The sequence below is a fragment of the Alosa alosa genome, chromosome 7 (assembly GCF_017589495.1).
Source record: "Alosa alosa isolate M-15738 ecotype Scorff River chromosome 7, AALO_Geno_1.1, whole genome shotgun sequence".
Lineage (NCBI taxonomy): Eukaryota > Metazoa > Chordata > Actinopteri > Clupeiformes > Clupeidae > Alosa > Alosa alosa.
The window spans coordinates 28384543-28456255 of NC_063195.1; the positions used below are offsets into that span (position 1 = coordinate 28384543).

The following is a 71713-nucleotide window of genomic DNA, read 5'->3' on the forward strand; positions in this document are numbered from 1 at the left end:
CAAATCATACCATCGCTCCAATCCTTTGCACTACGCGTCTCCCCGTCCCTCTGCACGCTGTGGTAAGTGCAAAGATGTGAGAGGAGGGGGTAGATGGTTGGATGGGAGGGAGAGAGAGAGAGAGAGAGACACAAAGAGGGAGAGGGAAAGAGAGAGAGAAAGAGGTGAAGCGGGTGAAAATCTCCACCACTCAGCTCTCATCCGAGCAAAGTAGCAAGTGTACAAGAGCGAAGACTGCAGAATGTCAAAATATGAATAAGGTTTACAGGCAATGCGACGCTCCAACGTGTCACGATCGATTGTCACCATTGCTGTTTACTATATACCGTGTCATGTCTCTCCATCGTAGAGAGTTTGTTGCTTGTGAACTATAAAAGTAAAGAGGAGCAGAGACGTTTAAGTTTTAGCGAAATTAGCGAAATATGGGAGAGGAGTTGCCGGTCATGTTTAATCGACTTACATGTAGCTATGTTTGCAGAACGATAGCGACTGAGTGGCTCTGTGGAGATTTCTGGGCCAACTGAGACCGTTTTTATTTCTAATTGTTATGACTTACTTGTGAGACCGTTTTGACGTAGCAGTCTAAATTTCAGACTTGAATATAGGATTATGTATTTTATAAATGCGAAACAAAATGTAACTGCAGTGACTCGCAAGCTTTTGTCCTCATTACAAAATAATTATACCAGGACCTAAACCATAATAGGCCTTGTTTGCTATTTACAAAATGTACAAGTAGCCTATACATAGATTGTCGACCAAGCCTCTCACTGCGACCTGTAGCGGAACGTAGCCTACTTGTCCAAGCTAGCAAGCGTTGGCGTGGTGCTGAAATGGACAGCTCCCCGATATTCCCGCTTCAGATGAATCCAACCTAAGAGCCTGTCTCCCTCTGGCGGCGCTCGCCCAGGAGAACTGTTGGGCAGAGCGAATAAAACTGACAAATAGCAGCGATTTCCGAGACTGATTCCATCAGAGGACCCCACACAATAGCATTTAGGCATAGGTACACATATGCGTCAATCTCTCTACTTTTCTTCGATACTAAATGCATATGGTTGCTGTTTAAACATAATCTGAATGTTATTATTCGGTGTTAATTGGCAGTTTAGGCCACCTCAAACTGGTTTGACACATGGGTTCATACGTGCAATGTGGGATTAAATCTTGTCCAGTAACAGGGCAACAGCGATAGGGCACATCATAAGGGATAAGGGATTGGGAGAGGAAAGAAGGGCTCGCATGAATAAGAGAGCGCGGCGACCAGACTGATAGATTAGGTTCGCCACCCGTCCCCTCTTCCCCCACCCACCCATTCCTCTCCCGATAATGCCCTCTTTCCAAACCGTGGAGGACGTCTTTAACATTCAGGTCTGCGAGCGCTCTCATTCAGGCAGCGATATAAGATGCAGCTACAATGCCTCTTGGTGCTGAAAAACGAGCAAACGAGAGGGATGTGACTCCTCAAAGAACACGTTTTATTGCAGACCGCCATTTTATGCTTTTGATCGTCATCCTTTGAATCTTTTGGAGGAATATGTGTGTTGGCAAACTCTTTTCAGTGCTGGATTTCACTGCAAATTTGTCTCTGGGGACATTTTAAGTACTAGACTAGTCAGAAACATCAACCGAAGTTTTGTGCCAGAGTCGACGTAGACGAGACCTCGGTGGTGGCAAAGCAAAGGCAATTACGCTCTGAACGAGCAGCACAGGCGTTGAGCCACCGTGCCAACTCCGACGCGCGACGCGCCCAGTTACGGGCCGTTGGCACGGTTTGTGGGCAACGGCCGTGTTTGCCCATGTCCGTCCAACAAGCAGATCAAACTGATCTGAAGCCCCATTAGCCAGATTACAACAGCTCTCAGGGCAAATGCACAACTCTCTCTCTCTCTCTCTCTCTCTCACACACACACACACACAGGACAGGTTCTCTCTCACACACACGTTTGCACACACATACACAAACAGACACATATACACACAGAAAGTGTCTCTACCACTACCTCTTCCCCTCAGTCTTTAGGGTTCTTCATTCAACCTGTATTTATTTATCTCCATCTCCAAAGCTGTCATAAATGAACTGATCAATGCCATCCTTCCCAGCAATCCCTTCATTGGCCAGCCAATATTCAACCCTCTTCCTCTCATTCCCAGTCTCACTCAGGAGTGGCCTAAAGTTCTGTGTCATAACCAACTATTCCACCACTGCAGTAGCATAATAATGGCATGGTATGGTAAATAGTTTCACTTACTGCAAGCTGAACTTTATCCTCTCTCTCTCTCTCTCTCTCTCTCTCTCTCTCTCTTTCTGTTTCTCTCCTTTCACTTTCTCAGGCGCCTCAGGTGCTGGAGTGGAGCGCCCCCTTCCTGTGCGTGCCGCCGGGGGGGTTCCTGCTTGTGAATGAGGCACCTGCTGAAACCTGGCCTACTTTTCAGTGCCTCCACCCCGCCAAAAAAGCCACGAGCAAAGTCAAGCTGGAGGAGGCAGAAGAGGAGGAGGAGGAGGAGGAGAGAGAGAGAGAGAGAGAGAGAGAGAGAGGAGGTAATAAACGGAGGGAGGGATAGAAATAGCTCACAATTAAAAAAATGAGAGAGCAATGGAGAGGGAGAAAGAGGTGAAGAAACAGACTAAAAAAGAATGGGACAAATAAAGAGTGTTGGGGGTGAAGACAAATAGGGCAGTATCTGGACACAGGCTTAATATATCTTCATCGCCAGGAGGGGGGTGGGAAGGGGTTAGCCTGCCTGGCCGGTCAGCAGCTCACGTAATGAATGCTGAGGCGGTCAACTAAGCACAAAGCTGAAAATACAAAAATGAGTTAATCAAACATACTCAGGCCAGTGACCCATAAGACCCTCAACCTCAACCTTGTACTGTATCCATCATGGATGGATCCCATCGCTTCCCAGACTGCAAACATAGTTGAAACTATACTGGGGGATTATCTTACATTTGTTCAATTAGCAGACGCTTTTATACAAAGCAACTTACATATGTCAATTATATTACAAGGGTCAGTGTCCCCAGCGCAACTCAGGGTTAAGCGCCTTACTCAAAAGCACAATGGTCAAGTCAACTGAACTGGGAGATAGACATTATCTGCCGATATGAAGCGACTGTGTGGACATCTATGTAAAGCAAAGATATCTACCATGGAGAGTGACAGTGGTGGAGTGAGTTCAGTTGATCATGCTGTCGTGTGTGATATGTGTAGACTCATTGGCCCTCGTTTTGCTGGTGACTGGGGTGGGTCGGTTGTGGAGCGCAGTCTTGGAGCTGAATTTGGTTAAGGGGTAAAAAGAGTGCTTTGGAATTCTTCTCTGGAGGATTGCTCAACACACACACACTTTTCTCTCCCCAGACCTCCGGCTGTGTTTGTTGGTGGACACACTTCTCATCCCTCTTCCTCTCGTTTTAAGCGGAGATCCCTAGGCGACCCTCTCCTCCTCCTCCTCCTCCTCCCTCTCTTCTCTTAATGTGCCCAGTGTGCTATCGACGGTAATGGCCCTCCCAACCTTCTAGCCTCATTTTACAAGCTTGTAAATTGGAGGCTAAGCACTTCAGGCACCTGTAGCTTGTGACTAGTGTGTGTGTGTGTGTGTGTGTGTGTGTGTGTGTGTGTGTGTGTGTGTGTGTGTGTGTGTGGATTATGCTTGTAATGAAGGTTAGGATGTCTTATTTAAAGCAGTAGGGTTGCAAATGGGTAGTGCAGACCTGTCCCCCAGGCACTGTGTCTAGTTTATCCATTTAATCTGGATGGTTTGGAAACAAGGTAAATAAATGACCACGACTGCATGCTGTGGCCATATGGCAAAAATGTACGTACCTTTGCTTTGGTATTTTTCTGGATCATATGGTATCAGAGGTGGGATGGCTTGCCATGGGCCTTCAGCGACCTGTCCGTTGTTAAACATAAGGGACCCTCAGGATATGTTGACCCCTGTGTAAAACTGAACGCTGCCCTGTGTAAGATTGATTGACCACTGTGGAAGGGACCCCGGAGATGGGAGAAACACATCCAAACACACACACACACACACACGGGGTACTCGGAGATGGGAGAAACACATCCAAACACACACACACACACACACACACACACACACACACACACACACACACATATGGGGCACTCGGAGATGGGAGAAACACATCCACACACACACACACACACACACACACACACACACACACACACACACACACACACACACACACATATGGGGCACTCGGAGATGGGAGAAAATATATGGTGGGGAGAGGATTGTGAACCTCCTTGTTTTACATTCAACTGCTTGGTTTCAGAAGGAACATAATGCTGTCTCTCTGTCATATCTGTCTCTCCCCTGTTCCTGTCTCCCCCCCCCCCTCCATGCCCGTCTGTGTACTTCAATCCCCTCTTTCTTTCTTTCTTTCTTTCTTCCTCTTTCTGTCTCACTGCAGCTCTTCCAAGGACGGTGTAAAAATAAGACGGCGGGGGCAGGCGGCCGGGCGGGTGTGTGTGTGGGCGGGCGAGAGAGTGGCCTCCCCTGATGGGTGTGGCAGACCTGCGCAGCATGGACGGTGCTCCAGAGGATGACACAGTTCTCCGAGCGGAGCGGAGCAAGGTGGCGGCCCAGATTGGAGCGCTCCTTCTGCAGACCGCGTTCTTCTTCACCTCCGCACTTTTTTGAGGAAGAGCAGAAAGGCACCGTTTTACTGGGGCCAGGGATGTACGTGTGCAGGGAAGAGGAACATGAGCAGTGAACTCCAATGAAATAAAGGGATGGCAAGATAACGCCATGCTGGGTAATGAATGAAAGAATTATTATGGCACTCCATTCAAATTCAGGTTCAGTGTTACCTATATAAGTTATTACTGGTAGGATTTTATTATGATCGCCACTAGGGCTAGCACATTTGATTCATTTGTAATGTAGCGTCACCTAGTGACACAAGTGAATGCAAAAACATGGCGCTTCATTTGCTAATAACTTGTGATGAGATAGTGCATGTCACACTAAATCTGACATGTAGATCACAATGACACCATGACAACCTTTGGGTGTATGCCAAGTGTCATAAAAGTATGTCCTTAGTGGGCGTTGCAATTTTTACATTTCTGTATCTCAAGGGCCGCTTAAAGGAGAAACCATCACCATTTTTACATGGATCTTGATTGCACAAACTTTGAATTTAAACGTTTTTTTCACAGCTAATGAGTAGAAAATGCATTGTTTTGTCACGTAAGGACCCTGTTAATGTTGCATAGACCTTTTAATTACATTTTGAGTCTGCTAAGAGGCAAAAAGGCATGTTTAGATGATGCCCCCAGACCTAGCCTTGTTGCTCACTGGGAGCAGGTGATACCTGTTTATTTGACTTCTTGATGTATGTCAGTGCATTAACGGGGGTTGAGCAAAAAATATATGATGCGGAGCCAAGCTCACCCTTCATCTGCCTGCTTAATAGCATATGGGTCATCTTTCCTTGCCAGATACACTTGTGAAATGTATGTAAAACTGCATTGCTGTGGTCTTTCATCACTAGTAAAAATGACCCCCAGTCACACTTTGTGTTGTTTTCACTATGATACCTTGCAAACAACAACAACACCAACAACAACAACACATTGCATTCCTATAGCTCTTTCTCAAGGCACCCAGAGCACAAATTGCTTTCTGCTTAGAGCAGCCGAAGTTTGCCAGGTCCTACATCTAAGCAGACAGGGTAGTTGGGAGTCACTTATTGCTGCCGGCGGTAGGGGACCAGGAGGATCTTGTGCCCAGGGACGCTTGATTTCATAATCCATCCACGGACACATGCACACACCGGCACACTATGGTATGTATCTAGATGTATCACAAAGCAGTGTGTAATATAAGCACTGCATAATGGCAGAAGTATAATGCGGATACAGACGTGCATTTGGGTGTCACTAAAGAATACGTTTGTGATCTTGTAGAGAAAATGAGGATGAGTGTGGCTTTAGAACACATATGTTCTTGATCAAAATTTGAATGTCTTGTTAAATTTACGTGTTTACAGTACATGTTTACCTGAGCAAGAATTAGAGTTTCAACATTGTAAGACGCGAGAAATTATATATATAGCCTCGGAAACATAGAGACGTCTGGCTATATCCTCACTTGAAAGAGCTTGTGTGGACAAATAGGGTGAAGAGTTAAATGGCAATGATATTATTACATACTCATTAATCTGACTCCATTTGATTAATAATTTGTATCACCAATCAATTACCAAGTAACTAGTTTATCAGCTATGGAGGAGAATGGCATGGCACACTACAAGAATTAAAGTTATCCGATTGGTAGGCAAATGAACAATTTATTAGGCAATAAGCCTCAAGGTAAATGTAACCAATATCACTTCAGTTGGATGTACAAGTAAACTCACATGGTCTACTGTAACAATGTAACAACCAAAGGAACAAAGGAAGCTTATCAAAACACAGAGATAAACTTAACCAGTTAACAAGTTATGAATTTACAGATACACCAGATAAAACAATACAAATCCAAAAATACAGGAAAGGGAGAGAGAGAGAGAGAGAGAAAGACAAAGGGAGACAGAGAGAGAAAGAGGGGAGAGGGGAAAGGAAAGACAAAGGGAGACAAAGAGATGAACCTGAGGGGTTTACCTACCAGGGGGAAAGGAAGAGTCTGAGAGAGAGGCAAAAGACCAAGCCTTTGCCTGTGAACCCAAGGGCCTTTGATCTAAGAGGATCTTGAGTGGAGATGACTGTACTGCTGGATTGCTGAAAGTGTGTGTTTCCCCAGGATCATCCAGGACCAAAGCTTTTGGGGAACACACACATTCAGACTCTTGGGCCTTGAAACCCCCTGACCCTTAAATAAACATCAGAGCCTTTGTTGTCCAAGCCACAAGGGGTGGATGGGTGTGGCCCAGGTGGATATCATAACTTTGTTGTCTACAGGTGGTTTAATTCTTAATCTAATCTACAACTATGCACAGATACATTCAATTGTAATGAAACCATGATCAGACTGTTGCCCACATTACAAGTATTAATTCAAGACCAAACATGAATGTATTATTCACAACACATATTTAGAGAGCAATACTGTATGATAATGAGGTTGGCCTATCTCATCATAAGACATCAAGTAGGCCCAGGACTGGTAGAGGGGCCAGAACAATGAGCAAATGGTCACTTTAAGCATGAGCAGGTGTTGGGAATCTTTGGCCATGGCAAACTAAGACAATACAGGTCAAACACAGATATCCACACATGTAGAAATGCAAAAGGTTTGAGCAAAAGACAGGCCTTACAACATTGAGCGACCAAAGGAAGAGCATGTAAGACTTCTGGTTCACAAGGAGTTGCAGGAGAAGTCAATGTAATTTTTTTATTTAGAAGAGTGTCTTAAAATAAGTCAAGCAATATTTGTGAATGAAACTACTATATTTTTAGGCTACACTGGTGACAAATTCCAGTTTGTATAAAATTGACAACCAATTGACTTACTGATATGAGCAACAACATGACATTAATGAATGTACATCTTAAGCCATGTTTAATTAATATATGACACCATCATCTAATATTAAGTGTTGGCATAAAGGGTGATTATCCGGCATGAGTTCAAGACTTCACATTAAACATGCCTTATGATGAACTTCATTACTGCCCGCATTACATAACAAACCGCACTGAGAGGTCACAGTGTCACCAGTGATGTCGGCTTCATGTCCATGAATTGTGTTAATGGCACAGTGTGTACTGTACTGTGTCTGTCTAAGTCATGTCCTTCAAATGCTTCTGCGCATCTATTCCCAGAGCCTGGACCTAAACTGCCGCAGGTTTGCCATGTCTGTCAGAATGGTCTACATGTATATTATATCATAGGAGTGTGGCACGATAGTATTACTTACTGTAAACATGTGCATTGTGGAGAAGAAAAAAAAAGAGTTGATTCATTAAAGTGTTGGACAAGTCTGAAATCAAATGTGTGGGCCAATTTGAAATACAGTGTAACCCAACCCCTAAACTAGATATTAGATCTATTAAATATGCACAAGTATTTAAAGTCACCCAGGTTTGAATTTCTCCTTGGGGATCAATAAAGTATCTATCTATCTATCTATCTAGGTTTCTACCCAATGTTATTCTCCTATGAAGTCCTATAGGTTGATCAGTAATAACATCTCCAGTATGCACACACTGTGTTTCTGCTGTATTCTACCTCTTAGGGAAACAGGAGCACACACAGCAGCAGCAGCAGCAGCAGCAGGGCAGGAAACAGCATTCCCACTGCTGCTGTGTGTGTGTGTGCGTGTGTGTGTGTGTGTGTGCGTGTGCGTGTGTGCAGGAGTTACCTCGGCTGAACCCTCTCCCAGTATAGGATGCATCGGCTGGCCTAGCAGCCCGTGCAGGCTGGTTGTGTCAGCACGCTTACATAAGTGCTGCCTATAGGGGACATGACACTTGACATCTAATGGCTGTCATATTGACTGCTGGGCGTCATCTGAGCTAGGGGAGAGAGCAACTGGAATCACTCATTTAAAAAGTCAAAAAGACTTATAGACCCTTTCAACAATAAAAACAAAAACAATGCTTGAACGTTCTATTTGGGCCCCAATCTACTTCCTCTGCATTAAGATAACATATGGAATGTTAAAAAGGAAGTCTTATGGGGCCAACTATGATGCTGATAATGGAACTCTCTTGAAAGGGTCCATACACTTATACACACACACACACACACACAAGTACACTCGGAGCAATGACTCCTGTATGTAGATATGCTGTATGTGTATGACTACAGATTATTGTGGCTATGCCACCTGTCTTCTGCCCACCTGTCTGTCTGTGTGAATGTAGAGGCGCACTGGCATTCATTCCATTCCGTGTTCTGTTCAATTGTTCCCTTTGACTGCATTGTTCTATTGTTATTTCTCTCAGTTATCTTTCAATGCTTTCATTCATTCATTCATTCATTCATTCATTCAATCATTCATTCATTCATTCTCTACAGCTCCCTTTCATTCTGGTGGATACATTTTAGATGGGAAAGTGGTGGATTTCTACCTTTCTCTCCCTCTCCCTCTCTCTCTCTCTCTTTCTATCTCTCCATCTACGTAACATCTGCAAGGCCAACAGCTCAGAGCAAAGGCAACCATGTGTGTCTCTCCCATCAGAACTCTCTCTCTCTCTCTCTCTCTGCAGTCTGACCATTTTTTCCTGGAATTGGTTGTGATGCCCTCCATTTCTTTTCATTCTTGCCATCCCTCCCTCCCTCTGTCTCTCTCTCTCCTCTCTCTCTGCTGGGTGAGTGGGCAGTGGGGGGAATCAATATGTTTTCAATTTGCAGCAGCTGCTTGCTCCCCCGCATCCTAATTAGGTGACGTCGTCGGCCCCTTTAACTTTGGGGAGGAGGAGCGAGCGAAGGATGGAGAGATGGACCCCCCCCAAAAAAAGGACACAAAAGCAGATTCAGACCAAGACAGAGAGGGCAGGAGACGTGGTGGTGTTGGTGAAATCAAGTCCCTATGCAGCCAGCAGAGAGGAAATGTGCATTCCAAACATCTTACAGAAATGGCAAAAAATATCACCAACTGTTAACATCATGTTATTCTAGCACAGAATGCATCCTCTCTCTTGCCATCTGTAATAGGAACTTAACTATTTCCTCTTTTTTTAGCAGTAGCTTATATACATATCTGTTATGCTTTACTGTGATGATCAAGCTCAGGGAACAACCTTACACACTCTTACACTTAGATCTGAGGATGCTACCACCTAATCTGTGGGAGGGCAACGGAACAGAGTTCCTCAGCGCTGCAACATCAGTGGACGTTTGGCCCCTCGCTTCACCAGCACGCAGGGACAGCCAGAGGAGCACGCAGATGTGGTGACTGCTCAGTTTCCATGGCAACAGCCTCTCCTCCCGCACCCCCGCCCCCTTCCTCCTCGGCTCTGTGTAGGTCCGCTGTGAGACCAGCTAATGGAACCCTGTTCTTGAGTGTGTCTGGCCTGCAACATTGCATTTGAGATGTGTGTGTCTGTGTGTTTCCCAGTGGGGTGTGTTAATCAAGCACCATCCTGCCACTGTGGTGTTATGGGCATTCTCAATACTCACCTAATGTGTTAAAGGTTACGCTCACTACACTCTTTCATGGCAGCATGCATGTGCGTCTGCATGCGTTTGCAAGTGCTCACCCTTGTATGTGAACACAAGCACGTGTGCATAAGTGTGAAAGTGTATGTGCGTGTAGGGCACATAATGTGCCCTACGCCGCTACACTTGAACTGTGTTCAAGTCTCAAGTAAGAGGTGAATTGAATTTATTCTTTAGTAGCCAATCTTTCTGGATCTCTTGCCCACAAATGAGATGCAATGCCCAAATTTAAAAATACAGATTGAGGAAATGTGTCAGGGAGGATTAGAAAATGGCATATTGCGTATAGTGCCGATCAGGAAGTCTTTGCATATCCAACATGGCTTCTAGTTGGTACCAAAGTGTTACGACACAAGCCACAAGAGGAAGAAAAGGTACATTTTTTTCCTCCATCAAAAACATTTTTCAATCTTACATAAAGTTCTACAAAACTCGTCATTTTCTTACTTTTACCTACCTATAGGCTACATCGATCATCAGGTCATTTTCTGCCTCATGTTGGAAAGAATTGCACTAATCCAACCCTCTAGGAATCATCTGAAGGCTATACACCATCAAATAATAATAATAATAATAATAATAATAAAGCTTTATTTGTATAGCACCTTTCATACACAGAATGCAGCTCAAAGTGCTTTACATTTGAAGCATGTAACACAATAATAGTCAGTCAGTCATTATCAATCACTTTTCTTTGCTGTTTATGTTATAAAATAAACAAAAGGACATGTGCCTAGAAATTCAAATTGTCACCACCATTTCACTTTTAATATTTATTGGGGTCAATGCCTTGTTGTAGGCTAATGATCTAATCACACCCAGTTGAACACAAAAGTAGCACTTTACCTCACAATTCTCTACCAAATCCAAACTTAGTTTGATGCCCTCTCAATCCAACTTTATCATTTATATTCCATCCATTCCAACAAGTTTCCAAAAATGTTAAATTCTTCGCCTCTCAATTAGTCAGGTCCACCACCATACATTCTCTTGTTATCCTTCTTTCTACCTCAGGGGCCGCTGGAGGGGGGTGAAGTAGGAAGATTCTAAGGGCCCAGCACTGACAGGGGGCACCCAGAGAGCCCCTCCAATAATATTATATATGATCTAACATTATTGTCGGTCATATGGACCAAATTTTTTAGCTCCCTGATATACCTGGTTGTCACTCGCAGTTCACCTCTTCTTAGTTAAGCCTTGATCCCTACAGCGCTTTCTTGGATTGTTGCCGCCACCTCTCCCTGTGCATGAATGGCGAGAGCCGTCGCGAGCGCGCTGCTCTGTATGCTACGAGTGCTCCGTCTACCTCCTCAGTTTATTGAACTATTTTTAAACCAGCTCCACGCCTAACCTTGACTGGCTGACTGGATAGATTGAGAGATGGAGATGACAAGGGAGGGGAGGGAGGGATGGAATAGATGAGACTGAGAGGATGACTGATGGCTGCAACCGAGTGTGTGTGTGTGTGTGTGTGAGAGTGTGTGTGTGTGTGTGTGGGGGCTGAGTAAATGGCTAAGTGAATGGCTGGGATGAAGAGACCCTGAGGGAATGGTGGTGGTGTGTGTGTGTGTGTTTTGGAAGGGTGGTCAGGTGATGTATGGAAGAGGCAGCAAGATGAAGTCACAGCTGAGTGGAAACAGCTCGTCACGACACGTTGCACACACCACAGACGAGCAGGTGCAAACACAAGGTTGCTGGTTACGCGAACCTGCGTCGTGCGTGCTTAGGATTTCAAAGGGGCGCCCTTATTTGGCAATTTATTTTCAGGGCCAGTAAGAACGTCTCCCTCCATGCTTCATAAGCCTGCGTCAGGGTCCACAAAGCTGTTCCCAGAGCCGCGTTCAACAAATCTCCTCTGCCGTGGCTGGCCCAAGCTTTCAGAGCCCTCATGTGGGCAAACATAGCAATGGCATTGTCTGAATCGCTGCAGCCTCCAGGCCAGATTCTTCTCCGCTTACGTTGACATTAATTTGTCTCTACAAAAAATGTAAATGAGCCCATTCCTTTCACTGCTTCATCTGACTCTGTACAAACGGGTGATACAGCAAGACATTTGTAAGAATTACTTCTATTGTTAAAGACTGCAGGGATCAATTCACATATTTCATATACTGTTTATCATGTTGCCTTGGGTGCTCACTGGCAAACTTAAGTCACATTAAAATGAAGAGAGCGGGACAAAACTGTGGGCTTTGCAACATCACTCCATCTTTAATGGGTCTCAACACTTGATGACACATGTGCTCAAGCCACTCCAATGAGATGCGGGTTAGGGCCTGGACAGCACCGACCCGTTTGGTCTTGGGTTTGGCTTCCATCTCCCGTTCTTCAGTTCTCCTCATCTAGAAATGGAGGGGAGGGAGGGAGAGATGTTTAAGGGCCGTTCACAATTAGAACTATTAACTATAAGGGCCGGTAACTATAAAGATAACTAACTATAATGATGTCCACATTGACCGACGATAAGGAAATTCTCTCCTCATGTTAATGCATGTGATGTGTGAAGTGAAGTCTAAATTTTGTTGGATTCTGATATACTGTCAGTTTTTTTTTTTTTTTTTACTGTTCTCAAAATTGCTCTGAAAGTAATCCCTGACTGTTCTTCCTGTCGTTATCCTTATAGTCTATGTATGGGACATTGGCATTCATATTAGCTAAAGCGACATTTATTTGCCGTTATCATTACAGTTTTGAGTGAATGGCCCTTTAACACCACTAAAACAGTAACTGATACTACTTTAAAGGAAAAATCCGGCGAGTTCTCACATAGATCTCCGCTTCTCGAGATCACCGAGTACTGTCGGTACGAAAAAAAATAAAACAATCATGGAGCTCACGGACAACCGACTGTTTCCGTTTTTGTACTGACCGAACTCGGTGACCTCTAGGTGAAAACTCGCCGGATTTCTCCTTTAAAGCTACACTCTGAAACACTACTATAGTATTTGTAACTTTTTTACCTTTTGGGGTATGGAAAAAGCTCATGCTTGTTATTAAACAAACGGCTGACACTTCCATGTCAATGCACTGTTAACGCCTCACTTAATCAACACTATAACAACATTTGAAATCCTAAAAGACAAGAGGAAGGCCGAGAGATTGATGTGGGGGATGTGTTGGGTTCAGATAAGGACTCCCAACCAGGCCTGGATAAATAAGCGATGCCGCCTTTGCCCTGACAGGGAAGCTACACTGGGTGCGTTACTGAAGTGTTCCGTTTCGCGACGCGTAAAAAACATTTAAGAACGTCTTTCGAACGTCCGCGCGGCTATCACATCTGCTGCCTTTGCCCTGAGGCTTTCATTCGCACCTCTGATTACAAGGGGTGGAGGAAAAAAAACAAACAAACAAAAAACAAAAAAAAAACAGCACGGGCGCCTCATCTCACCTTCGTCCTCCTCGTCCTCTTCATCTTCCTCCTCATCCTCATCTTCGTCGGAGCTGAAGGTGCCGTCTGGCAGGCTGTAGATGCGGATAACTTGCTGCGAAGACACACACAGGTGTGGAACACAACTCATTAACAACACAATGCTTATGTCAACAGTTTCACATACACCAAGAATAAATCAATTGGGTGAGTGGTAAAGGTTCAACATCGAGGCCAACACCAGTACAGAGAACAAATTAAACGCATCAAGAGTTATACACCAATTTGATGGTCAATGTATTGCAATAAACACAACTAATGGTCAATCAATGTATAACAGTAATGCTAATGAGACAAATACATTAAATCAACCTTCATAACTTACTTCCATAAGTAAGTAATTACTTCCTAACTGATCATGGAAAAAAAAAAAAAAAGAGAGCTTTTGCTTCCCATTCTGAGGCAGTGTGTGTGTGTGTGTGTGTGTGTGTGTGTGTGTGTGTGTTCTGTGGACTCACCTTGTTGGGGTCCTTGAGGATGAGGTACTTGCCCTCGTCCAGCTTGCGGCAGATGTCAATGACGCAGCGGAGGATGCCCCAGGCGTTCTCCATGCTCAGGTTGATCTGGCTGGCAAACTCGTTGGGCTTGAACTGCTGAGTGCCCAGGATGACGTGGCGCGCCGAGTCCTTCACGTGGTAGCGGGACACGTACCTGGAGACCAGAGGAGGAGGATGATGGGATGTCGTTATGGTTACGAGACAAACCATCTGAACTAAAACTAGTTACTAGATGTAATGGTGTGTATATTGGGGGTCAGTAGTTTAAGATATAATCTACAAGCTAAACATTGTTTACACTCTACACTGTTACACGTGAACTGAACATATGAAAGATATGGACTAGGCTATTTCTGTTTGTTATGCACTTCACCGAAATGTGCTGTAGGCCTAGGCTACATTTTGCACATGTGCATATTTCTCAACATGAAGCGTTCCTTATTTTCAACTGAACTCAAAGACAGCCTATGAATAAAGGCTATATTGACTATTTTGTTTATTTGTTATGCCATTTATGTGTGTACATTTTGTGAATGAATTTCTGCTGTAGCATTAATTTCAGTTGATATCAATTATATTTCTGAAGAATACATTGCGTTGCCTCAGGCCCGCTGCACATCTTTTGAAATTTGATTTGAAACAATTAAATACCTCTTATAGTTAATAAAGCTCATAAAGTAACTTTCTTTGCTTTCATTTGATCCCCAATCAAGAAACATGGGTAAGAATTGTTTTACATTGTTAATATGGACTTCTCAGAAATGCAAAATAACACATTTTAATCATGTGATAAAATATGCAATTAGTCACGATTAACTATAGAAATTCAGCGATTAATCATTTGACAGCCCTAAGTACATAAACATACATTTTAGTGTGTGTGTGTGTAACGGTATGATACATGAGGATCCATTTTAATGTGTGCGAGTGTGCCTGTGCTTGTGTGTGTGTGTGTGTAACGGTATGATACATGAGGATCCATTTTAATGTGTGCGAAAGTGTGCCTGTGCTTGTGTGTGTGTGTGTGTGTGTGTGTGTGTGTGTGTGTGTGTGTGTGTGTGTGTGTGTGTAACGGTATGATACATGAGGATCCATTTTAATGTGTGCGAGTGTGCCTGTGCTTGTGTGTGTGTGTGTAGCGGTATGATACATGAGGATCCATTTTAATGTGTGCGAGTGTGCCTGTGCTTGTGTGTGTGTGTGTAACGGTATGATACATGAGGATCCATTTTAATGTGTGCGAGTGTGCCTGTGCTTGTGTGTGTGTGTGTAGCGGTATGATACATGAGGATCCATTTTAATGTGTGCGAGTGTGCCTGTGCTTGTGTGTGTGTGTGTAACGGTATGATACATGAGGATCCATTTTAATGTGTGCGAGTGTGCCTGTGCTTGTGTGTGTGTGTGTAGCGGTATGATACATGAGGATCCATTTTAATGTGTGCGAGTGTGCCTGTGCTTGTGTGTGTGTGTGTAACGGTATGATACATGAGGATCCATTTTAATGTGTGCGAGTGTGCCTGTGCTTGTGTGTGTGTGTGTAACGGTATGATACATGAGGATCCATTTTAATGTGTGCGAGTGTGCCTGTGCTTGTGTGTGTGTGTGTAGCGGTATGATACATGAGGATCCATTTTAATGTGTGCGAGTGTGCCTGTGCTTGTGTGTGTGTGTGTAGCGGTATGATACATGAGGATCCATTTTAATGTGTGCGAGTGTGCCTGTGCTTGTGTGTGTGTGTGTAACGGTATGATACATGAGGATCCATTTTAATGTGTGCGAGTGTGCCTGTGCTTGTGTGTGTGTGTGTGTAACGGTATGATACATGAGGATCCATTTTAATGTGTGCGAGTGTGCCTGTGCTTGTGTGTGTGTGTGTGTGTGTGTGTGTGTGTAACGGTATGATACATGAGGATCCATTTTAATGTGTGCGAGTGTGCCTGTGCTTGTGTGTGTGTGTGTGTGTGTGTGTGTGTGTGTGTAACGGTATGATACATGAGGATCCATTTTAATGTGTGCGAGTGTGCCTGTGCTTGTGTGTGTGTGTGTGTGTGTGTAACGGTATGATACATGAGGATCCATTTTAATGTGTGCGAAAGTGTGCCTGTGCTTGTGTGTGTGTGTGTAGCGGTATGATACATGAGGATCCATTTTAATGTGTGCGAGTGTGCCTGTGCTTGTGTGTGTGTGTGTAACGGTATGATACATGAGGATCCATTTTAATGTGTGCGAGTGTGCCTGTGCTTGTGTGTGTGTGTGTGTAACGGTATGATACATGAGGATCCATTTTAATGTGTGCGAAAGTGTGCCTGTGCTTGTGTGTGTGTGTGTAACGGTATGATACATGAGGATCCATTTTAATGTGTGCGAGTGTGCCTGTGCTTGTGTGTGTGTGTGTAACGGTATGATACATGAGGATCCATTTTAATGTGTGCGAGTGTGCCTGTGCTTGTGTGTGTGTGTGTAACGGTATGATACATGAGGATCCATTTTAATGTGTGCGAAAGTGTGCCTGTGCTTGTGTGTGTGTGTGTAACGGTATGATACATGAGGATCCATTTTAAGTGGTTTAAGATCTAGAGTGCTTGGTTTAGTGGGTGGTTTAAGATCTAGAGTGCTTTACCTGTAGGCCACAGAGGCCACTTCATTCTTGTCCATGTCCTCCTCCACGAAGGGGTTGGGATTGGGGAACTTGTGCCTCTCTCCTCCCTGACAGAAAAGTGCAGAAATGTGGCAGTTTCAGTTTCATTACTTAATGCTGCCCTGGATAGGGTGCTCACACTCAAGTCAGACCAATGATGACAGTTGACAACTGCTTCAATAAATAAATAAATAAATAAATAAATAAATGAATAAATAAAATAAAATAAAAAATACAAAATAAAAAAAAATCAGTCATTCAAGTCAGCATCTTGAGGTACAATTTGGTTAATAGATCCCTAAAGAAGGTTTGTTTTGTTGGTGGAGCACTGTTCCGCCTCTAATTGGTCTAACATAATTCTTGCTAATAAGCTCCGGGCTGCAAAACCAAATTTCTCCAGGGGGGAAGACACCCCACCCCACCAGAGCAGAGCAGAGTCTCATTAAGGGAACCAGCAGGTCTGGGCCTCCGCTGCGCTAGCGTACCATCTTGAGGCACTGCTGGCTGAAGTTATGGTTGATGTAGGTGGCCTCCATGGCCAGGTTGCGTGGCGAGTTGAAGGAGTTGCCCTCATCCTGCGGTGGCTCGTTGGCCGTCTCACTCACGGTCAGCAGATCTGTAGGGGAGGTGGTGAGGGAAGAGAGGAAGCTTTTCTGTTAGCCACCAAAATATCATTTACAAGGGGCTGAAGATCCATCCATCCATCTCACTGTGGGGTTTTAATCTCATTCATTGAAAACAAAACAAAACAATACAATCAAAAAAAAAACAAACAATATTAACTAGGGCTGGCTCACCAAAGTCAGAGTTGTCTCTCTTGTCGAAGAACAACTTGTTCCCCACTCGCTGCACGATGATGTCCCAAGAGTTGACTGAGCGCGTGCAACACATCAGGGTGGCCAGGATGGCATCGGTGGCAAACACATTGCCCTGGGTCTTGGCCAGCTGAAACAACATGGCACGCACACACACACACACACACACACACACACACACACACACACACACGAGTTATGGTCTTTGTTCAACCATCAGAGATGAGCTACTAATTACTGGACATCGTGCTTTTCCCTTGGTTTTCCCAACTAACGTGAAATGGTTAACCGATGTCATCAAACATCAACACCACACACCTTGCGGATGACCGGGTCGTCAGTGGTGGTGACCGTGTGGAAGATCCTCTTGATGCTCTTCAGCTGTTTCTCATTACGCGTGGTGATGCGGTCAAAGGCCTTGTCGTAGTATTCCAGAGCTCCACAGCACTCGCTAGACAGAAGAGGTCAGAGGTCAAAATATGAAGACAAGAGTGCCTAGAGGACACCTACCTACCCTACAGGTTAAGGCCAACAGATACGGCAAGCGATGCGACGGCAACTTATGTCAGGAGACACGACATACTGTAATGGAATCTATTGAAGTGAACGGGGCACACACACAGACATCGACATATGAACTCTTTCTTACTAAAATGATCCCTTTTCTCCTTCCAAATATCCTTGATAGGAAGTGTGTGATGGACAGCCTATCTAAAATGTAAAAAAAGGTCACCGTTGCGTCGTGTGTACTGTGTGATACCAACTGATTCGACACAACAGAATTCTACCGTCAAATTCGACCGTCACATTGCCTGACCTTCATGTGGCAGCAGCTGAATTAACTCCTAAAGAGCCTCAGCAGCACCAGTGTGGGCCAGTCAGGTGGCCCTGACCCGGGTGCAACCAAATTATTTCTGGATGGCAGATTTCCTAAGGACAAGCACGGATCACTTGCGTTAGGCAGGGATCACACTGGAAATAACGCAGCGGTAAGTGCAACGCAACGCTCAGACCATAATAAGTTCCATCTCGTTCCTAAGTAACACAAACAGTTTGCCTAAACTGGCATTTGAATACTCTTGCGCGTTGCGCTTTGAAAGTTGAACCAAGTTCAACGCTCAGCTTGATTAACGCTAGCGTTGCGTTAGCGCTGCCACAGTTCCTCTGCCACACCGTAGAGAACAATGTGTGATCCCAGCCTTAAGGACTCAGACATAGCTCCGCAATGCTATCTTCAAGCCAGTGTGTTTTCCACGCATGTCAGTTTGCGCAGTGGACTAGTCATCATAGTTCAGGGTTAAAATAGTTCACAAGAGTTCTGATGCAACATTATTAAACATTATTAAACATTTTAGAGGAATGCACATCCATAGGGAAATCACAACTGATAATTTAGTAGAATGATTTTACCTTGTGTGTTTTATGTTTTCTTTTTATGATGATCTTTACCTTTTGAACTATTATTTGACTATAATGCCCTTCTATGCTTTTATTTGTTATTATTGTTTGATTTTGTTCATGTAAAGCACATTGAATGACCTCTGTGTATGAAATGCGCTATATAAATAAACTTGACCTGACTTGACTTGATGGATGGAAACATTCCAAAAATCACTCCCATCACAAACATTAGCTGCCAATAAGAAATCTTCCTCACACACAACCTTGGGATCAGTGTGTTGAAGGTTCCATGTACTTACATGTCTAGGGGGTCAGCCACCTCCATGTATCTCATTTTCATCAAACGGGGGAAGTCCATCTCCTCCTTGACCTCCCAGTCGCTACGCACCTCTACTGACGAGTCCCTTGGCTTCAGCTGGGCCTTGGCGAAGCGGTGGACGGGACATGGAGACAGCACCGTGTTTAAGAGGGGGATGAGATGGATGAAGGAGCTCCTCTGAGCTTATGTTTACTCCAATCGAAATCAAATTTGAATGGTACAGGGCAAGGGCACACAGACACAAACGCCAGAGGAAAAGGATTCCAATGTTATGACACAAAGAAATAAGTCTGTCTGTCACTCACTCACTCACTCACACACACACACACACACACAGATCAGTGGTAGCAAATCAAATTCAGCTGTTATGACATGCTGCAGGCGGACTTCACACTCTTTGGGTTCACCCAGAGTTCAGAGACTCAAGCTACAGAAACCCCCTGAACGAGCGCTGAGACGGTCTGCTGTTGAGGTTTGAGCAGACGACAGGCTCAGGCCCAGGGGAGGGCGCTGGAAGACGACGCTCACCTGTGACTTCTGGTCCCACTTCTGGCGCACGCCAAACTGCTTCTGGAACTTCTTCTGCAGACGCATGCGGTCCCTGGACGAGGAGAGACAAAGAGTGAGATGACCGAGGAGACTTAGAAGGGGGGCGTCTCCGTTACGATCACGGACAAGTGACCCAACACGAGGACCGGGAGAGGTCATGGTTTCGTGTTGGGGACCTCACCTCTCCTTTTGCTTAGCACTCTTGGGCAGGGTCTGCATGTTGAACTGAGCGACGTTCCTGCGGTCCTTATCTCTGCGCAGATTCCTCTGTAGAGCGCACCAACACCACAAACCATTAGTACCAAAGCAATCAAGGCAGTGTACACAGCACAACACATGCACTGTACTACATAAAGAAAATAGAAGTAGTGTGAATGCACAACTACCTGAAAAGATGTCTGGAGCACCAAAACAAAAACATGACACAGTATTTGACAATAAATATGAACTCTTAAAAGAAAATCTCAACTCTACAACTAGAATGCATATTAACAAACATTGCCACTAACTACATTACTATGTCCATGTGACACATGCTGTGATGTTCTTCATTACCTGAGCAAACCTAAGGCGGTTCCTCTGGTAGGCCGTCTTCTGAGTCTTGGCCGTGTCCACCAGCTGGAAGCTGGTCTCATCCTCCTCATGGAAGTAGGCATACTGGCTGCCCCCTCCAAACTGAGACGAGTACTTATCTGAGCACAAACACGTAATAATCTGAGGTCACTTACTGCAGCGGAGACATCTATACTACAGGAGGATTGCCAACGTTTATAATGATCATCAGTCGTTCATGATACTTACTTGTGTATCTCTTGTCCTGGTAGGTAGCACCGGTCCAGTCAGCAACCTAAAAAGGATGCAACATTTCATGACTTTGTTTAGACATGCAGGCAGAGTTCAAGGAAAAATGAGAAACGTGATTACATGTTTAGAGAGACAATCGGAGGTCCCGACTGCTTCAAGATGCCCTTCCATTGCCGTAATAGTCACTTTCAGCTTGTAATGCTTGCTTTCTTTCCACAAGATGGCCCAAAAATGATTTGTTAAGCAGACACACACACCTCAAGGCTTAGCGGAAGGGACTGAATTATACTAACGTTTCTAGTCTATCAGTTCAGATCACCTAATTAACACAGAAGAGCAATCAAGGAGGAGTAAAACAAACAATTATATCCAGGAGGCAGCAGCAGAACTACAGTTACACCGCACTAATGATCAGCGGGCAACCTGTAGAGAGTCACAAGTTTTAATTACCTTGGTGTCCACATTACTGAAGACCTAACATGGACACTCAATATGTTCTGAAGAAGTCCAGACAACGACTCTACTTCCTTCGTCAGCTAAGGAAATTCAAAGTTTCTACATCCATCATGAAGGCCTTCTACACTTCAGCGGTTGAGAGTGTTCTAACTGGTAGCATCATCACCTGGTATGGGAACTCCACAATTAGAGATTGTAGTACTCTGCAGAGAGTAGTGCTTCAGCTGAACGCATCTATAAGAACTCAACTCCCTGCTCTACAAAATATCTATTCCAGAAGAGTACTCCTAAGAGCCCAAAAGATTCTGAAGCACTCTTCTCATCCTAACAATGGATTATTCCTACCGCTGAAATCAAGAAGACACCTATGTTGTCACAAAGCCAGAACTGAGAGACTCAGGAGAAGTTTTTATCCCCAGGCCATCCGAACTCTTAACTCACACTATACTGACTTTGCACTCATTCACTCCTCAGCACTCATGACCACCCCCCCACACACACACACACACACACCTACAAGACTTTTAGCACTTTTACATCCCTCATCCTATGCTATAGACCTTTTATTTATTTTCTTATTTCATCACACGTCAAAACACACACACCCCCCAATACACAGCACATTGTCTCATGAGGAAGCTTCTCCAACACACATATTGCACACTGCCCTCTCCCCACATACACAGCACACTATCCCATCTCCCCTGTCATCCCCCCCAACACACACACCAAGACCCCTGGCAGTTGGGTTAGCCCCTTGAGCCGTGGATCTGCCCAAGGTTTCTTCCTTGGTAAGGGAGTTTTTCCTTGCCCCTGTTGCTCTTGGGTGCTCCTTGTTGGTGCCCCCCCAAATTCCAATCCTCCCCCACCTTTCTTATGCAGCCCTTGCCACTTAATCTACTAAACACCAGACATAATTTCACTGCATTTCTTACTTCCAGTAACTATATGCATGTGACAATAAACTTCCTTGTATCCTTGTATCTACAAAGGAGAAGTAAAAAGTGAGATGTGCCAGCTTACCTTGCCCAGACGATCTCCTTTGCTGAATGGCTGGTAGGGCATGTCTTTGAACTTATCGGGAACTGCACAGGGACCCCATCCTGAGGGGTTATCCTGGATCACGGGGGCTAGAAACTTGGCCATAGCCTACAGAGGAGAGAAGATGTACAAAGCAGCTCAAGTTCTGCATTGTCGGCCAATCTTATTCTACATCACTAGGGTTGAGTTATAGGTAAAACTTACGGGTAACGTTACATTTAGCTGACGTTACTAATAACTGTGCTAACATTATAACGTTAAATAACTGTGCTGAAGTTGGTACTCAGACTTAGATCAGCACTGCTATCATCAAGCGGATGTGCTTTTCGTGCACCTCAGTTTGCGCAGTGGACTAGTCATCATAGTAGCAACGCTTCATGTTAAATTCTGATCGGTTGACTGAGGTTGTTCTTGTCACTACAATGGCATTTTCACAGACATTAATTCTAAGGAAGCGACCCAAATAACAGTTCACAAAACGGCTAGTTACTACTGAGACATACCGGAAAACGTGAAAGACAACACAGATCAATGGTTAGCATTAAGAGCTAGCTTCTAGACATTGACACTGAAAAGCTAATGTTACTTGAATGGTAGCGTTAGGGTACTAACAGTAACGTTGTACCAAAGTCAATTCACAACTTCACAAAAAGCAGTAACTTTTCTGAACTTCAGTGCATATGTCAAAAACACCGACCATAAAGACTTGAAAACTTGAACAGCTTCCAAGCAGACTATCAGATAGCTATAACCACCAAACGTAGTGTTAGCGGCGTTAGCAGCTGTTTCAGGATAGATGGGTAGGTCGGCTAATGCTAGTGATAAGGTCCCTCGTTTATAAACACACTTACTCCTATTATCAGAAAAATAATCACATGAAACCAACGTGATATATAATACGATCCAAGGGAAATCTAATCAAATATGGACATTTAACAAACCCGTGGTGGATGGAAGATGATTTAAAAGAACGCCACCACACTGAATTATTCTGCAAATCCCGGTTTTGCCGGCGGAAGAAGGGTAGAAAAGGTGACGTAAACAAAATTTTACACTTCCTGTTAGCGTTTGCGACAGTTGGTGTAAAGTGCGTTTTTTGTGACTATGAATACGTTTACTTCATGACCGATAAATACCAATAATGGAGCAATAATGGACAAATGTATCAGTTTTACAGTGAAATGCAACCAATGTTTGTAAATTGTCATATATTTGTGTTCTTCTAGCAGCGCTGTGATTTACGGCATCCGCTGTTATCAATCTGAAGCTGTGCGTTTTGAACTGGTACGTAGATGAGTTTATGTGTGTCGGTTTTACAGTCTATGGTTGAAACAAGTATGATACGTTCACCGATTGTATGTAGGTTGCATGTATGTTTTGCAAGTAAAGACAAAAGTTATGGCATGCAAGAGTGAAGAAGCTTGTGTTTTTTACTGAGACATACCCAGTCAGTCAGACTGCATACAGCCAAGTGCCCTGCCCACATGGGCGAGTAATCTAGCTAGCAGACTATCTTGTGTTGCATTCTTGGTTTGGCTAGGTTTTCAACTCATATCATAGTCAGTTTTTTGTGGTTTGCATGTTATAGATATAACCTGAACGTTGCTGTCAGGCAATGCGCTTTGGACTTCTTGACAGTCAGCAAGGTGGAACTCTGAAAACCGTCGTTGTGGTAAGTTGTGTTGATTCTAGTACAGTTGGCAAACATTCGGTGCCTGTATGCTTTTCAAGTAAAGACAAAATCTATGGCATGCAAGAGTGAAGAAGCTGATGTTTATGCTTGGTGCGTATTTTAACCCGGGTTTCATCTGTGATGTAAGCGACACACTTACGAGGGAGGTAGCAGAGAGAGAGAGAAAGAAAACTGATTTTCCATAGTGATGGTCAGTCTTTCAAAGTAGGACTCGCTGATTTGAAAAACTCTGTACTCCAAAATGGCAGTATCACAAGTCATAAACACATGATGAAATTATATATTTCACATTCTTATTTTCATGAGCTGCAAGGCGATGCTAGCCTGGTTAAAACAAAATGTCAAAGGAGATCTAGGTGGGCGTGACCAGACCAGTTCTGTCTGTTCCTTTAGGACAGTGGTTCCCAACCTTTTTTGGCAGGTGATTCACGACATGATGTGAGAGAGAGCGCATCTCATCTCTGCTGTAACATCCAGTTGAGAGCGGTATTTTCCCGAAATGTCCTAGCAAGCTAATTTGTTTGTTTCGCCTGGTTGTTTTGTTACTTTGTTTGGAACGTTGATCAAGCATTATCATGATGATCTCATGCAGGATGTCTATGTTTTTTTTACATAGCTGGATTGTAATGAAGGATCCGATGACTTACTTAACTTGGATATCATGACGATGTTCATATTTTTTAATTAAATGCATATACATTTTTATGTAATGTACTGGTCAATTGTAAGATAGACCTAATATCTCGGCCAACTCCATTTGAATTTCAGGCGACCCCACATGAGATCCCGACTCCAAGGTTGAGAAGCGATGCTTTAGTATCTTAACCCTGTCTATCTCTTTCTCCATGTTCCTCTCAAACTCTCTCCTGGGTTTAAACACTTATATTTGATGTTATTGTCAGGGCCAGAGCCAGAATGCTTGCCAACAGATCTGCCAGCTATGCTCACATATAAGCTTTATTTGTATATTTATGTTCCTGTTGGTGTTTGCATGTGCCTGGCCTCAAGCTGCAAATGGCTTAATGCCATGTTTATGTGTTAAGTTCTTTTGGATCAGTCACTTACATACATAAACATTTTAGTTTCAGTATATTTACCTTTAGAAACTGACCTGAGGGCTGCATGCTTCTCCTCAGACTGTGTTGGTCAGTGTATTTACCTCTATAAACTGACCTGTGGGCTGCATTGTTTTCCTCAGACTGTGTTGGTCAGTGGGTTGATGCTCCCTCTGCTGAGGACTGTGGGATTGCGGGCGTTCTCCATGGCTTCAGAAACCTACACCTCAGGCACTCACTCCGCAGCCTTCGTGACGTGTCCCAATGACACAGTAGCCAAAGAGCTGGCCCGGTAAATGGGAATACCAATCATCTAGCCTGTTGAATGGGGATACCGATCATCTAGCCTGTTAAATGGGAATACCAATCATCTAGCCTGTTAAATGGAAATACCAATTATCTAGCCTGTTGAGTTCCTCTTATTGTCCACAGGGTGAATGCTTGAAGTTGTGATGGATTTCAGTGTAATTCACCATCCCAGTGAAATGTGCTTTATTTAGTATTAGGCTAAATTACTTTTTTTGTCTGGTATCCTCTATGCTAGACATATTTGTTTGTTTACCATTTATTTGGTGACCTCGTCATCAATAACCTTTCTGTTTGACTTTTCTCAGTGGCATTGTGGAAAAGAAGTTAGCTGCCTGTGTCAACATAGTGCCTAAAATCACATCAATGTAAGTGATGTCCAGTGTTTTGGATGAGACAAAAATGTGTATTAAATATATTGATTATTTTGCAAAATGGTGGCCAAATTTAATGTCTCAGGTCTGCTTGATCAGTGAAGATGTGTGTTACCTGTCCAGGCTGAAGGCATATACATTGTGACTCAGTTAGCACAAAATTGTGTGTTCTTAAGTGTCAAAAGCAAGGAGTCTGGCAGTAGAAATTGTAGTATTTCTGTTGTACATTGAAATTGATGTTTTGTAGTCTGGGTCCTTCTGGAGCCAGATGTCTGAGGCAGAGATACTGAGACTGCTTTACCTCCAGCTGTTCACACTATAATGGCGTTGTTTCACTAAAAGCAGGTCAACAACCAAATAATCGATACATTTGTAGACTTGCCAACAGATGGTCAGAGAGCTGCAATGTCGCCACCATCTGGCCTAATGGCAGCTGGCCTAGTAGTAAAGGAATTTTAACTCTGATCTGAACTTTTCTGCATTTTGTGTCAAGTGGAAACAATGACTGCTGCTGTTGTTAACTGTTTCCAAGGAGCTGTGTGTGTGTGTGTGTGTGTGTGTGTGTGTAGCGATCATGGTTGCTTTAATATAACGACCTCACCTCAGACACTGCTACTTTAGTTCGGTTATTAACCACATCTCCCTAAAAAGATATTGAAATCTGTATTTCTTGGATAAATTTAAACTTGTCACTGTAGGCTAATAACACAGCTGCTTCATGTATTCATACAGATATGAATGGCAGGGGAAGATTGAGGAAGACAGTGAAGTATTGATGGTGAGACACTTTTTTTTTTTTTAAATTCTGCCATTAGATTATAAAATGTTCTGCTACTGAAGAATTCCCTGCTGCATCAGTAAATGTATGACTCCGTCTATGAGTCTAATTACACAGTGGACAGGAAGGGTAGTTGAATAATTTGATAAAGCACCCTTCATTGAATTTCAAGTGTGTCTTTATCCCTGTGTCTGCCCACAGATGATTAAGACGAGGAGCTCCAAAGTTTCAGAACTAGCAGAGTATGTCAGGTAAGACCAAGTAAACTAAATGGGCCCTGTGTAGGGCAAACTGTCCCTTTGTTGGGCTAAAGTTGACCGTTTATGTCCTTCCTGACTAACAAGCCTCCTCTGACTGACGTCTGACTCTCTGTGTTGAGAGCAGGTCAAACCACCCCTATGAAGTGGCCGAAGTCATCAGCCTGCCCATTGACCAGGGAAACCCTCCTTACCTGAAGTGGATTGGTGACGTCGTGCCTGAATGAGGAGCCTCTCTCAACAAGTACTCTAAAAAAAGCCACCTACAGTGTTGAAAAGTTAACTCATTTGACACACATGGAAATGATACCCCTACATATATTCCTTTTATTTGATAAAGACTGAAATCATTGTAACTGCTCCTTATTTTAATCAGATCTGCAGATGGGTTCCCCTCATGCAAATCTGGATTATAGGCAATAAACCACCATGAACTTGTACATTTGTGTTGGGTCAGTATCTCAATATTGTTGGAATAAATCAAGTGTGATGTGTGGCTAGAACCACAAGGGAGAGACATTTACCAAATGACCGGTTAGTGCTTTATACCCAAGCCCCATGTAGCTCATCAATCGTGATTTTCTTCCATTATACCTAATTTGGTCTTTTTGGTTGTCAGTAAATTGCAATTCAATATTTCTTTCATTAGGAGAAATTAAAAAAGGAATGATTGGATTGGGTAGGAACATGTGTGAAAGTAGCTCTCTTGCCTAGAATGGTATCTGGTTGCTTCACATAAAGGACCTTGGATTTAGATTTATGTGCTTTATGTGTTTACATCTCATTTAGAGTAGCCTTGAGCATGCAAAGGCATTGTTGCAGTTATGCGGTTCTAGCAGCTGATTTGTATCTGCTGGTCAGCCTAACAGTCTTATAATCCGAACCCTATGTTTTCGCTCTGTCTCCCCCACTCCTCCCCATCATCCATGGGTTTCCTGCTCTATTACTGCATGGTGTTCATGAATAAGCACACATTTATGTCTTTTAAGTGTTGTTTGATGTTGGATCTTAAAGGTAGGCTGGTGCCATTATTTATTTCTTCGAAAAATAGTGTCTGTATGGTTGAAGTCTGTTCATGTGAACTGAACACCTCACTTTGCCCGAAGCCCACCTCAATTGCTGCCAAAGCCTCTGTTTTTCTTTTATATTTTCTCCAAATCGATAGCTCTCGCAGTGGCTTAACGTCAAAGTGTCTCTCCGACCTGCACAATGTGACCATTATCTATTCTGGGCGAGTAATGGTGGCATGTTGTCTGGACGTAGTGATGCATTTCCTGGTTGTGTTTAATTTTTGTTTGTCAAAAAAGATTCTCCTTAACAAAAACAGCATCCAACAAGTGAATTCAACACAGCATGTTTTAATCTGCCACTTCACACAACTCATGATAGCTGCTAGCAGCACAATGCCCACTCAACTGGAAAGTCACAAACACAAATTTAAATACAGGACTCCCACTTAACCTTCAAATAAACACGTTGTCATAGTTTTTTCTCTCTAAAGCAACCATGCCACAGATTAAGAAGGGGAAAGAGAAGACAGTTCTTCTTACAACTTCAAAAATTTGGACGTGTGTGTATCTGCATGCTATCCCATCTTTGCTGTTGTGTTAAGGTTGTACATATTTGGTTTTTCTTTATTGGGGATTTAATGGGCATGTACTCTATATTGAGTGTGCATGAAATGCACGTCAAGCTTCTGCAAGAGGGTGACTGGTGAAATTATGTTTTGGCAGTCATCTCTGACAAGTGTAATTATTCGGCAGATTATGTCCACGTGGCACGCAACTCTCTCCCCAAATGCGCAGTGTCTAATAGCCGTACCTAAGCTGTAATGGCATTCTTTTCTCTCAGGTGCACCTATTGTGAGCTCCACAAGCGCATAAAATAGGCAACGTGAAAATGGCGGTTGGCCACGCACGCTCTTTTTCCCGCCTTCGCCAAACTGTCCCGTTTTTTCCACAGAGCCTTCAGTCAGCAATGGTTGATGTGATTGTTCGGTTTTCAACCGATCGGCGTGCAGCCCTGGAGGGCAGCTCAGGTCCACGCCATTCAGCGGCGTTGCCGATCGGAGATTAGGCGCAGCCGCTGGGATCAATTAGGGGATTTCTGAGAAGCCAGCACACGGGTCCTAATAGCGTGAGGAGCCGACGGCAAATTGGCTTTAATGAAGACTGAAATTGGCTTTAATTGTACACCCTGTTGTCCTTCAGCAAAATGAGCTTCATTTTCTCTCCAGAGATAAAGCTGGCATGATTATTTTCCATGTTTATTTCCTAGGACGTGGATCGCCTAATGTATGATCGCTGCAAGGTTTTTCTTTTTTTGATGCGTGAGGCACTTTCCACCAGGAACATCCGGGGAGAAAAACAAACTGATTAGCGGAAAACCAACAGTGATGACAAGGACACTTTGTTTTACATGTTAAACAACTAAGCGGACCGTGATGGCTGCGTGAATGAGGCAGCTTGTACAGCAGCGTGTGATGGTTACAGAATACCAGTACACAAACAACACGTATCCCCCTCTACTCCAGTGCGAACCTACTGTAAACTCTGCTGGAACTGAGCCAACGTCTGTCTACAGTCATGCTTTTGTTCAGTCGTGAGAGAAAGTCATGTTATTAAGTCAAAGGATTTGAAGTCATTTCTAAATCTACATAGGCCTATCCTTAGTGTGTTTTTTTTGTTTTTTTTTCCTTCAAATTATTTTCCTTCATGGACCTGAGGGTTTCAGCTGCTATTCACAGCCTGATTACCTGGCTAATGAACACCAGGACTTATAGTCAGGTTTATTCAGAGCTCGTAGTCAGGTAACGTGTTATAGGTAGCTGATTTCGAGCACGGAGCTGTTTTCCACAGGGACGTCGGGGAGAGATCTGACGTTGCCGCTCCGGGCTCCGTTGACCACCAGGGGAATGACCACTGTGGGCCCCGAGCCGAGGCCTTCCCTTGGCGTCAGATCCCCGTTATTAGTCTCGTGCCCTGGGGCAGCGCCTGCCTCCAGCTTCCTTGTCTGTGTGAAGCGTCCCCTGGGTCCCTCCACTGACCCGTTACCATTCTGCGCGATCTTGCAGATCTCCACCATCTGGACACCACCCCCTCCTCCTCCTCCTCCTCCTCCTCCTCCTGTGTCACCCCTTCCTGCTCTCCCTCCCCATCTTCCTCCTCCTCTTCCTCCTCTTCCGGGTTCACGGTGGCTATCAAGCTGTTCTGGGTGTTCAGCTCCCACTTGGGCATCTCCTCGGCGGGCAGGTGCCTTTCGCCCACGGTGGCTGCCCTCCCTGGGCGCCTCTGCTGCTCGCCGGTCATCTGACCGGCCGCTCCCCCGCCTCCGCCTGCCCTCTGGCTCTCCACCCTCCGGGAGGAGCGGCACAGGGCCTTGCGGAAGCCGCGCTTGAAGTTGTCGGACAGGAAACCGTAGAGGATAGGGTTAGCGCAGCTGTTGGCGTACGAGAGCACCACCACGAAGTAGTAGAGGCCGCGCAGCTCGGGCGGCAGCAGCACCAGCAGGTTGACGATGTTGAGCACGTAGAAGGGCAGCCAGCACAGCACGAACACGGCCACCACCACCACCACCATGCGCGTGATCTTGCGCTCCGACTTGCGCCGGCGCACCGAGGCCGCTCGGGCCTTGCGCCCCGCGCTCCGCACCTGCAGGGAAAAGATGGCAGGTGAATCAATGGCAGGTGAGTTTTGAAGAAGGTACAGTATATCTCACTGTCCTTCAAAAGCCTCGTTAGCATTACAGTCATTTCCTGTGTATTAGCATTACAACGTTAACATTACAACAAAGCATTTGTGTCTATTTGTGCGCAGAACGTCTCAAACTGGAGCAGTTAGGGCAATCAAACACCGTACCAACTGTCTCGGTTTTCCAACGGTCGCTGTGGTTGCTCTTATAGTCTTAACAAGAATAGAATGGACATTCCCCTGCTGGGCTGAGTTCCATATTATTAAAAAGGAACACAAATGAGGAAGTAAATGACTCAATGGAGAGGACAGTGACGTGCTCGGTACAATTTTTCACTTTGGAATTAGTCATACAGTAAGATTTGTGCACTAACTAGTATCCATGGTAATATGCATCATCAAGGTCCCTGGTATAATAAGAAGTGTCATGAGTTAACATCGTTTATGTTCATTCTGCTCCTCTTAACTCCTCTGTGGTTGTCACCTTGTACTGAAATCAGAGCCACTAACTACCAGTTCTCTGGTAACTTTACAGTGGCCACACGGTGTCTGTCCAAATGTCCACTCCAAACATAAAATGTTCACTATATCAGTGGCTCCTAATGAGGTCGGGGCTGCCAGCCACAGAGGGGAGCCAATTAGAGTTGTGCAAGGGTAAAACCCTCATTTCAGAACTCTCTTAAAGACAGTCCAGGGAAAAAAAAAAAATACTGATGATGAAGCATGACTTATTCTCTGAGGAGAACTCCACAGCTTAGACACGGCTCAGAAGAAATGAACTAGGGAAGCACATTTTAGTGAGAGAATTCTAGATTACATCTAATGAGACTCTCAAGCAGCGAAAAATCGATATTCAAGTCTACGTCCGTCCATGGCTAGACAACTCTGCGGTTAGGATGCAGCAGGGACTTAATCTGGTCTGCTAAACCTGTGCATTGACAATGTAAAACCCCCCCTTCGCTAGTACTGCGGACAAAAACAATGTGTGGGTTTATTGTCTCGCCTTGCTCTGTCTCTTGGGCTGATGGTCAAGTTTAATCAGGGACAGATCCCCTCTCAGGGGGAAATCGAGGCGCTCACCTTGACCACGATGAGCAGATAGCACAGGCAGATGACCAGCAGGGGTGCGAAGAAGCCCACGACCGACGTGTAGACGATGAACGAGGCCTTCCAGACCTCGGCGGGCTCGGGCCACACAATGCTGCAGTTGCCGTCGCGCAGGACGTCGGCGTACACCACCACCGGCAGCACCGTCACCATGGAGACGGCCCAGACGGTGGCGTTGACGGCCTTGGCGACGCGCGGCTGCCGCCACTTGGCCGAGCGAATGGGGTGGACCACGGCCAGGTAGCGGTCGATGCTCATCACCGTCAGGCAGAAGATGCTGGTGAACTGGTTGATGGCGTCCACCGTCATGACCAGGCGGCACATGAGCGAGCCGAACGGCCAGGAGAGCAGAGCGTTCTGGACGGCCAGGAAGGGCAGACCCAGCATGAAGAGCTCGTCGGCGATGGCCAGGTTCAGGATGTAGATGTTGGTGATGGACTCGGGACGCGAGTAGTGCAGCACGATGTGAATCACCAGGGTGTTGCCGCCCAGGCCCACCACGCACACAGTCACGTAGATCAGCGAGATGAGCATGCCCGCCACGCTTGGCATGAACCCGCCACCGCCGCTGTCCCCTGCCACTAGCGTCCAGTTCCCAGAGGAGTCGTTCAGGAGCAGGTAGGAGTCGTCCCCCGGGAGGGAGGAGCTGTTCTCCCACAGGGTGGAGGGGGGCATCATGGAGAGACCAGTGGCCATGTCTGGGTGCATTGCGGAGGTGGAGGAAGTGGTGGCCTTAGACACTGGCAGGGCATCAGCACTGTGAAATGAGAGACAGAGAGGAGAGGAGCGTTAAAGGTTGTATCAGCGATGGCGGGATACATCACTTCTGTTGATGTTCAAACAAAACAGAGAGCTAGCGCGCTACTCCCTCCCCCATCCCTCCCGTGCAATTAAAACGCTCCTAAACGTGCATCTCGTCGGGTTATTGGTTGAAACACTTTATTTTTGCCTTTGAGTGGGTTGCCAACCCTTGTTGGTAGCAATTGTTTTTGTGTACAGATCTCGGAGCCTAGGCTGCCAACAGAGACGCGTTTTTTTGACGGCCTGCTTATGGGGCAGGCAGCTAGCGGATTGTTAGGAAAGATTAGATGAATGTGATCATTTATGTTTGGGCCTTTTTTGGGCCTGAAATCGCTGATACAACCGTTAACTATAAGATTCCCCCTGCATGGGTCACAGGACAGGCACAGACTTCCCAAGACTCCCGGAGGTTCTGGAAGAGATGTGATGTATAGAGAGGGGGTACAGAAGCGCCGGACACTCTGGCCCCATATTAATGTTTTTATTAATGATAACGTTTCAGCCTGGGCCCTTTATCAGATCATAAGGTCCTTCTTCAGATCATAAGGCCCAAGGCTGAAACATCATTAATAAAAACATTGCTATGGAGTGTGCGGCGCCAGCACTTCTCTACTCTCTTTAAGTAGGCCTTAACTTATCCGTGGCCATCAGCACCTCACATTTGCATTAAAAAGAGATGTGATGTATGTCAGTGGGGGTGGTGGTGATTGAGGTGATTGAGGTTATAGGGGCTACCTCCCTAAAATGGGAGGGCTACCTCCATGAAATGACTTTTTGCAGGTTGGGATGTCAGCAGGTGCACTCCTAGTATACCCCTCACATGTGCTGTGAAGCCACAGGGCATAACAGATATTAAAACCAAGTGAATGTAAACATCCAATTACATGCAATGTACACAGCGGTTGAAGATTGAGAATTGAGAGTGACCATGTTCACTCAGGAATATCTTCTGGAGCATTAACAACAACAAAAAACCAAGCCTCAAGAAAAACAACTTTGCATTAAGATGTGCCGGATGTGGCTTATGGTCACAAATTAATGCATCGAGTTCACAATCACACACGCGGCGCATACATACGTGGGTTCTGCAACACACCCAGGTGTGTGCATGAGTTTATTGGGTTGCTATCAACACCTCATAATGAAAGTTGCCCGTCCGTCACTCCCAAACGCTGCTGGCTGGCTAATGGTTACTAGCGGGGAATGGAGATTGGATTAGCAGCGGAGCGCGCACTCACCGTCTGCACACCCAAACGTGGCTGAAAACACGGGCGCGCCTATTAACAACGAAAGCGAGTGATGACAGCTGCCACCTATTCAGGGCTTCTGCTAATTTTATGTTGCTTTATTCTTCCGTAGCACATTTATTTGTGAGGGTTGAGGACACGTTAATTCATTCGTCTTATGTTTAACCACAAGGGATTTTTTTTGCCACATGCCTGATTCACATTTCTTATGGGTTAGGTCATGTTGACCAAGCATAGGAGAGAGGATGAGGCCCTCCCACATTTTGGCAGGTTGTTATTTTTCAACAACAGACATGGGCAGTATTTTAATTATATGTATTTTAAATACATATGTAATTACTTTAGACCATTTAAACCATTATATCTGTCTTTTTCTGTTTCATCATCCCCTTACAACATTGAAAGTTGAAAAAGAATAAAAAGTAACAAACTTTAGGAGCTTGAATTGTCAGGTGTGTCAAGTGCTACAAGACTAAAATTTGAAAACGATACAGATAAGATACTGAGGGAGAACATCAGGACATGGACCCCTTGACCTTGAATACCTAATAGCTGATGTTCATTCTCCCTACAGGACAGTATTAAAACCTCTTAAAGGATTTGACATGAGGATGTATGCCAGGGATAACATCCGCAGAGGTCTGCAGAAATAATGGAGGAGACGGACGCAAAGACTTCCCCGATGCAGAAAGAGTTTTCTCCACCAAGTTAACTAATTCTGTATATCGGGACACCTTACAGGATGTTATTCTGTTTGTCCCCCATGTTGCCAGTCATGTATGTAGGCAATAGGCATGCATTTATAGCACAAAAAGGCAAATGCAGATTAGTTAAAAAAGAGGCCGACCTGTTAAATTTGTCGTACTACATTCATTGGTTATGGGAAATCATGGTGGGTAGTTTGCTATGTTACAGTTGATTCCACTGTTACGAAGTCTGCTTCTTGTCAGTTCAAACATCGTTTACATTGATATGGGACGCTGGTTACATTTTTACCAGATCTACTTCATAGGAGCCCCAGTGTACAGAATTAATAGCCCTCTGCCAGCCAATCAGAAAATAGATAATAAAATGTCTTGTCTCTTGGGGATACGTTTTCAATAATATGCCTTGTAGGTTATTTAAAAAAATTGGTATACCATGATTGGGTATTTTTGTATTTCCAAATGACTAATTACTTGTATTTTACTTAAATACATTTTTTTCACATCAGTATTTTGTATTTTATTTTGTTACATTTTATGAGCCAGTATTTCTAGTTTGTAACAAAATAGTTTTTGATTTGTATTTGTGCCCTCTGATTGGGTTCAGATCTCCAGTGCTTGCTTTTAGACGGCCAGCTACACAGTGGACAAGAGCACATACTCCAATCAGTCAGCCATTCATGCGGAGCATCTGTTGGTCTGGTCTGCCACGGGCTGATAAAGTCACCAATTGATGAGGCAAAAAAAAAGAAAGAAAAGTGTTGGGAGGGAAAAGGACAAGTGCAGAGTGTCAAGTTTCAGTCCAATTCCTTTACATATTTATTCTATACTCATAACACTGACATGTTGTGTTGGAGAGCTGGCAAAACACTGAGACGGATCTAAAAATAGATACGAAGTGCTGGGCAAATGGGTGATAGATTGTGTACGCTGTGTTTAAGAGTCTCACTTACTGTTAGCACACAAACTGAGCCTGATTGTAAGTGATTACAAGGCTCTAGAAGAATCACACATCGTTAGTGGGGACTGGTTTTAAATTGAGATTGCTGTGTGGTAAGTAGGCTACATTTACTCACCATCTGGTGCAGTCTCTTGGCATTAGCCATACTAATTATAAGACTGCAAACGGTCTTTGATCATTTCTGTTGCATTATAGTTAGAGCACCAAAGGTGAAGTCAGTGTTTTTTTCTTTCTTTTTTTCAAATATCCTCATATGCTCCTCTGTCCGTACTACCATACCCTCAAAGTTTAATTGGTTGAATGTTATTGGAATGTTTTTCCCCTCCAATGTCTTGGTGTTTTTTTTTTCTCTTTCTCAGACCGCACAATATTCCATACTGAACTAAGAGTATGTTAAATATGAGGAAGATTTAGTCAAACATTACAAAATGTGTTTTTAAAACTCAACCGAATTCAACTCTTATGTTAGCGATGTCCATAGGTACTAAGCACACCATGTATTCATGTTCAGGCAGGAGAGGGGCCTTAGTGCCACAGAAAAAAGCTCCTCAAACAGACAAGGCTTCCTTGTTCCTTGTTAAGTATGAGGGGAGTCTGAGGTAAAAGCTGGACACAGCACACTCAAAGACACTGGCCATTTTCCAGCGTATTTGATGCACCACCAAGCCTCTAGTGCCATTCAAGGATCTCTCGGCAACAGGGCCACCAACGCTGTACCTGAAGGAGGCTCAGCTGCGAGCGGGAGAGAGAGAGAGAGGAGGGCAGGAGTGTTCTCCTGTTCACTTCATCTCCTCTTCACTTAGCCCCACACTTCACTTTATTAATGCCCACACACAGAAAGGGCGGCCATAAAAGCTTTCTTTTCCTCGCCTCTGGCTCAGGAGTGTTTCGTGAGGGTTTTCGGGGGCTGTTCACTGAAAAGAGAGGAAGCATCTTGGTTGAGAGTGCCATGTGCGAGCAGAGACCTCTCCATGCTCCCTCAGTCTCCTAGCATTAGCTTCCTGCTCCCCTCCCCTCCCTCCCCTCCCTCCCAACACACACACACACACACACCCACACCCACGAGCACGAGCACGCACCCACACACACACACACACACACCCACCCACACACACAACACACCCCACACACACACACACACCCACACACACACACACACACACACACACACACACACACACTGCTGTGACCGGCGCGCCTGTTATGGCGGTGATACAGTGCAGCCCTTCGCAACCCCCTTTCCGGTCGGCGCTGCTGACTCTAATGAAGCACACAATAGATACCAGCCTAATCTCCAGGGCCCACAATAAGGAGAGGTGCAATCTCCCCGTGCCAGAGAGAGAGAGAGAGATAGCCAAAGTGCCCTCCACCCCTCCACCACCACCTTCACCACCTCTCGCCTTTGTTCCCGTTGCCTTTGTCGTCGTCCAGAGGTGGATCATCAGGGCACGTTGCCATGGGGACTGGGGGGCTGCTGGACTGGCCCCGGCTGATTTATGTGGGGTGTCCAAAATTAGTTGGGGTGGGTGAGTGTTTGGTGGGTGGATGGATGGGTAGGTAGGGTGGAGATCAGAGGGAGGGGACTAGTGTTGATTGACAGCTTGGACTGGACTGATATATGGTCTGATCTGTTGCCGGGACATGGAGCCACTGATAAGGTTGTGAAGTCACCACAGATAAACATCTGAACTGGACAGATGTTTTACGTCTTGAGATTAACATCAGCCCCTGACCACAAAGGGAAGAACACGTACTGTACAGTTCAGTGATGCAGACATTCATGTGTGTCATCAAAACTGTAGGGCAGATGTCTCTGGGTTTGTAAACGATAGTCTGCCAAGCTTCTGCTGACGTCTTAATGACTTTCTCAAGCTTGAGGTGAATCTCATGGTTTAGCTGGAACACAGTTGTTCAACTCAAACACATGATAGAAACATGACTGCATCCATAAGCAAATAACTAATGACATTCATTTCATAAAATCAAGCGCAGAGAATCATCCCTCAGGTTTAACCGGCAAACTGTCGAAAGTATTAATAATAATTAAGTGCTCTGAAGAATGGTGTGTAAAGTGCATTCACATGCTTCCTTGTAGGTGATTTCAGCACACTCTGAGGGCTAGTCCACACGTACGAAACCGATCTTTTTTTCCTTCGTCTTCCCTGAAACCGCATCAAGAATATTTGCGTCCAAACGGATCCATCTCAACACGACTTAACACATTACTTCATACCCCAGGCATATAGGTGGCACTGTTTCTTTACAGAAATTGACCAAAGTTTGTGCTTTACAAACAGACAGAATAGGCTATGACAAAATGGCTAGTGCAAGGAAACCAGAATTGTTTGTGTGGACTGATGGTGAACTGTTAACTGTAGTCAACTGTAAAACTAATAAACTTTATTTTACGGTTTGTGAAGGATGCAGTCCCGTCCTTTATTTGGCTAACGCAGGTAGGCCTACTAATCACCTTTACTTTCTTTGGTTGTAGGATAGTCCGTGATTCACATTAGTTTTGGCTATCACCGCAATTAGGCTACTAAACGCAAGGCTTACCCAAGTTCTAGGCTATTCTGTCGCCACATTTATAATATTGCTATAAAACCTTTGTTAGTAACAGTCAATACGTTTGCCTGCATCAAATCAAATCGCCGTGATTTGCATTCAGTGTGCTACCATCGGCTTAACGTGAGTTCTAAGCGCCTTTGTATGCTTATATCTGATTTCCTTTCGACTGTGAATGCATGTATATAAGTTGTAAGACATGTAAAATAAATGAATGACACTGGCACTACGCACAAATTAATGTAGCCTAAACTTACACCGCACTTTCCTAATAACTTAAGTTCTCTCGCAGCGTCACTGTACAGTAGCTAGAATGCATTAAAAACACCGGAAAAAACAGTGTTCAGTCCACCAAGTCATAAGCTATCCAGCCGCGCAGCACCAGTTGTGATATTTATCTTACGGAGTGTAATCGTAGGTAATGTCATGTATGAAAACTAGTATTGTTAGGCAATACTATAAGTGCAAGTCCAGGGTAGCTGAGGTGTGGCGATGACATCATCGATAATGCAAGCAGGATGTCGCGGTTTAAGCTGTCTAAAACTAATTCAAACGGGCTACGGTTTCAGATTTCTCCACTCTGGGACCAGGTTTCAGAAAAGTGCGGTTTCAGGCAGTGCGTTTACAGGATTCGTTTGGCCAGGACGAAGCAAAACCTCTGCGTTTAACCTAAAAAGCGTCTCCGTGTGGACGGGCCCTGAGTCAGATGGTCAGTGTGGGTGATTTCAGCACACTCTGAGTCAGATGGTCAGTGTGGGTGATTTCAGCACACTCTGAGTCAGATGGTCAGTGTAGGTGATTTCAGCACACTTTGAGTCAGATGGTCAGTGTGGGTGATTTCAGCACACTCTGATTCAGATGGTCAGTGTGGGTGATTTCAGCACACTCTGAGTCAGATGGTCAGTGTCGTTTCGCTTTGTGTAGCTACACCATTTACTAGCGCTCTGCGGAGGTCCAGAGAATGCTGGGGCATTAATTGGTGTGTGAAGAGCATCAGAGAACACTCAGTGCGAGCATTCCCACTGACCTCTGCGGCCATACGGTTCAGACAGCCCCGGCCGGCCTTTTGTGGGACCTGTCTGATTGTCAATAATAAATATATGCTTTGTAAAAAAAAAAAAAAATAAGCCAGTAGATAAAATGTGGCTTTTCAAAAGCGAATAACTGCCCTGACGCCATTAGGGAGCGCATGCTTATTGTTTAGCTCTAATAAGCGGTGGGTGGTGGAGGTGGTTGGTAGCAGCGTTCTGGTTTGTCTTTGATTACATTACATTACATTACATTACATTTGGCTGACGCTTTTTTAGCCAAAGCGACTAACAACATGGTAAACAGTTTAAGTTTTTGAGCAATTCTCAACAATTTTAGGACAATTTAAAAACATTAGAGTACAGTAAGAATAAGTGCATCAGTGAGTGCTGTTTTTAACAGTTACTTATCAGTTTAAGACGGCTGGTGAGTGCTAGGATCAGTAAGACTTGTTGTAAGTGTTGCTATGAGAGGAGATGTTCTCTAAAGAGCTGGGTCTTCAGGAGTTTTTTGAAAATGGAGAAGCATGTCCCTGCCCTTGTAGGAACTGGCAGTGTGTTCCACCAACGAGGAACAACAGATGTCCTCGAGTCGGCATTTTCAAATAAGGATCAATGAGCCGGCCGCCGAAAAAAAAAAATCACATTTTAAGGGGCGCAAAATGCCATCCTGTGCAGTGATTGTGTGTCGAAGAGGAGCGTAACCATCGAGGCCCCTGACAATGAGACGGTGTTTTAATGGAGACCAATTAGCTGACAGGGGGCCCTCATGAGATCGGCCCTCGGAAGTTCCCCCACTCGGCTCCAGGGGGCCGTGGAGTAGTCTTGCAGTTGACACTGTTCAAGGGAAACTTTGGACTGGACACAACGATGTCTCCAGGGAGTCATTTCAAATGCCCAATTACTCTTGGACACAGCACATTTTGACGAGGGGGATGGGAGGTGTGCGTGTGTCCGTGCGTGCATGCGTGCGTGCGTGTGTGTGTGCGTGCGTGCGTGCGTGCGTGCGTGCGTGCGTGTGTGAGAGAGGGAGTGAATAAATGACAAAACTGGGGACTTACTGTTGGGTGTCAAGGCCGGGCGTTGGCACTGTACATGGGTGTTTATGCGTGTGAATTTAATATGAAGATGAGTGTGTGTGTGTGTGTGTGTGTACATCTTAGACAAGATTGTAAGTGTCATTTTGACCCACAGAGATAGAGGTGCAGAGAATGTGGGCAGCTGTTGACAGCAAATTGACACGGCAAGGTGAGAGGGAGAGGAAGGGGGAGGGGGCGAGAGAGAGACGTCATCTTGGACTCCATGCACCCCACATCAGAATGCCCACATAACAACCTGTCTGTGTGTGTGTGTGTGTGTGTGTGTGTGTGTGTGTGTGTGTGTGTGTGTGTGATGCGTGGCGGCGCGATGGCGTCTTGGGCATCGCGTCGCGTCTTGGCGATGGTAACGTGTGTGTGTGTGTGTGTGTGCGTGCGTGCGTGCGTGTGTGTGCGTGTAGAAGTTTTGTTTGAACTGCCACTGGCATTTTGCCTGTTTTGTGTGGCCAGAATTCTCGACGATAATAATACAGTGTTGACAAATTAATCTCCGCCAGAAGATGAGGGCCTCAATCTAAGCCATTTCCACCTACGCCCACAACTGTTCCTTTCCATCAGTTATTGTATTGTGTCTGATGTGTGCATGGTCAATGCGTTGTTTATCAGTATATGAGAGTGTATTCTTAAAGGAGTCCACCTAGTCCAAGGAGTTACCTAGTCCAAAAAGGCTGAAAACAGTTCCTATCCAGCTGAGGAAAATGTGCAGTTCCAGCTGTGTATTATTCATTGGATAGGATAGGATAGGATTTGATTTTAATTCTATATATACTATACTGAATGTATTCAGGACATTATTGAGATATTGATGATCTGACATTTTTATTATTATTATTGTTATTTTAATTATACCACTGTAGACACACACTGTATATAGCCTAGCATGTCAGAGAACATTTTCTACCTCTGTCTTGCCAGGACAACAAATAATATTATCTATAAGGTATAAGACAAACCAACCAAGACAGTTTTTTGAAAAAAGGTGAAGGGTGATAGATAAACAAATCCCATAGTGTTATGTCATAAACATATCCCATAGTGTTATGTAAGATTTTTTCCCTTCTAGTTTTGTATATCCAGTGTACATTTTCCATATACCAGAATACATGTAAAGAGTTAATATTAAAACCACAACCCAGTAAACACGTTTGGCATACTATACATATTCACTTAACATACTGTAGCATACTGAAATCTGAAACCATGTGAAATCTGTTCTGCTGGCCGAGCTGCATAATGGATGTGTCTGACTAAAGATGTGACATGACATTTATGTTTTCTACAATTAAAAATGTTTCTGGACTGGAAAACAAGGATCTAATTCTGAAGGCATGAAAGGAAAACGGTGTTTGTAACCTATGCGTTTTATTGCCTCCCATTGCCTTTTATTGTTGACACTTTTATGACCGTCACCAGAGAGAAAGACTTGTGATGCATAAAATGCATTATCTTTTCATCGTTCGTGGCAGGTTCGAGATCATTTATCTGTTCTATTTTCTTGACAACTCAAACAGCATATTGCCCAGTTGAACGCCGGTCTTGGGTAAGCCTTTCCGCATGTCGCCACTTTCACCTCGCCCATGACAGAATGCAAATAAACACATCCAAATCGCTGCCAAATTGGCTAAACGAGCAGGTTGGCAAATGAAAGCCATTAGTGGGGCTTCGCCAGGCAGGCTGGCGCGCAATTAAATAAAGAGCATCTCTATCTCCAGCTGCATCCAGAGGTGCCACATGTTAACTGGAGAGGGGGAGAGTGGCAGGGGTGAAGAACCGCTAATTGCACTCAGAGAGGAAGGTATAGATGGATGGATGGAGAGAGAGAGGGGGAGGGAGGAAGAAAGGCAGGGAGAAGGAGAGGGAGAGGCAGTGGTGGGGGAGAGATGAGGAGGAGGAGAGAAACGAGTGAGTGTATTCATCAGTGCTTCAGCCTCCCCCTCTCTGTGTGTGTGTGTGTATGCAGAGATGAGGGGGGGCTGATGTGAACAGATGTTGACTCCTGGATCCGATTGATCAGGACGAGATGAATTAAGTGTGAATCAATGTTGTCAGTGTAAATCAGTAGAGGAATGAGAAAGTCAGAAGAATGTGTGTGTGTGTGTGTGTGAGAGAGAGAGAGAGAGAGAGAAGAAATGTATTTGAGTCTCAGCAGGAGTTTGTGAACCATTTGGAATCAATAAAGGGGCAGAGGCTTCGTTGACAGTGACAGAGGACCCGCGTCTGGTGTCTTCATCACATCCATTACCAAAGAACACCCATTCCAGAACACAGCAGCCCCCCTCAGTCACCCACCCCTCCGTTCAGAGGGCAGACACTCTCTCAGCCTGTGATAGGGTCTAACCTTAAAGGTGTTCCTCAATTCTGTGTGTGTGTGTGTATGTCATGGCTGCTCTGCCTCTAGTAAGATGATAATGTGTGTGTTTGCTCTGAGCTGGTTGTTGTGATGTGTGATGAGAGATCTCACACCTGCATATGCATAGGCTGGTCTGGTACCACACACAGGTTGTTGTTACCTTGGTTACAGTTGACCCCTTCATACCGGTCCCTCTCCCAGTTTGGCAGTGTTTCTTGCAGCCGGTACACACACACACACACACACACACACACACACACACACACACACACCAGCCCCTGTATTGCTTTCTCCCTTCATTCTATTTCTTACCCATGATCAATATGAAAGACACAGAAAATAAACCGGACTCTAGAAATCTACAGCCCCACAGAAAGCATTTGCTTGTCCAAAAGTGAAAATACATGCTGACTTTCTAATGTTTATGCTCACTGCAAACGGAGAACATGCGCAACTGTACAAAACCTGCACATGTGTACACTGATTTGAGACCGATACACCACCGTGCAGAAACAGTACATGTAAACATGAATTATCCATCCAATCATTCCATCCAATAATAAGGTCACTTCAGAATAATGTTATGTTACGAAGGTTAGCCTACATCATATAAACAAACATCATAATAATAACAAAAAAGAGTGGAAAAAGAACTTACCATCATAAGCAACTCTTTTCGGTTAGGCATTGCCTCATGACGCGCGCCGCGCTTGCCTTACGTTGCGTTATGTTTCTGTTTCCCTACTCAGCTCGAGAGTTTCTCTAACTGTCTAACACGTACGGTGCTCGAGGCGTTCAAATCCACGGCTAAAATTACGTCGCTGTCGCCATTCGGCTGGCGCAACAGCATCCCACACAAGAAGTGGCAAGGGGAAGAGCACTCCGGAGCTTCTTCTCGACTCACGGTGCTGCACCAGCGCGCTCCACCACAGTGCTGCTGCGGGTCATAACAGTGAGAGGGAGTGAGCGACTACTGGAGTGAGAACAGAGATGTGTGTGCGTGCGTGTGTATGTGTCTGTATGTGTGTGTGTTTCTGTGTGCGCGCGTTCGTGCGTAAAGGAAGTGCGATTAAACGACAAACCAACACATGTGATTAAAAGAAAAAAAAAGAAAACATTTCCGACCAGCGAAAATGTAGGAATTTATATGAGCGAGCATTTCCGCTTGGGCGCGTTTAGACCTCACGCCGCGCTACCACTTTGCGCGTTTGCTGCGGAATATTGGGTAATACATATGGCCCTGTAGTCGTCAAATCATTACGCGTTGGCGGCTCTGGCTCTTGCCCTACGTCTTGTGGCTGTGAAAGTAATAATAAAGGAGAGGCAACTATGGCAGTTATGCATGTCACAAGCTGCGGTAACAAATGCCTTTATGGAACACGCAGTACCCTGGAAAAGCCCATTCCGTGAATGTTTTGCTAAATTAGTGTGAGGCTATTACATGTCTTAATGGATGAAGCTATTTTTTTATAAAGGCCTTGGCAGCTCCAGCACGTGCTGCCTTCTCATATTTGGCCCAAACCAAAAGGACTCCAGAGCTGACCCCCTTGCTACTGCGCGTTTCACGACCTGATGGCCCTGCTTTGCATTAACACAAGACCTCACCCTCATTAACCCTGAAACGCAGAATCTCCACTGGTCTTCAGAGGAAGTTGACATGCAATATAAAGAGAGAGAGATTGGTGCCATGATTTTGGACATCACCAACAACACCAGGCGTTTTTAGAATCACCCGTGGTTACCACAGAGCCAAATTTGTGAAACTCTGTGGTGTGACACACAGAATCTGGAGCAGGGCAATTTTGGCCCATTGATGGAGTGGGTGATGGCAGTGATTAGTGAATCTCATCCCAGTTGGTAGTTGTCAGGCTGTCCTTGCATGGTAAAAGGCTGAAGCCAATGATTTTTCAACATGACAAAGAGATGGTACGCCACCTCCACTTCCTGCACCTCCAAATCACACACACACACACACACACACACACACACACACACACACACACACACACACACACATACAGCAAAAATGAATATCCTGCAATTATTTAATCAGCCTGATGTCAATTGTTACCCAGAAAAACTCTGCTTGTCAGTACCACACAATTTTTTCTCTGGCAAAATGTCAATTATCAGAATTAACTGCTACCTTCTCTTTCTGGATACTGGCTGGTTTGCAACTCCCAGTAAGCTGTACTTTAGAGACTTTTATATTTTATTTTGTTTGCTTCCCATGCTTTTGACCCCATTCCTAACCTTTTACACATTTGTATTTAAAGGTGCAGTCAGCAATTGTGCAGGACATTGTGTGTTGTTTATGTTTATGTTTAAACAATGTGCATTATATTTCAATCGATGATATGTCAATCGATTAAAAAATGTAATCGAATTAATTACATACTCTGTGATTAATTAATCTAAATTAAATGCATATATAATTTTTGCTGTGAAAGTATTTTAAATATTTAAATTAAAATGAATCATTGAATAATCAGCATTAGTGACATTCCCATGGAGACAGGCAGATTTTTATTTTTAAAGGCCAGTTATTTCATGGATCCAGAATACTGTGCATCCTGATAAAGTTACCTTGGCCTTTGGAATTAAAATAGCACCCATGCCAACCTCTTTTTTGCCTTTCTCTCTACAATAGTGTGCTTAATCTGTCATTTAAACCTTAAACTTTGATTTCTGTATATCTGTTTCTATGTTGCAGTGTCTGGATATTTTTGGATTTGGATTTTTGCTTGATGCTTGGATGATATTTTAGTCTTGGCATCTAGGTCATATTCTCTTGAGACGGCTACTGCTTTTTGCCTACGAGGCTGCTGCTGTCCGGTGTTGCATTGGAGTATCTTCTCCTGAACCCCATATTATGAGATCGCCCTAGTGTTTGGATTTTCTCCAGAATAAATCTTCTCCATTGAACTGGTTTGCAATCACATGCTTGCCTCTGAACTCTTCACGTACAGTTGCAATTGGAAGCAAAATTGATCTGTGGATATGTCAATGCCATGACACTGTTACTATCTTCCAGCTGTACTCTGATGCTCATACTTGACCATGGTCAATCAGAACAGGTCATCCCCAGCAGTCATTTCAGCTCATTCACAGTCATGACGAAAGTGATGAAAGACCTAAGCATTCATCGAATGACATGCGAAATTCACTAATGGCTTGTAATTGAGTTTATAGACATTCAACAGCCAATGCTAACTGACTCAGTGCTAAATGCTGTCACTATGGGGAGGAAGCCATGGGCCTCAAAGAGAACTTGGGCTCCTGGAGAAGTTTACTTCAAAATGAAGAGCAGGTAGCCGTCTTTTCTGGTGAAGGTTGTGTACGTATTCATTGTTTTCTGCACTCATAAATGAATAGAGAGAGCAATAATGTTACATAAAATGATAGCGGTAAAACAGGCCTTCAATAATATTCTTGAATGGTACGTGCCTTTTATAAGACTATAAATATATTGGGGTGCTTTGTGAGTCAGGTCCATCATTGTCAGACAGTGAGGCAGAGTGCTTTTATGGGTGTCCGTGGAGACTTGGAACTGATGAGATGAGAAAGGGCAGTAATGCAACAGAAATGGCAGACGATGAAACGGACAGGTAAGGCTGGTTAATGAATGAAATCAGTGATGCCCTCACCCATTTATGATCTCCATTTATGATACATTTTATGGATGGAATGAGGTGTGAGTGTGAGTGTGTGTGTGTGTGTGTGTGTGTGTGTGTGTGTGTGTGTGTGTGTGTGTTAGTGTGTGTCAGTGTTTTACAGTCAGTTTGGCAGAGAATAAGGTAAACTGGTGTGGAATTAGGTGTGTGTGTGTGTGTGTGTGTGTCAGTGTTTTACAGTCAGTTGAGTAGAGAATAAGGTAAACTGTGTGTGTTTGTCGCCTTTTCTCTTGTGTTTGTGTAAGGAATTCAATACACAATCCAGTACTTGATTGGTCCATGAAGTTAGATTACCCAAATGATGTGCAAATAGAGCATGCATCTCCAGTGTCCCAGGCATTCATGTTGTGCTTCTTTCTATGTGCCTTTGTTATCTTCCATTCGGTGTTGGTCATGATGCATGAACGCTGCAGAGTCCATTCAAAAGAGCAAATCTGTGATGGTTCAAAAAATGTGCCATTTAGTTTTCAGCAGACAATCCAAGGGCCTATCCAATCGTTCTGGACCACTTATCTGACGCACACACACACACAAATACACTCAAACAGCACAAACACATCCACGCACATAAATACACACACACACACACACACATACACACACACACACACACACACACACACACACACACACACACAGCCACACTAAACATGGTTTCAGTCTGTCAAGTGTTGTTATCTGTAGGTTACAGAGAATGAGCATGAAGGAGAAACCGTGAGGCCGCGGAGCATGAGAGGGAGGCGCTCCAAAGAGAGTATATTTTTGTAATAACATTCCAAAGAGAGTATATTTTTGTAATAACGCTCCAAAGAGAGTATATTTTTGTAATAATCTTCAACAAAAACCCTATAATCCCCTGCAGGTGAAGGAGGAAATCACAGGTTGCTTGTCAAAGCGCTATGGAAACAGCTGGACAGGAAATCAATAGCCCATTATACCATCACAACTGCAACAAATCGGCCACCCACAACAACCACAAACAATCACACACCACCACCCCTAAAAAAACACGCACACACACACACACACATACACACACACCACCAGGACCACCACCTCCTACAAGCCCTTGCGATTCTCTATACTTTTCAAGCAATCTGTCATTATATCCCAAAGCTCCCTGTCATCCTCCTTCAAGATGTGAACATTGGTTTCCTTCTATTTACACTGGCCTCTCAGCAATGTCTCGCTGTGACGCCACGGGTCATAGCTTAGTATGACTAACACGGCGAAACCATCCACCTTAAGTGCTTTCAGTCGTGGAAGCTTCAATGTCACGCTACGGCTACCTGGTCTATAACGATAAAGCTCCTCGCAAACACTTGGTTGGTGTCACTTGATTGGCTGAGGCCCGTTAAAAAAGTAGTGGTCAAGGGTTCTGTCCTGTCAGATCACGGGGACATTTTGGGCCTTTTGGGCTATCGGACATGCTGCTGTTTGCGCTGTTGCATCCTGTGTTGAGGCTCCTTGCACTTCTCCTCTCTCTGACCTGCTACAGCTGCGCATGTGGATGACCGGTCGGTTTGACCAGCGGATCAGGGTTGCTTGTGAGTCATAGCGGATACTAATGGCATGTGTGCTGGATAACACAGAGAAGACCCTCCTCCCCCACACTCTGGCGTGAGGCGGGAGATGATGTTTGCACTTCTCTGCCTGCGTGTTGACACAGTAAATCAAAAGGTAGCTCAAGGGAAACCTCCACTTTCAAAATGTGATTAGTTGATATTTGCCAGCATCTATGTCATCTTTCCATTCTCTCACTCTGTCTCTCTCTCACTCTCTCTCTCTAGCTACCTGTCTCTTGCAATTGTGTTGTAGGCTATGAAAGGGCACTCGTTTGAGAGATCCAACTCTCCGTTTGAAATTGTCAGAGTTCATATCGAGCGGCTTTGTGCCAGTCTACCTGACATGTTTGTGTGTGTGTGTGTGTGTGTGTGTATCCTTATTTGTTTAGTTTGAATAAGCTGTCTTGTCTGCCATGCCACCTTGATCCCATTTCTCTGAGTCCCCCCCCCCCCTCCATAATTATACCACTGCCTGTGACCACAGAATGGCTGACTGCAGTTGTCACCTGTAGAGCAGACTGCTATTGGGGCCTCCTTAAGCACTACATAGCCACAGGGACTTAATTTGTTTGAAAGGAGTAGACATTTAAAGTCTATTCATGTACTGTAATCACTGTCTTTTATCTGGACATCTGATGCGTGGTGACAGTATGAAAGGCGAGCTCACACAGGTCTCTGACCAGAGCTGCTCAGCTGTCTGAAAGTGCTTTTGTGTGCTTGCTTTTCTTGCAAAGTTAACATTCTCAGTATTACATCACGTGCAGACACTGAACTTAAGAGGGAGCCTATATGTGGCTGGCTATACGTATAGCTGCTATATGTGTGACTGACTGGCTATACGCAGAGCCATAGAAAAAGAGAGTTGAGAAGTCGCCGCCACGCGGTCACGTGGTTCACGTACGCTTCAACAGTTCCAAACAGCTCTTTGCGTTCGTGTTATTTCAATGGGATAGACAGCAGCGAGTGCGTTATTGAACGGGAAACATTAGGCTACAACAAACCAAAAAACGAGTGTAGCATGCTTACATTATAGTGTCAATTATATATCGCGAGTATAATTAGTTTGCAACATCAATCTAAAATATGTTCTTTGGTAGTTCTAACATTAAACGTTTGTTTCCTTGCTGGACATGAGCTGTTATTGGATTCCTACATTTGCCTGTATCACGCTACATATACTTTACATTGTCAAATGTTTGGTGAGATGAAGATGCCCCCAAATCTACCACACAACGTTGATCATTGTAGCCTATAAGACTAGCACGTCTATCAAATATATGAATGGCATTCAGTAGCCTAACAGCTTAAATTTTAAAAGTTTGATCAATACATTACATCTGTTCAGTTCTTTTAGAGAAATAGCATAAAGGTGGCCACCACACAGCCTTGGTAACATTTTAAGACTAAGCCATAAACATGTCAAAAACACATAGGCTAAATAAGAATCAATAACAACTTAAATGTGAAAAATATGATTAATACTGCAAGATAAGACACCCATTGTTTCAATAACACACTTGTAACTCAATAAGCAATCAACTATTTCAATAAAATACTTATAACTTATATTTCAGCCGGCTGGTGAGACTACAGCATGAAAAGGATGACTGATACATGTTAGGGTTCCAATAGAATTTTTATTAAGTTTTCAATGTGTGTTTAAAACAAGAACAGGAACAAATGCAAAAAAGACTGGGAGGAAGGTATGGTGACACTGCAACATAAAAAGGAGGTCTGACACTCATTTAGGTTTCCAAAAAAGTTTGAACACTTGTGTGTTTATGCACTTGTGTGTGAACTACATAAAAGACACAGTGTGAAAGGGATGGGTAGCCCTCCGTGTACTCTGTACACCTATAAGAGGGACATGGTAAAGAGGATGCAACACATTTTGGGAGGTGTGGAAGATGCTGGATCAACACAACTCCCTTCGGGTAAGGGCCCCATTGTGTGGACCTCAAACATAAGAAATGATCTTATCTGACCATTCCACTCATATATTGCACACCCTTCTTGTCCTCTGCATCCTTGGTCCTGGATAAGCAGAACAGGCACAGTGGAGAATGGGAGAGAACAAAGCAGGTAACACTCAGTGTATACTTGGTAAGGAAGATGCAACATTTGGCTGGAGTCGGGAGTGTTATGGGAGGTGTGGAAGATGCTGGATCAACACAACTCCATTTGTGTAAGGGCCCCATCGTGTGGACCTCAAACATAAGAAATTATCTTATCTGACCATTCCAGTCATATATCGCACACCCTTCTTGTCCTTGGTCCTGGATAAGCAGAACAGGCACAGTGGAGAATGGAGGGAGAGAACAAAGCAGGTAACACTCAGTGTACTTGGGACAACACATTAAGTAAGTCGCAGAAACCTAAGCAAGAGGCCCGCAAGAGTTTTACATACCCATACACAGCCAACCATTTGCAAGGCTGGTTGGGGGTGCCACAAGTCCACACAAAAACTATAACAATAACAACATGAAGAATGATTTTGTTGGGGATTACTTTCAGAGTGATCTATGCCCTATTAACCTGACTACACTTTTCAGTTATCCAAAAAAAGACATTTGTCCTACTTACAAAGATCACTGACCTAATGAAAGGCAATGTCCTCTTGTCACGTCATGTCTCTTCCATGCAAACTTCGCTATGTATTTGACAAATTACTTGGCAGATGAAGCAATCAAAATTATTACACCAAGAACACCAACACGAAATGTAAAATTACTGAAAAGTAAATGAACAGAAACCGATCATCAGTTGGAGCAAAAACTCCTACTGTAGGCTATACAGACGCTATAGTGCCCCACGACCACGCTCGTGCCACGCTCGCCTTGTGCCACTGTCCCGTACCAGTGATAGTGGCACAGGACTGGGCTGGCAAGGGACACAAGAGCCACGCACCAGTAACAACAACAATAACTTATAATAGTCTAGGTTTTGCTCCTACTGCTTCCCCTGAAATTCATAACTGAAATCCCCTCGTATCACGAGTCGTGGACACTAGCCTAGGCTACTTCATGTCATGTTCAGCCCACGGTTCCGTTCATAACGCCATAAAACTCGCCATGTAGCAAGCTGATCTATATCTATATCAGATTTAAAGACAATAATCACATTAATTTCCTCCATTTTTCACCTGAAGAGCGTTAATCACAAACCCATTGATAACCAGCACATCTGTATATAGAGTTACCATGCTGTATGAAATATATTTTATCAAGATAAAGTTTGTGTTCCCCCTCATAGCATGTCTAACGTTAACACTATGTGAATCATAGATATATATACTGACAGTATATCTATGTATGTGAGCTGACTAGCTAACGTAAGCTAGTAAGCTAACGCAATCAGGTTTGCAGACCTCTCACGCATTTCAATGACTTCACACGCTCACACGCCACATATGGCATTTCTCACTCCGAGAAATTATTAACTTGCCCGCACAGAAATTTCTACGGGCTATACTGTACAAACGTGTCACACAACGTTGCTGTCTGTCAGAGAGCAAATCAGAAAATAGGATTTCTCAACCAATCAGGAAATAGTTTTGTTTTGATGTGGGTCCGCAACGTGGAGACTGCTGGTCCGCGGAGACGTGGAGTGAAATTAGGCCCGGTGTTTCGTCTGATAATTTGCTGCGCAGTTGATCAAGATACCGCGGACCGACAAAAAAAGAAAAGAAACGTTTCTGCTATCGATGTCATTAAACATGGAGCCATACAATAAAGTAGTGGTATGAGCGTTCATTCAATGCAGGCGCCTGCGCGAGAGAAACTGAAACTAATCGATAACGTTGGTATCAAAGCTCCGCTTCAACCTGTTGAATGCTATTTAATTGTTTTACGACACTTAAAGGTACGATTTGTAGGATTGTTACCGAACGTTCTGTTGGCCAAAATCAAAACACTGGTGAACGTTCTCAAGACTACCAGACGCGAGCCTCTTCTGGGTTGCCAGATGTAATGAAGACTTAGCTAACATTAGTTGACCTGCAGCTGCTTTAACGTTTCTCCAACCATGACCCAGCTACACATTACGGAAACAGTGAAAACAAAAAATACCTCTCTAACCAACGTAACATATGTAGCTGAAGTTAGCGATGCAGATGAAGTTTAGCATAGGCTACCTGTTGTGGAGAAATATGGCCAGCTCTGCGTCAGACTTGATATTCTTCGTTTGACGAAGACGTCACCATCTCAGGAAGCTCCTCCGATGTCCACTTAATTTGTTTCTTGTTTTAATTTTGGAAATTTGCCTGCCTCTTGTAGGCGTTCATGACTACAACTGACAGCTGTTGACAGTTGGCCTTTGCTAATTTGGCAACCCAAATAGGAGGACGCGCTAGCCCATTATTAATATGCTATTCTAGAATTAATCGTTCAAAACATAAACGAAAATTCCAAGAGATTCCGCCCAGAACTGATTTTTTTCAAAGGGTTTTAATGGGTTTCACGGGTTAGAGTAATGTTGTCAAATAAGCCATTACTTCAATTCATCGTGTTTCCTCACTCTCTAACAACATATGGTGATCATTTTTGGAATGGTTACAGTTTATTTTCCATTATTTCCTACATACTGGACCTTTAATAGAACAACGTTGATTTTTGGAACTTCCATAGAAACAGAGCAGAGACTGTATAATATGTCTGGTGTCAGCCTATTTGTGCATTAATGGGGGGGGGATTGGGATTGGGTGGGGGGCACCAACAAGGAGCACCCAAGAGCAACAGGGGCAAGGAAAAACTCCCTTACCAAGGAAGAAACCTTGGGCAGATCCACGGCTCAAGGGGCTAACCCAACTGCCAGGGTCTTGGTGTGTGTGTTGGGGGATGACAGGGGAGATGGGATAGTGTGCTGTGTATGTGGGGAGAGGGCAGTGTGCAATATGTGTGTTGGGGAAGCTTCCTCAAGAGACAATGTGCTGTGTGTAGTGTGTGTGTGGGCAGTGTGCTGTAAGTATGTTGGGGATGTGTGTTGGAGAAGCTTCCTGATGAAATAATGTGCTGTGTATGTGGGGGCAGGGACTTTCTATTGCAAGCAGAGTACTGTATGTATGATGTATGTGAGTGATGACAGTGAAGATGTGTGTGTGAAACCTTCTCCTTCTTTTACCTTGTTGAAAGGGTCTATAGCACTGAGTATTGTATAGTAAAATTTGAATATAACGTGGCCAAAAGCTATTGTAGCCTTCTTTCTATCTGTTAAAGATCAACAGATCAGTGAGGCCATGGTGCCAGTGGCAGTAAGGGATAGGTAGAAAATCAGTCCCTCTAGGATTTCACAAGGTTTTTTGAGACTGTTTCGACCTAAAATGCCTAGATGGAAGTTGCGATTTTCTTTTTTTTAGTTTAGGGCAATTAAGGTTAGTAATACCAAAATCACACTGATAATCTTGATGCTTATTAAAAAAGGATAATCAAAGGTAAACAGTAAGGATTACAGAAAATCAAAGTAGGCCTACTTAATTGTGAAAATGCTTTGACTGAGGTAATTCACAAAGCAGTATAACCTTTCGTAGAACTGTCCAAAAAAGACAGTCACCTAAAGAGATGGCATCATGTCATATGTTTCAATACATTCATATAATTTTGTAATTCATATTAAGTTCATATCTTTTTAAGAATTCATAGTCTGTGGCCTGCATAATTACTAATAGCCAAGTAAGTATCTAGTAATTTCATATTGATGTAAACTATTTGACTACACTTCTGTTTAATGTCATTACATTGGTGGTGTACATCTAATTGACTGCCTGCCCCTTTAAGGACGTGAGAGTAGCCTAATTACATTTCTGAGTGGATTGGAAGGCTTGCATCTCACTGTGTTCGGCTACGAGTGTAAATCACTTTTTGCATAGTGCATTACGATATGTGGATGCAATTGGGAATGTCTTCTATGTCATTAGTTAAAATAAATGTTAAAAAAACAACTTGAAATGAAATCATTCTTGGATCATATAAGAGGTACTGTAAATGTCTTGCAATTTTATTAATTTCTATGATTTTGGTAGCACTACTCAAACTAAGCCCACAAGCTAGCAAACATGACATAAGGACATATCCAGGTAAACGTTTGCCAATGGGTTGCATAGCCTACTCAAATGTCAGTAAACCAAGTAGGCCTTAATTAACTTACTTTCATAGCCTAGGTAGGTTAGCAACACCAGGTTGAGAGATGGAAGTAAGCAGATCATTAACGTTAGCCTTCTATTTATTGTCATCAAAACTGCAGAGGAACGAACACGTTAGGGCAGTCTTTGGTGTCATATGCAGAAGGTGCAGAAGTAAGTGTGCCATCTGGCTCAATATTCTGCGCGAGGGACTGTTGTGGTAGGTGAAATTTCACGGTAAAACTACGATGATTGGTCAAATTTGCGAAAAAGTTGCGGTGTTTGGACAAAATTGCGAGTGCCTTGGTAAGTGACGAAAACAATCGTCTTCGTGAACAGCTGTGCATAGGCTACTTTGTAAAAGAGAGAATACGCTCATCCCTATACATAACGCAAGGGGTAATTAATGTAATTATAGTTCGCCTTTTATTTGTGGATTTATTTAATGTAGCCTAGACTATTTAGTGTTATTTCTTCCCCAAGCTCATAAAATAAATTTTGGTCGCACATAAATTGACAGGGTCGGTCGGAAACCGGAACCCAAGAATTTTTTTTATGCCCAATGTATGATGCTTGCATGAGGGAAACATCCCAAAACAATAGCACCCATATAATTGTTGCTGTTTTGAGAAGTATTTCTTTTCTTATGCAAGCATCATGCAACCATGCAAAAGCAATGAAACGAATTATATCTTACATTAGTAAAGCAGTCCTCTGATGTGCATGTCACAAAACATTTAAGTGAAAGTGCATATATAACAATATAGGCATAATAATGATTGTGATAATGATAATGACAATTTGATTTGGAGGGAGTGGGGTTGGGTACGTGTAGATGAGCCCTATGACCCCAAAGTCTATCATGACTGGGCCTCAGGTCAAAGAAGTTTGAGAAAGGTCTATAACCTGCATCATATTGAGGTTTGCAGTGATGCGCCTGAAGGCACGGGTTGAGGACCCAGTCAGTTACGTCACAATATGCACATTTGTTTAGATTCATACCTACGTAATCACCATGACCAAAATTTTACTTTTTTTTTTACTTTGAATCTTGAAAAAAAAAAAAAACCTACCTACCGACCCAATTTTTTTTTTTTTTTTGTTACTGCAAACAAAAATATTTTTAAGGATCATGACTGTGAAAATGGCTGACATTGAACCACAGTGCTTTAAATGGGAGCCCCCAGTATCAGTCATCAAGCCATCAAAATCTGCCACAAACACTTACAACACACATCATCACTCATAAAACACACACACACACACACACGGACAGAACCACCACTGTTCAAAAGAGCCCTGGGTTTGAAAAATATAGCATTATAAACATAATAAAAACCTGTTGACAACCAACCTATCATCTAAAGTTGCTCTACTACAATAGGCTAACCAAATGTGTTTTGTCTGAAATTCATTATTGACGTAGGAACATTATCTTTAAGCTAGCCTCTCTCCACATCAAGGTTTGCAGGCTAACTTTTGGCTTTAAAATGTCTGTCAACATTTAAGCAATAAATATCAGTTAAACAAGCAGCACAAAAACCTCAAAGAACAATACCAGTATCTACTAGTGCAATTGGTATAGGAAATGCATATGCCAATTGAAAAAACGTCGTACTTTCGTCTACTTACCACTGACAATATCAGGCAGAAAGCAATGGAAGTGAATGGGGCTAAAGTCGTCAATGTCAAAGTTAGGAACTTTTGAGCTCTGCATAACGCCGTTGCCTGGAAAAAGCGCCGCCATTGTTTCCTATGGAAGTCTATGGGAGTGTCGCCACTCTGTTTTTCTACCACTCTGGCTATACGTGTGGCTGGCTATATAGCTGCTATATGTGTGACTGACTGACTATATGTGTGGCTGCTATATGTGTGACTGACTGGCTATATGTGTGGCTGACTTTACGTGAAGGCTGAGTGCTTCACGTTGCCTAAATTCATTGACCGCTTGCTATTGCACCTGCTGAAACCTAGGGCATAAAAATTGGGCCCCTTGTGTGCCGACTGAAAAACAAATGACGTCCTCATGAAAACGAACAGCTGGCCTTTGCAGGCCTGACTGCAACTGATGCATCAGTTAACACTGAGCGAGATCGATCTCCATCAGCGGGTCCTATGCCCTCCATCTCTCTCAGTCAGATCAATGGAGATGAATGCCAACACAGCTGCTGCCAGGGGTGCAGCACGGGGATGAGGAATGAGGCGAGGACGGCGACCCAACTGCCCGAGGCTATAAATGACGGGAATGTGATTTAGTGCCGTAGTCTAATTACAGGTGCTTTTACAGGTGGTCCACCGGGCATTCGTACATATAAAAGAAGCAATCACCTTCACCCTCATTAAACAACTTGAAATGAAAATGAAGATTGAAAAAAAAAAAAAAAGAAAAACACCCAACAAGAAATGAAAATTGGAGGACATTTTTTTTAATCGCTTTGCATGCTACAGTGGTGGTCTAGTTAACAAGTATTTGCATAGCTCCGTCTCTGGAATAGTGTTTTCTTCTTTTTTTTCTCTTTGTCATTGGGACCAAGACACTTGTTGTTTGTTACAGTCTGGATGCTGTTCATATGAAAGACTTCTCCATCATACCTAATTAAGCTGCATTATACACTCTTAAAATGAATGTGTTAGAAACACAAACTGTGTTGTCTCTATCTGGACATAGAGATGTGTTAAAGTTGTGTTATTTTCCAACACATTCGTTTTAAGGGTGTCATAGAAGCAGACAGTAAATACATTGAAAAATACTCTATCAGTTAATGGTTTCCACCTCAGTGTGGTTTGTTTGGTTAGGGAATTCCCTCGGTGGAAGGGGGATTGTCTATGTAAAGCAGGCAGGCAGGCAGCCTTAGGCAGGGCTCCTGACATGGTCTTAATGTGTCAAATGTAAGCCCTGGAGCTTGTCCAAACTCCTTACCAGAGTCCGGGCCTCATTAGCCACAGTTCTCAACTTCTCAGTGGAATACGCTCTGGAGCAGGTCGAATACAGCAGGATGTGGGTCTGGACCGACCTCGTGTCAGGAGAGTGGTGAGATGCAGCCCAGTTCTTATGAGCTCTCCATAGACCCATTGGGCAGCCGTGGCCCACTGCGCCGGGATTAGTGTGTGCTTCACCTCACTGTGTGTTCACTGTGTGCTGTTTGTGTTTCACTAATTCACCGATTGGGTTAAATGCAGAGACCAAATTTCCCTCACGGGATCAAAAAAGTATTTATACTTAGACAGAGAGCTCGCGGCAGCGTCAAGAGGGTGAAGACGACAAACTGGTGGAGTGAAACAAGGAACTCTCTGTAAGTCTGTTTTCCAGCAGCCAGTGTTATGTTAAATATTGAGTCAGTTGGATTCTGCAAGAGAAAATGTTTGATAATTTGTATCAGCTTTGCATGTGCCCTACTGTAGCCTACATAGTGGTGGTGCATGGAGTAGTGAGGTGAATCACCTGCGGTGTGTCCTTGTGAACAGGGCTCCGAACCGGTTCAAGGAACGAAAACGAAAACCGAAAACAAACGGAATTTTACGAGGAGCGGAAACGGAAGCGAAAACAAAATGGTCTTCAACTGTTCCGGAACAGAAATGTTATTCTGAAATCCACAAAACCGGTTAATAACGTTTTTTTTTCGTTCTCTATATATTTTATAAAATTTCACAAAAGCATATCCTATGTCAGGGGAGACTGTTTCCGGTTGTGCGAAAACAAGCCAAGAAGGAAGACATGATCTACACTGTTAATGTGAGCTAACAAGCGCTATATATGTAGCCAACTACTGTAGGCAAACAGCCTAATAATTTGATTTTTGCAGTTTGAAAAAAACGAATAAATGGACCTTTGGTCCAAATGTGTATATTTTGTCTTGCTGTTGTAATGTAACCTATCCGTCTGCCACTTCGATCTTAGGCCAGCTCAGAAGCGTAGGCTACTGAAACTGATTTGAAATTGTTTGTAGCCTATGCGTAATAGCCTATTTTGCCTGTCCCGCCTTGTCGTTTTTAAAGTCGGATTTGAAATGTTTGCGCAATTATAGCCTATTCTATGTAGAAGAGTTAAACGGAAAATTTCAGATAGGCCTTGTCAGCAACAGACAGGTTCGTTTATAAACAGGGTTGGAATTATAGCGCAAGCCTTTGAAGATCTCCATATGGATAAAACTTAGGCTACAACCAGGTAAGGAGTTTAGCTCGTATCCAGAAATATTTTTGATAAGAAATTATTTATAGGCATAGGTTAGGCCTATAGTAAGTTTGTAGGCTATGGGATGGATAGCCCATCTGAATGTTTTTGGATGCCGCCTGTGATTTGTTATTTTTGGGCATAGCTACGGTATAGGCTAAATCAAGGGGAAATAATGAGTGTCTATTCTAAGGTAAAGTCCACAAAAATAGACTTGATAGGCCCGCCAAACACCGGAACTTTAAGAGTTTAGCGATATTTCCAGAAACCCGGTTCAGGACCAAAATGTTGGTGACGGAACGCATGCAAGAACGAAAACGTTAAACATAGGCCTACCTGAACCGTTCGGAACGGAACGTTTGAAAAATAATTTTGTTTTCAAGCCCTGCTTGTGAATGACCGGTGTGTGACCAAGACGACCATGCTGTTCCATCAAATCCAATGGACGTCACCCCATGCATCTACACTCAGAATACTGGCCCTCTCAACAACTCTTCTGAGGCAATCCCAATGTATATTTAGACATTTCCAACACTGACGTTTAGAGCTGGAAATAATATGATGACAGATATTCCCTTTCAAGCTTACCTGTCATACAGGGATGCGTCTCTCAAAACCGTAGTTGCTCACCTGTTAGCTAACCTGTTACTAACCTGTTAGCAACTTAGTTGGTTGGCAATGGGAAATTGCATTGCAACCAACAAAGTTGCTAACTTATTTGGGAACCGCACCCCAGCTTGGCATAGATTGTGATTCTCCTCATGCCATTACATGGAGCTAAAAAAGCAACGATCAGATATGACTAATCTTTAAAAATCATATGTTATTATAGATCAGACTCCATTGCCGAGCTAGACAATGAGACTTGAGAAGTTTTGGGTTCATCCTCTAGCCTCTGTGTGATCTTGTGGCCAATTTGCCAGAAGCTTCCTTGACCTTTGAGGGATGACTTTTTTTGGCTTGCTTATGTTTGAACTGCTGTGTCTGACGCATGTACGCTCACACACTGACATTTCCCAGATTCAGCTGAATGTGATGAAAGTTTTGAGTAGGCTGGCTTAGCCAATACCCATGCAATAGATTAGATGAGAGAGCGGAACATGATGCCACTTTGACAGCGATTTGAAATGTGATAAGTATGAACTCAATCAGAGGATACTAGTCCTTCATTTCATTGGCTACTCTGTACTCTGTGTTGATAAAGCAGATGCAAAAGTACAGAAGCGCCAGAATCAAGGAATTCTGCCTAGATACAAATGAATGCGTTATGCTTGATCCTTAATTGCATCGTGATTAACACGTTGACGCTGACAGCCCTAATATATATATAGCCTATATATTATATTAGAAACTGCAGACCTGATAATTAAATAGATAGCTTGGTGATAATGGAAATTCTCTCTCTCACTCACACACTCTCTCTCTCACACACAGAGAGAGAGAGAGAGCCTATAGGTTTTATATAACAACAATAACTAGGTTTTTGCCAAAGTGCTCTATTTTTTATGGGTAATAATATCCTCTCATTCGTCTGATGCTAACCATCCATGGTGAGGCCTGTTGAATGTCCTGGAGTTTCTTTAGCCTTTTGTGTTGACTGCAGTTCATACCATCCATATGTGAAGTGAGAAAAAAAAGTGTCAGACTCAGGTGTCTCCAGTAATGTTTGTGATTTTTCCGGAGGAGAAAACTGAATATGAGGGTCCTCAAACTGAAACTCAAGTGTCACTCATTTTTAAAGAAGTGCCAATCATTTCTGCTCCAAAGACCAAGGTGCAAAGCCGGAGGCTGAAGCAATTTTTTCGGCAAGCTTGGGACTAACAAAAACACCTGATGAACATGAGATAATGCATGAATATATGTCAGTGTGAACAGTTCATGTGTGTAATCAGTCCAGAGAAGAATGGGAGGCAGCCAGGACCACCTGGTTCATGAATATCCATACAGAAATACTTTAAAAAGGGTATTTTTGTTCGTTTTAAACAAATGTGTTGAAAATAACACAACATAACACAATATGTGTTTTTTTAAACACATATGTCCAGATAGGGACAATACAGTTTGTGTGTCCACAAGTACTGGGTGTATGTCATGAAGACAAACAATAACATCTCTAGATCTTGGTTACAAAAGCTATGTTTGATAAAACATCACATATAGATTGGCCAAGCAGTAGCCGAGATAGTATAGGCAGTGAACTCAGCTTTGTATGTGAGCTCAGCTCACTGCGGCAGATAGTGTGGACACTATTAGTGTGCGTGAGTTCACTAGAAGGCCATCACTGAGAAATGGCAGACATCTGTCACCCGCTCTGACACCTTAGGTGGTGTTGGCCGTTGAGCTGCAGTGGAGGAGAGTGGAGCTGCAGAGTGTGCCTATCACTATTACCATTACGGGGACTTTATTTTCCATTTGTTAAACCTTTATTTAACCAGGAAGTCCCATGAGATTTAAATCCCCTTTTCAATGGAAACCAGGCTAAGATAACACACCATTTCACAGCAACAACAACAACAACAACAGAAATTTCAAAACAACATCAAAGGATGTACCATTTATACCATTGTGTATCAGTTCCACTATGGAGCATAAGAAAAGAAAGATATTCTACCAAGTCCTGAATACAAAGACTTGTAAACAGATCTTTGATGCATAAAGTCTCTAAGCAATGAGGTGTGGCAACACACATGTAAATAGTGTCCTCATACTCTAGAGCAGTCAGGACTGTAGCTTACAGTTTGGCTGAGTTTAGGCAGATCTGCAGTCATGGCAATGAGGAGAGACCAATGATTTATCATGGTGAACTTAGACTCAACGTTACAGCAAACTTATAGAATATTCAAGATGGATTATTAGCATTTTGATTGATTTGTACTTTTTTTTTTTTTGGACAAGTCAGCAAAATATGTTTTGTGCATGTCAGCAGCACCCAGAAATATATTTGTAATCACAGAGTATCTTCTCCTGACTCATAATCCTTGACAACTTCCAGGGCCTTGGTGTAAAAAGGTTCCTATTATACTGATTACAATTAAAATAGCTTACAACATAATAATATATTATAGAAACTAGAAAATGTAATGCCAGAGGAATTACAATAGTGGATGGAAAGCTGCTGGCTTAATGTTGGTAGGGAGATTCCTGGAAAAAACATTGAATCACTTAATCTTCATAATCTTCAATCTTCATGAGTTCATACAAACCCTCGTACCAAAAAACCTTGTGTGTCAAAGCATTCCTGAGATATAACACTCAAGGTGTTTTTCACATTGACATTTGACCTCCAACATCAATTCAGCCTCACTTAAGGGAAGAGGAGAGATTTCTCTGCATAGTCTGTCTGCCTCTTCACCCCCTCCATGTTTGGTACTGTCTGTCTAGCCACTTGTACCACTGTCTTTATGACTCACTGTTTGCGTGCTATATTAGCACATATGCATAACCCCCTCCATGCCACAGCCGAACTGTGGCCACACTTATACATTTTCTTAAATAGTTAAATATATAGATATATAGACTTTACTTAACTTTATTTCTGCATTGTTGCACTGTTGGACTTACTCATTTGCACTATCACCATGACCACTATCACCATTGCACTACCACCATGACACTCATTCACACAGAGCACCTTAGAGCACCTTACCATACCTTACTATGCACAGAGAATCACAGGCTCAGTCCCTGCCTCAGTCATTGCAAGCGCCTCTGACAATCACCACTATGTGGATACTGTTTTTAGAATTGATTTAGATTAAGTGTTAGTATAATTTGTATTTTTGTAATTTGTATTTTAGTAAATTTTTATATATTGTATTAAGTGTTAGTTAGTATAATTTGTATTTTAGTATATTTAGCATATTCTTTTTCTTCTACTGTCCTTACTGCTTAGTTGTGTTTTTATATTATATACTTTAAAGGTCCAGTATGTAGGAAATAATGGAAAATAAACTATAACCATTCCAAAAATGATCACCATATGTTGTCAGAGAGTGAGGAAACACGATGAATTGAAGTAATGGCTTATTTGACAACATTACTCTAACCCGTGAAACCCCGTAAAACCCATGAAAAAAAATCAGTTACGGGGCGGAATCTCTTGGAATTTTCGTTTATGTTTTGAACGATTAATTGTAGAATAGCGTATTAATAATGGGCTAGCGCGTCCTCCTATTTGGGTTGCCAAATTAGCAAAGGCCAACTGTCAACAGCTGTCAGTTGTAGTCATGAACGCCTACAAGAGGCAGGCAAATTTCCAAAATTAAAACAAGAAACAAATTAAGTGGACATCGGAGGAGCTTCCTGAGATGGTGACGTCTTCGTCAAACAAAGAATATCAAGTCTGACGCAGAGCTGGCCATATTTCTCCACAACAGGTAGCCTATACTAAACGTTGGTTAGAGAGGTATTTTTTGTTTTCACTGTTTCCGTAATGTGTAGCTGGGTCATGGTTGGAGAAACGTTAAAGCAGCTGCAGGTCAACTAACGTTAGCTAAGTCTTCATTACATCTGGCAACCCAGAAGAGGCTCGCGTCTGGTAGTCTTGAGAATGTTCACCAGTGTTTTGATTTTGGCCAACAGAACGTTCGGTAACAATCCTACAAATCGCACCTTTAATTACTCTTTCTGCTGTTAAAGAATGTGTTTGTGTTGTATGTATGCTGGGGGTCAATAAAGTATCTATCTATCTATCAATCTATCTATCTATCTATCTAATTCACTTCATCTTTGAGTCCATACAAACACTCAATCCAAATTTCAGGCATGTCAAGGAATTTTTGAGATATCGCGCTCAGAGTATTCATGGATTTGACCTTTGACCTCCAACATCAGGTCACTTAATCTTTGAGTCCATACAAACACTTGTACCAAATTTGAAGCATATGCGTCAAGCAGTTCTGGAGATATAATGCGCTAAGAATGAGATATGGCTGTGACTTTTATCTTGACAGATGGGAAACACTTAAACAGGATCTGTAGTTTTAGGGAGTGCCAGATTGTATGCATTAGAAGCTGAGACAGTTGGATTCACAGGTGACACCTGTGCCAGTGTTCTGATTAGCCCGGGAACTTCTCTGGGAGCTTAAAGAGTGCAGCTGGCTTTAGGCCATTATGACATCACAGCCATACAAGTCATACAAGTATGGGGGAAAAATGGGCTTTTTGACATTTTTAATCCCCTATTTCTCAAAAGGATAAACTTTTAAGAAAATCTGAAAAAGTAACTCTCTTGTCCAACTCCAGACCTACACAACGGTTATTTCAACATGTCTGTACATTAAGCATTTCATTCTTGAAAAGGTAAAAAGAAAAGGTTATAAGAAGAAGAAGAAGAAGAAGCCAGGAGATTTCAAGATAGTGGATTCCATCCACTATAATAATTATCATAATAATTGTAATAATAAGGGAAACTAAAAGGTTCAGTAAAAGTGTGAATCAAGTGTTTTTTTGTGAAAAGTGAAAAACTGTTTTGACTATGATTGTGAGAGATGGCATTGTGACTGGCCAAGCAAGCAGTACAGGAAACAGCACAGACATAATAGATGGACTTCTAGTAGACGGTCGTGGATCTGGTGTCTGCTCTCTGATATAGGAGTGAGGGACCACGCTAGACCAGTGGAGGATGAAGAGTGGCGCGGCAATGGCTGATCCTAGTCCAGACAGGCCATCGCTCTCTAAATCATCTGCAGAGGTTTCGCTGCACAGGCTCACTGGAACTGGAACATTACGGTATGTCAATTGAGAAATTACAAGGTCCACATTTTTTTTTTTTTTCACCATTTAAGATTAAAAAAATGTATATTATTATGACCGCCGCAAGAGCTTAAGCGGGCGGTCATATAGGTTTAGTCAGATTTTTTTTTTTTTTTTTTTCTTTTCTTTTTTTTTTTTTTTTCTTTTCGCATGTCCAAATTTCCGTCAATGATTCCTGGGACACTGAAAGACCGGGGTAGACAAAACTTGGTGGGCATGTAACCCCATATGGATAGCATGGAACCATCGTTTTTCGTTTTGATCTGTAGCCCCCACGCTGGACTGCACCCCGAAAGGAGGGTAGGGCAGACACAGTTTTCTGTGAATATCTCGAGAACCGTAAGGTTTAGGAGGACCATTATTTTTGTATGTTGATCTCAAGGGGCCGTGTCAACGCATTCCATAACCACTCATTTCATGTATAGCGCCACCTAGTTAAACACAAAAAGTAAAAATGAGGTGGTGTAATTGAAGGTATCTGTGACCTAACATAGTCAAAACTGCACGAAATTGGAAGTGTAGGATCATTATGACACCCCCTCTGTATGCACGCCAAGTTTTGTGGAATTCCGTTCATGGGGGCCACACAATAAATTAATTTATGTTACTATACACCAACTGGCCTGTAGGTGGCCGGAGACAGTTTTCTGTGAATATCTCGAGAACCGTAGGGCCTAGGAGGTCCACCTTTTTTGTATGTTGGTCTTAAGGGGGCATGTCAACCCATCCCATTACCACTTATTTCATGTATAGCGCCACCTAGTTAAAAATTAAAAGCATAAAATTAGGTGTTTTCATCTCAATATCTCTGGCTGACAAGGTCAAAACTGCACAAAATTAAAAGTGTAGGATCATTATGACACCCTCTGAATGCATGCCAAGTTTTGTGTACTTTCGTTCATGGGGGCCTTACAATAAAATAATTTATGTGTACATTTAGTGACGTACACCAACAAGGATTCCCGGGACACTGAAAGACCGGGGTACACAAAACTTGGTGAGCATGTACCCCCATATGGATAGCATGGAACCGTCATTTTTCGTTTTCATCTGCAGCCCCCCCGCTGGACTGGACCCCCCAAAAGGAGGGTAGGGCAGACACAGTTCTCTGTGAATCTTTTATGGTATGTTGGTCTCAAGGGCCCACATAAACCTGGCTCATAATCACTCATTTGTGATTTGCCCCCGTAAAAAATGAAAATCAGTAGGATTAAAAGAAAGCCAAAATAAATATTCATCATCATCATCATCATGGCTGCATTTTCAGTATTGGCGTAGAAGTAGTCGTTTGTCCACTAGATGGCGATCGTTGCAGTGAGGCGTAATTTTGTTGGAAGTTAAAAAGGGGTTGGAAAAACAATGGACGCTTCATACAAGGACTGTAATTTACACCGCAGTTAACATCTAATAAGGATAGGACGATGTTCACATGAAGTGTAATTCCCATTTCTTCTTGAAGCCTAAATAAATCTGAGGATGTTTATCGGACATGCTTGGTTTTACTGCAGGTAACGTTAATCTTGTAATATCAATAAGGACCTAGGTAATGTTACCCGTTAGCGTTGGTTGAGTGATGGAGGCATTTGATTTATTGCATTTGTAGAAAACTATAAATGCGGTTATACCAAGCAAATGTATAGCAGCACTGTTTGTATCTTTCGACTGTCATTTATTGCACGTGCTACAAAATCATTCTGTGCAATGGAAGATTTACCAACGTTAACCGGGTCTGATGCAGTTTTGCCTATACATGCGTGAGACTGAGACGCCTGTTTATTTTGTTTTAAGTGCGTGCAGGGTGTGAGGGGAATCGATGTGCTTTGATTACAGCTTGGTAGTTGTAGTCTGTGAAATTAAAAGCACGGTGTGTGAAGTATCCAAACAATGACACCTTCATTTCATTATGGCTGTTTTAGCAAAACACCTTAAGCTACTGTGTAGTAGGTCCCATTTAGAAGTGGCTACTTCATTTTGCGCTTTCATTGACTCATGGAGCTGCGTGAATGTTATTACAACTTTTTCGCCAACGATATGACAGTTTAAGTCCGCTTTGATACTGTAAGGTGAAGCCATTGGTTTCAAAGGAGATTTTATTTGTGTCGCTAGCATAGCCTATTGACAATTTATGTTGTCAATAGGCCTACCTTATAATCCTACCTGTAGCTTAGGGAAGCTAACAACTTTCTATTAGGATCTAGTTTGTTAGTTACCGCTTTGTCATAACTCCCTGATGCATTTTGCATTTAGAATAGCCAGAGCGTGTGTATATCTCAATCGAAAATTAAACAATATCGGGTGCCTATGGACTAGGCTGGGTGAACCCAGCCTGATCTGCCCGCTATTTATTTTTTGATTTCTTAAAAGATTGAGCTTGGTCTGATGAAAGCCAGACTAGCCATGGACCTCAGTTAAACAATGCAAGGGAACATGAATCAGCCTATATTTGCACTAACAATAACGGACAAAAGCTCTTCAACGCTGGTCCGTTAAAATGTGTATGAACAGTCTAGCGGCGATTTCATCAAGGCCCATTTGGACATGTCAGTTATTTGCACCACTGGTTAGATGTAAAACAGCACTTCGCTTCAGACTAGGCTACTGTTACTTAATTTGTGCATTAACAATAACGTTTCAGACTACTGTTACTTAATTTGTGCATTGACAATAAAGTATTACATGAACTAAAGATGACTAAAATCTTATGTAGAAGAAGAAACATTCACAAAAAAATCCATCCATCCAAAAATGACCTTTGTTTTGATAGCTGTTGAAAACGGCATGGAACTGACAGAGATGTTTTTGTTTATAAATACATAAAAATAAATAAATAAATAACATTATGCTGATACCTTTTGCTTTTCCCAAATGCAATGTAGCCTACAGGTGTAAGTGACCTTTCATCAATCCAGTTGCAATGGATGAACTGTGATGAACTGCCCTACTTGTGATTGTTTAGAGATTTTAAAGGTTTTATAACAATTCTACATCTTCTTTGGCTATTCTACAATCTATTCACCTTTTCAGCACCAGTAGGGTACTTTCTGTGCAGCAAGACACACACACTCAGGCATGCCAAACAAGCATACACAAAAAGTTTCAAGAGTGGGGATGGAGTAAAATATGGAGACAAATTGAAGTGTGATTTATTTTCGTGAACGGATGTACAGGACTGGCGGTCATATTTTGTACCGCTATGCGGTACATCTAGTTTATAAACAAATTATGTATATAATACTTTTATAGTATTTATATTATATGATAGTTTACATGTAAAATAAAATAATATGAAAATAAATATTGATGTATGTTTGGTCTTTGTCAGTTGAGGAATAGTCCAAATAGGAGATAAACAGGGCTAGCTCATACGCTAACATATGGCTATAATGACTAATACAGTGTTCTGCTATTTATTTCATTGATCGCTAGCTGATTCATCTGAAGGCTGCTTAGTGCTATCTAATGAATGCCAGCAAAGTTCAGGTGAAAGCCAGATATTTGAGCTAACAATATGTAAAGAGTCAGTCAGAGGTGGAGTCAGTATCTCAGTAAAAGAGATCAACTCCCATAAACTCAGCTTATATTTTCCTGGTTCTCCAGAGCGAGAAGGGAGCTTCAGCAGTTCCACATCGCAGTTCCAACACGGGATCATCCACGATAATCAGTGGGGAACAGGCAGCTCTATCTTCAGAAGAACCTGTAATCTCCCTGCTGGGAACACTCAAAGGAGAACATGGGCACTGATGTGTCTCCCGAGATACCAAAGAGACAAAAAACTCACATAAACACAAGGTTTGATGCATGTGATCGACACTGATAAAACAGGGGCTAAGGGGAGAAAGATGGTGACAGACTGAGGGAGGAGAGTGTGATTGAATTCCCCACAACACAGGAAGGAAGAGGAAATCTATCATGGTGAAGGTGACTTAATCCCATCTTGCCAAGGCAAGAGTAATTTGCATGTCTCTTTTTTTTCCTTGTGATTTGGAATGTGAAGGAAAACTGAAGATGAGGCTCCTCGGCTTGCTTTCCCAAAACACTCATAAAGTGTCAGTCATTTTCAAGGAAGTGCCAATCATTTCCGCTCCAAAGACCACAGTTCAAAGTCGGAGGTTGAGGCAATTTTCAGGAAGCTTGTGACCGTGAAAAACATCTGGTAAATTTGAGATAATGGATAAATATACATATGTCAGTTTGAAGTGCTTTTGTCTGGACAAATCTCAGGTCCAGAGGAAAAATAAAAGTTAGAAAGCCAGGAACAAACCTAAACATGATGCATAAGACTGCAAGCTTGGAGACAGGCTGTTCAGGTGCATTGTGAAATGATCCACAGTGGCATCTTAATTGTTTTGATAAAAAAGATTGATCTGGCTTGAAAATGCTTGACTGAAGTGGTGTCAAGAAAGCAACTCGCTGGCAGAACAAAGCACAGACAGGGTCATGCAATAAGCTGAGACGGCAGGGCCTTGCAGAGTCGAGACTGCCTCGCTTCATTGCCAGGGGTCGTCTATATTGTCTGTCTCCCCAATGACCTTGTTTGTATTCTTCACTTAGCTGATTAGCTTTTTCAAATACATTGCACGTGGATTGGTGTTGCTGAAAGGACATCTTCCCAGGGAGAAGCTCAGTAAACACAAGTCTCTTCAAGTCGGTGCTGTTGGAGAAAAGCCACCTTTGCTCTCGCTCATTCGCTGGGCTTTTGCGATTTGAGGCCTTTACGGAACACTTAAAACTCTTTAGAACAAAGGACTCTGAGGCACACTTCGATGTTCAGTGTGGGGAGTTTAGAGTGATTTCCTGAGAAATTACACACAGACTTTGACATTTCAACATCTTGAGAATATAATCCGCAGACAGCAGGTACACAAAAAGGTGTTTTTGCCACCAGCAGTTTGGAACAAGTTCTCAAGAGAAGTCATTATAAACAGATTTTTGCACTGCATGTAAATGCAGAAAAGCTGTACCCATTACCACAGCGAGTGTTTCAATACTAGTTTAAACCCATAAATACATTCAGAGAGCCCAAGACTGAGGAACTGCCAATCCTATAAGCACTTAGGCAATGCCACCTACTTACAGTAAAATGTCACAGAACTTGAATTTGGCTAATCAAGAATAAATTGAACTATTCCTGCTGGCAGATGCTACAGACTGCAGTATGGAAAGAGACCGACAGATGTTTTGGGGAAGAGGAAAGAGACTGGAAGAGATTTTGCTCTGGAGCCAAGTGATAGGCCTACACATTTGCAGTCGGCAAGTTACCAAAAGGCGGATTAGCATGTTAAAGTTGAAATCATACACCTCTGCACAAGCTAGAAAGTTCTATAAAACTATAATTTTCAAACAACATTGCAGGTAAAATTGGGAATTTTCCCGTTTCAGAAAAAAAGTGCTCACAACTCATAACATGCAGCTCTGGAAAAAAAGAAGAGACCTTGAAGAGGTCTTGACCAGCATTTTTCTGATGTCATCCTATGGTTGCTGAGTGACATTCGAATGAGTTGATGGTCATATTCAAATGAGCAGTGGTCTCTTCATTTTTTCCAGAGCTGTATATAAAGTTGCTGGCGCCTGTTACATAAACACTTTTTTATACCGATGCGCTCTGGAGAAGTCAAGACAAGTTTACATCCACGGCTAGACCTGAGACAATGCGGCACAGCTCTGTTAAAGGTCAGAAGATAGTTAACATGCATTAGTCAGCCATAGATAGATCATCTCCTGCAGTGCATGCGCTATGTGATGCCTTTATGAGACATATTTCTCATGCTAAAAGGTGCATGTCGTAGACTGAGGGTAGGTTGACAGGTTGTCAGAAAATAAAAGGTAGCGTTGGGATGCAAATCGTTGCTATGTAGGCACTCTGGGCATAATTAATTAAAGCATAATCCAATTTTCGAGTGTCAATATGGCTCAAATATCCTTGACAATAATGAAATGCTGATATACTGTGGATTAGATTTAACATTATCATGTGGATTGTAATCTGTAAATGGTGAATGACAGGGATGGTCTGATATAACCAGCCGCAGGCTTAGCCTAACGTTACTAAGCGTCTGTGCTGAGGTCCTGCTGGGACTGGGGCTTCTGGACAGCAAACCAACAGCGCAGCATCTGTTAACTCGGGTCTGATTAAAAGAATATTGTTACGTTGACTTCCCACAAGAATATTTATCTTGAAACTGAACACACCGTGTGTGTGTGTGTGTGTGTGTCTGTAGTGTGTATGCTCACGCTCAATTTCCCTCATGTCTAAAATCATGCAGAGGTTGGCTGTGTGCCTTAATGGCACAGAGGAGACCTTTCATTAAGCTTTCACACATTCTCTAATTTTCCTTCCTTTTTTTTTTCTCGGAAAAATCTCATTTTAATCTGTTGGGAACACATTTTCCCCGTTGAAGTTGCTATGGAGACCGAGTTGCGACATTTCAAAGAATGCAATCTCTTAAAAGGGGAAGAAAGTGGAATGGAAAGCATTAAGCTTTTTTTGGAGAGGAAAGTGGAGAGGTAGAGAGAGATAGGTAGAGAGAGTGAGCAAGAGAGAGAGAGAGAGAGAGAGAGAGAGAGAGAGAGAGAACACTGTAGGCTACACATGTAGAGAAAGCTACATGTGGGGAGATGGGGAGATCTCTCTTTGCATGGGCTGTGTGGCACTGATTGTTTCTGTGGGCCAAGAAGTTGAAGTTATCAATCAAATGACAGAACTTTGAAGGACTCTTTTACAGCTCAACATTGCCAGGCTGGCTATATGCCAGCTATAACCTCTCATGAAGTGCCAGTTCTGCCAAGTTTGGTCTCTACAGTGACGTTTTTGTATGATAAATGACACTTTGTAACACAAATGAAGAAATGAATCCTCCAGCAAACCTCTAGAATTATGTTGTTTCATTTTGATATAACATGTCAAATGTCTGTATAATAACTCCTCAAGATCCATCAGGATTTTTTTTAAAAGGTTGTCTTTCATTATTATTAATTGAATTTAATTTAATAGAGGTTAATATGGGGAACTGCACTGTGCACTAGGTGCACTGCTCAGGACAGTATAGGCCTACAGGAACCCCTCCTGCTCCAACTTCTCCTACATGGCTACAGAGTGACACCTGGTGTCCAAAACAAAAACCTAAGATCTATCGGACTGCACACTGTTCCTGCAATAGTAGTTACATTCACTAATTCCTCTATAAAAGGAGGCATACATTATTTTGTGTAAGAAATGTTCATCCCAATTTAGGACTAATGCATACTTACTACTACTACTACTATACTAGGCAATACTTCCTGATGCTTAATTAATGAGAAAGACGTATGTCGGTAGAACAAACAGTGGCTCGGATATAATTTGTATCATTTAATTATAAGGAAGCCTATCTTCTACCTTGGTGGTGATCTAATCTCACACTCGCTCAGATGCACGCGCAAAGCATACAAAATGAATTATGCAGAAAAAACATTTATGGCGACTGCATACGATCATAGCTAGATACTCCCTGTTGTAACAGAGCTTACTATGCTTACTATCGGTGACTACTTCGAATCGGAAATAGGCATGGTTAAGCCTGTTGGTCACAATAAATTTATTTAGAAGCGCATCACCGGAAACAAATGACAGGGGCGTATACGTGCATTCAGAGATGCAGAGTTGAGGCTGCTGCTGCTGCTCGAGCTTCAGAGTTCAGGTCAAGTGGACTGCCTGAGGAAGCCGCAAACTTCGTTAAAGTGGCACATTTAGTGTCATATAAGCAATTTCACACGGTTATTTGGACGACAACTATTTTGTGTCCATGACGGAGTGTTGCCAACCTGGTAAGTTCCCTTTTTCTGTTGACTAACTTGTTAGCGAATTGTAAAACAAAGATGCAGCAATTTTTTTAGCAAAACACATAGCCTAGAGATATGATCTAGTGGTCGTCATCAGCCTTTTGCAATTACTGACATGACAGCTGTGCTATTGTCCACTGATATGTCATTAAAAGACTGAACAGCCACAGAAGGAAACCAAGAATCGTGACTGACAGTTTAATAGCAAATGCTCTAGAACCGGACATAAAATTGAATTATTTAATTCCCACGAACTATTGAGTGACTGACAGAGAGGAAGGAAGAGAGACGCCATCATATTGTCCTTCGCCTTCAAATACTGCATATTCAGGTTTTATACCTGACAATCTTAGTCTTAGCTCTTGAAAGTTCACCATATCAAAGTGTGTTATCATAATAACAAATGGGTCTTCGTGTTTGCCTGTGCACTGCGGTTAGAGTTCATTTTTAAAAACTACTAAGGGTCTGATGTGCTGATTATCAAGAATTTCAAGTAGCCCATTTGCTCATCGTA

The 71713-nt window shown here is 43.1% G+C and overlaps 5 protein-coding genes across 7 annotated transcripts in view; 2 read left to right on the plus strand and 3 right to left on the minus strand.

The window, feature by feature from the left end:
• Nucleotides 1-231, minus strand: part of LOC125297043 (voltage-dependent calcium channel gamma-2 subunit-like) — a 58633-nt gene extending 58402 nt beyond the window's left edge. The window contains 1 exon segment of the mRNA XM_048247188.1: nt 1-231. This exon segment is cut by the window's left edge and continues 1880 nt beyond it. The gene's annotated coding sequence lies outside the window, so the exon portion shown is untranslated.
• A 12098-nt stretch (nt 232-12329) lies between these two features.
• eif3d (eukaryotic translation initiation factor 3, subunit D) lies at nt 12330-22808 on the minus strand. The gene is made up of 14 exons (XM_048249037.1): nt 22788-22808; nt 22073-22198; nt 20591-20636; nt 20345-20481; nt 19971-20056; nt 19769-19841; nt 19221-19342; nt 17839-17971; nt 17503-17650; nt 17191-17321; nt 16688-16773; nt 14029-14257; nt 13532-13625; nt 12330-12485 (listed from the first exon to the last, which is right to left on the minus strand). Exons 1-14 carry the CDS (start codon nt 22788-22790, stop codon nt 12472-12474), a joined length of 1428 nt encoding a protein of 475 aa, XP_048104994.1. The 5' UTR covers nt 22791-22808; the 3' UTR covers nt 12330-12471.
• A 228-nt stretch (nt 22809-23036) lies between these two features.
• On the plus strand, nt 23037-26993 carry LOC125297048 (protein CutA homolog). Of its 3 annotated transcripts, XM_048247194.1 has the most exons (8): nt 23157-23177; nt 23320-23374; nt 23679-23762; nt 24982-25130; nt 25453-25512; nt 26251-26296; nt 26498-26547; nt 26681-26993. In XM_048247194.1, the coding sequence occupies exons 3-8, from the start codon at nt 23706-23708 to the stop codon at nt 26778-26780; spliced, it is 462 nt and encodes a 153-aa protein (XP_048103151.1). In that variant the 5' UTR covers nt 23157-23177; nt 23320-23374; nt 23679-23705; the 3' UTR covers nt 26781-26993. The 3 variants fall into 3 exon arrangements, with proteins under 3 accessions (XP_048103148.1, XP_048103151.1, XP_048103150.1); XM_048247191.1 differs by lacking the exon at nt 23679-23762 and having other exon boundaries at nt 23037-23177; XM_048247193.1 differs by lacking the exon at nt 23157-23177 and having other exon boundaries at nt 23194-23374.
• A 902-nt stretch (nt 26994-27895) lies between these two features.
• si:zfos-169g10.2 (somatostatin receptor type 5) lies at nt 27896-42996 on the minus strand. The gene is made up of 4 exons (XM_048249038.1): nt 42761-42996; nt 31323-32106; nt 29745-30203; nt 27896-29637 (listed from the first exon to the last, which is right to left on the minus strand). Exons 2-4 carry the CDS (start codon nt 32055-32057, stop codon nt 29371-29373), a joined length of 1461 nt encoding a protein of 486 aa, XP_048104995.1. The 5' UTR covers nt 32058-32106; nt 42761-42996; the 3' UTR covers nt 27896-29370.
• A 28038-nt stretch (nt 42997-71034) lies between these two features.
• Nucleotides 71035-71713, plus strand: part of cyth4b (cytohesin 4b) — a 19381-nt gene continuing 18702 nt past the window's right edge. The window contains exon 1 of the mRNA XM_048248305.1: nt 71035-71184. Coding sequence (XP_048104262.1) covers nt 71163-71184 — 22 coding nt within the window. The 5' untranslated portion in view covers nt 71035-71162. The remainder of the gene's footprint in view (nt 71185-71713) is intronic.

Bases quoted from the DNA above. Each gene is read 5' to 3' on its own strand.
- eif3d (XM_048249037.1), bottom strand. The intron at 17,651-17,838 runs GTGTGTGGTGTT...ATGTTGTTTCAG, and splicing joins ACGACCCGGTCATCCGCAAG to CTGGCCAAGACCCAGGGCAA. The intron at 14,258-16,687 runs GTAAAGCACTCT...TCTCGTAACCAT, and splicing joins GTGGCCTCTGTGGCCTACAG to AACGACATCCCATCATCCTC.
- LOC125297048 (XM_048247191.1), top strand. From the start codon at position 23,041: ATGGAAGATGATTTAAAAGAACGCCACCACACTGAATTATTCTGCAAA. The intron at 25,513-26,250 runs GTAAGTGATGTC...GTATTCATACAG, and splicing joins GTGCCTAAAATCACATCAAT to ATATGAATGGCAGGGGAAGA. The intron at 26,548-26,680 runs GTAAGACCAAGT...TGTTGAGAGCAG, and splicing joins GAACTAGCAGAGTATGTCAG to GTCAAACCACCCCTATGAAG.
- si:zfos-169g10.2 (XM_048249038.1), bottom strand. From the start codon at position 32,057: ATGCACCCAGACATGGCCACTGGTCTCTCCATGATGCCCCCCTCCACC. The intron at 30,204-31,322 runs GTGAGCGCCTCG...TTTTCCCTGCAG, and splicing joins ATCTGCTCATCGTGGTCAAG to GTGCGGAGCGCGGGGCGCAA. The intron at 29,638-29,744 runs GTGAACCCGGAA...GGTGGTGTCCAG, and splicing joins AGAACAGCTTGATAGCCACC to ATGGTGGAGATCTGCAAGAT.